Genomic DNA, 62,454 nt, shown 5'->3' on the forward strand with positions numbered 1-62,454 from the left:
GCGAGGGGCTCCTCTGGGGGCTTTTTGAAGTGAGGAAAATCGGCCAGCCTGTGCTGGAAACCGGCCGCTCGTGGGTGGTCTGCTGAGGAGGTGTGGGCAGAGCCAGCACCACGGGCGGCAGATCTAAAGGAGGCGTACTCGCTGGGACCACTTCCCCCCTCATAAAAGAAGCCTTTTGGGAGCACAGCGACCTGGTCACTGCGCACTGAGTAAGCACGCAGCGCATGGGCATCACCCAGGGTGTCACCGGGGAGCACCACAACAAGGCGGTCATCACCCTCTCGGATGGAGTTTAGCTCTGGTCTCCACCCGGCAGAAAGTCGTGCTCTCAACCTTAGCCAGGATGGATGTGGGAACCCAGAGAGAGCTCCCACAGGAACATACAGCCATCCAGGTCACAGGCTGCAGGGGGTGCCAGAGCCTTTCACTGGTAACGCGGGGCAGCTGTAACAGCTGCTGTGTGCCTTGTGAACAGGTGAACCATCTGCTCAGCCTGGTGGCAGAGCTGTGAGAGGAAGTCGAAAGGTTAAGGAGCATAAGGGAGGCTGAACAAGACACAGACTGGTGGAGCCAGGCTCTGCCCTCCTTGAAACAGAAGCAGGAGCACCTATCAGAAAGTCATCGGGATCCGGGGGCCCCTGTATCCTGCCCTGTCAGGCAAAAGGCAGAAGCCTAAATGCAAAGAGTGAATGGAGGGAAATTCATGGTCGGGGCAGCAGGCGAATTCCCTCTGTGCCCACCTTGTCCCCCACCCTGGTACCTCTGAAGAACAGATATGAGGTTCTGGTTGAGGAAGACCAGTCAAATGAGGATGTGGATGATGGGCAGTCCACACCAGAGATGTCTCCACAGTCAGAATGGCGTACTGCCCGTATCACAACCACAACCACAAGGAAGAAAAGAAGGGTTATGGTCGTTGGTGACTCCTTCCTGAGGAAACCAGAGGGTCCAATATGCCGGGTAGACCCTCCTCATAGAGAATGCTGTCTTCCTGGAGCCCGGGTGAAGGACATCACCAGGAAACTTCCTTGCTTGATACAGTCCTCAGCCTATTACCCATTACTGATCCTCCTTGTAGGTGGAGAGGAAGCTGTGACTCATAGACCAAGAGCAATCAAGGGGGACTTCAGGGCCTTGGGAAGGTTGGTGAGGGAATCTGGGACACGGCTTATTTTTTCCTCACTCCTTCCAGTTGCAGGCAGTGACATTGGAAGAAACAGACGGATCCAGTCTATTAATACATGGCTCCATGGCTGGTGTCACCGCCACAATTTCATTTTTGTTGACAATGGGATGGCCTACATGGCACCGGGCTTGCTGGCATCACCTGGGAGACACCTTTCTCAAAGGGGGAAGAGGGTCTTTGCTCAAGAGATTGTGGGGCTGATCGACAGGGCTTTAAACTAGATGTGAAGGGGGAGGGGGATGAGAATATCAGGCTTGTCTGTGACCAGCTGTGGGATAACACGTCAGGGTTAGAGGGATGGGGCACTAGTAAGGACCTTCGACCTGTTGCCCGGAGGCATGCTGGGAACACTGCATCATAGTCAAAGTCTTACAGAGACGAGCCAGGGGCTTCTGAGGTAGTTGGAGTCAACAGGGAAACACCCATGAAACACCTCAAGGTGATCTCCTCTAAGAAAGTAACACAGGCAACAGCCCAGCTGAAGTGCCTCTACAGAAACGCACGCAACATGGATAACAAACAGGTGGAGTTGGAAACTACCATGCTGCTGGAAAGCTATGACCTAGTGGCCATTACTGAAACCTGGTGGGACGAATCCTATGGCTGGAGTGTGGCTATCAATGGCTACAAGCTGTTGAGGAAGGAGGGGCAGAGGTGTTGCCCTCTCTGTTAAGCAAGGGATAGAGTGTGAAGAGATGTCCCTAAAGAACAGCCAAGAGGAAGTCAAAAGCTTATGGGTAGGCATTAGAGACCGAGGCAACAAGGGGAACCTGGTGGTTGGTGTCTACTACAGGCCACCAGATCAAGGGGAACCTGCTGATGAAGCCTTCTTCCTGCAGCTACAGGAGGCATCGCGCTCGAAGGCCCTCGTCCTGCTGGGGGATTCAACCACCCTGACACCCACTGGAAAAGTAACACGGTGAGCTGTAGACAATCCAGGAGGTTCCTGGAGTGCCTCGACGATAACTTCCTAAGACAGGAAATAGACAGCCCTGCCCGAGGGGATGCCATACTGGACCTGACAGTCACCAATGCGAGTGAGCTCACTGGGGATGTCAAGATTGGAGGCAGCCTGGTGTGCAGTGACCACACACTGGTGGAGTTCACAGTGCTAAGGGATACGTGTCAGACAAGGAGCGTAGTCAGGACCTTGAACTTTAGGAAAGCAAACCTCCGGATCATCGTAGAGTTAGTCAATAGGACCCCCTGGGAAATGGTCCTCAGGGACAAGGGGGCAGAAGAGAGCTGGCAGATCTTCAAGGATGCTTTCCATAGAGCACAAGGGCTCTCGATCCCCAGGTGTAAGAAATCAAGCAAGAAAGGGAAGAGACCAGCATGGCTGAGTTGGGACCTGCTGGTCAAAGCAGAAAAGGAAGGTTAAAGAAAGCCTGCCCTCCCTGATGACTGAGAATGGCAAACTGGTAACAACAGACGAGGAGAAGGCTGAGGTTCACAACATTTTTTTGCATTAGTCTTCACTGGCAGCCTCTCTCCTCACACCTCCCAAGTTGAAGGACTTCAAGACGGGGACCTGGGGGACAAAGTCCCTCCCACTGTAAGTGAAGACAAAGTTTGTGACCACCTGAGGAACGTGAACATACACAAGTCCATGGGGCCTGATGCACCCCAGAGCCCTGAGGGAATTGGCTGATGTAGTTGCCAAGACACTCTCCATGATGTTGGAAAAGTCATGGCAGTGAGGTAAAGTTGGATTTGATGGGAGGACTGTTCGGTGGATAAGGAACTGGCTGGAGGGTTGCATCCAGAGGTGGTCATCCAGTGGTCAACGGCTCGATGTCCAGATGCAGAGGGGTAACAAGTGGTGTCCCTCAGGGATCTGTCTTGGGACAGGTGCTGTTTAATATCTTCATCAATGATTTAGACAGTGGGATCAAGTGCACCCTCAGCAAGTTTGCCGATGACACCAAGCTGAGTGGTGTGGTTGACATGCCAGAGGGACAGGATGTCATCCAGAGGGACCTGGGGTTGTTCAACAGCAAAAATTTCTATAGGTACATATAGGTAAGAAGAAGACTATGGAAGGTGTGGGCCCCCTCCGAAAGGAAATGGGGGAGCTGGTGACAAGTGATATGGAGAAGGCCGAGGTTCTCAACAACTTCTTTTCCTCAGTCTTCACTGGCAAGGGCTCCAGCCACACTCCCGGAGTCACAGAAGACAATGGCAGGGGTTGGACAGAACTGCCCATCATAACTGAAGATCAGGTTCATGACCATCTGATGAACCTGAGAGTGAACAAGTCCATGGGACCTGATGGGATACACCCACGGGTACTGAAGGAACTGGTGCATGAGGTTGCTAAACCGCTCTCTATTATATTCCAAAAGTCATGACAGTCTGGTGAAGTCCCCACTGACTGGAAAAGGGGAAACATAATCCCCATTTTCAAAAAGGGAAAGAAGGAGGAACCAGGGAACTCTAGGCCAGTCAGTCTCACCTCTGTGCCTGGTAAGATTATGGAGCAGATCCTCCTGGAGGCACTGCTGAGGCAGAAGAATAATGAAGAGGTAATTGGTACAATCAACATGGCTTCACCAAGGGAAAATCGTGCCTGACAAACCTGGTGGCCTTCTATGAGAAGGTTGCAACATCAATAGACAAGGGGAGAGCAACTGACGTCATTTACCTGGACCTGAGCAAAGTGTTTGACACTGTCCCGCATGACATCCTGGTCTCCAAGCTGATAAAATATGGGCTTGATGGACTGACAATTCAGTGGATAAAGAACTGGCTTGAAGGCTGCACCCTAGGAGTGGCTGTCAATGGGTCCATGTCCAAGTGGAGGCCAGTGACAAGTGGAGTCCCTCACGGATCAGTACTGGGACCAGTCTTGTTTAACATCTTCGTCAGCGACATGGACAGTGGCGTAGAGTGCACCCTCAGCAAGTTTGCCGACGACACCAAGCTGTGTGGGGCAGCTGACAGGCTGGAGGGAAGGGATGCCATCCAGAGGGACCTTGACAGGCTGGAGAGGTGGGCCCGTGCCAACCTCATGAAGTTCAAGAAGACCAAGTGCAAGGCCCTCCATCTGGGTCGGGCCAATCCCAAGCACCGATATAGGCTGGGCAGTGACTGGCTTGAGAGCAGCCCTGAAGAAAAGGACTTGGGGGCGCTGGTAGATGAGAAGCTGTACATGAGCCATCACCATGCACTAGCAGCCCAGAAAGCCAATCGTCTCCTGGGCTGCATCAGGAGAAGTGTGGCCAGCAGGTTGAGGGAGGTGATTCTCCCCCTCTACTCCACTCTCGTGAGACCCCACCTGGAGTACTGCATCCAGTTCTGGAGCCCCTACAACAAGAGAGATATGGACGTGCTGGAACGCGTCCAGAGAAGGGCCACAAGGATGATCAGAGGGCTGGAGCACCTCTCCTATGAGGACAGACTGAGTGAGTTGGGGTTGTTCATTCTGGAGAAAAGAAGGCTCTGAGGAGACCTGATAGTGGTCTGGTAGTGGCCTACCAGTATCTTAAGGGGGCCTACAAGAAAGCTGGTGAGGGACTTTTTAGGATGTCGGGTAATGGTAGGACTAGAGGGAATGGATTAAAACTGGAGACGGGACTATTCAGACTGGACGTCAGGAAGAAGTTCTTAACCAGGAGGGTGGTGAGACACTGGAACGGGTTACCCAGAGAGGTGGTGGAAGCCCTGGATGGGGCTCTGAGCAACCTGATCTAGTGGGAGATGCCCCTGCCCATGGCAGGGGGGTTGGAACTAGATGATCTTTAAGTTCCCTTACAACCCTCAAAATTCCATCATTCTGTGATTCCATGATTCAGCCTGGAGAAGAGAAGGCTCCAGGGAGACCTGATAGCGGCCTTCCAGTACCCGAAGGGGGCCTACAAGAAAGCGGGGGAGGGGCTGTTTGCAAGGGCATGTAGCGATGAGGGGCAATGGTTTTAAACTAGAGCAGAGCGGGTTTAGATTAGACATTTGGAAGAAGTTCTTTACCAGCAGCGTGGTGAGACACTGGCCCAGGTTGCCCAGAGAGGGGGTGGAGGCCCCATCCCTGGAGGCATTCAAGGCCAGGCTTGATGAGGCTCTGAGCAACCTGATCTAGTTGAAGATGTCCCTGCTGCCTGCAGGGGGGTGGGACTAGATGGCCTTTAGAGGTCCCTTCCAACCCAACACATTCTATGATTCTAAACACACATAAAAGTTAACCGATATAGCTAAGATGTATCTCTTTTTGCAAAAAGTAGCACATTATTGGTACCAAATGATCTTTGAAACCTCAAAAGCAGGTGTTTCTATACATCTCCACAACTGTGTAGAAAAACTTCTTTAGCTGCCATTGTAGACTTCTAAAGTTAGAAGTGAATCTCACCCTGGGAGTCTAGAGTAAAACTGAAGGTCAACTGAAAATGTTGTATTAAAACAAAGTCGGCGGCACTCAATACAGCAAAGGGAAAATGTAAAGACCTCAGATTCAAATTCACAGTCTCTATGAGAGCTAACACGTGAAGATTTAGTTTTACAGATATCTGGAAAAATACACAAAAATAAAAGGGCATTAAAAAAGCAGCAGGAAAGACCTGATGAGAATTAGCAGAGACGCACATTAGTAGTCTCTCCGGTTTAGCTAACCAATGGGGAAATCAGAGGAAATGGGAGTAGAGAAAAAAATTCAAGCTAAGCCAACTAGAAGGTTTTTAGGAATTCTTAAGACATTGAGAAGCCTAAACAAAAGCGCCACATTCAGTTGGAGAAATTGACAGGAAGGGAAGTAAGAGAAAAGCAGAGGTTTCCATAACCTCAGACAGAATTGCCACATCCCACAGAAGGGTCTGCGTGACTGGAAAAGTAAGGCTGCTGGAAGAGTGGGTGCATATTGTAGGGAGGGCGCTGCATTAGGAGGAGCGTGGGTCACCCACACCAGGGGAGCTGTCATCTCACTGCAATGAAACCTGGAGTGGCCACCTCGGGGCTCGTGTGCCCCTCACTGGGGCTTCCTGTTCTAGACAAGTGGGGAGGAATGGAGAGTGTCCAGAGAAGCTCTGCCAATATGGGATTCATGGCCTCAAGCACACGCCCCGTGAGGGGAGGCTGAGGGTCCTGGTCTCCTTCAGCCTGGCGAAGTGGGGGCTCAGAGCGTCACAGCCATGACCTGTAACTGCTTGAAGGGTGGTTTCAGAGATGCTGAGCTTTTCTTCATGGTGGAAAAAAAAGCAGGAGAAAAGAAGGATGCCACAAAGTTTGGATTGGGAGGTTGAGACCAGAAATGACCAGAAGAAACTGTCACCCCGAGGGCAGTGCTGTGGTAAAAGAGGACACCCGGGGGAGGCTGGACCAGCCCATGGCTTTGTCTTTCCAGGAACAGCCAGGGAGGATGGAGAGATATCAGTAAGGGTAGTGAGAAATTGGGGTGAAATCAAAAAGACAATTGGGTGCCTTCAAAGAAAGAGGTGTAGGTATGGGACACTGAAGGAGCAACACCTTCAGGTTTGCTCAGCATCAGAGCCACCTTTAATTTCCCTTTACCTACCTGTCATTATTGCCTCCAGTTTTGTGCTCTAACGAGCCCCTGGGGAGGCTTTGTTGGTAATGGTCCTCAGTGGGACCCATTAACACTCCAAGAAACCTTGGAGTATACATCTGGGTTTCTTTTCTTGAGAAGTTTCTCCAACTTCCTCTCAGTGTCTGAGGTTCAGGGACTCTGGCCCAAACCCACCCGAGGGGTCATTAAAATGCCTTGGGCTGCTCCTCTGGTGCTGAGCTGGGCCGGGCTCTTGGGACAAAGGAAGCTGATGTGAAGCAGGCAGCAGGGCTGAGGGCGCTGCCTGCAGCCACCGAGGATGGGACCATCAATGCAGAGAGAGCGTGAAGGCAGTCGTGATGGGGAGGAGAGCTGAGAGCTCACTGTGGGAGAAAGCTTCCCAGCCCTCTGCCCGGTAAGTGTGAGGCTGCAGGGCAATGCCGCTGCCGATCCTGAAGGGTTCTCATAAAGCTGTCGTAGCCCACAGCCTGTGGGATCTTTCTCTGGTGTAGAGGAGGAGAAGGGTGTGCTGCAGAGCAGGGCTTCCCTGCAGCACCGTCAGAGGGACAGGACACGGTGGCTGCCTTCTCCTGGGGATGGTTGCAGGGGCATGAAGGCGGGTGTGCAGCCAGGGGTGCCCGGGGCTGTCCTTCAGAGCAGGGTCCCGGTGCTTCAGAGGAGCTCTGCCTCCTGCCAGTGCCAACTCTAAACCTGCCCAGTGAGCTTCTGCCCTCAAGGATGTGGGATCCAAGGCAGCAGCTGACTCATCTGTGGCCGTAGCTGCAGCAGAAGGGACTCTCCTGAGCACCCTCTGTCCCTCCCTGGCCTTGTTTCCCTTGGCAGAAGCATCGGGGCACTTCTCCTTGCTTCTTCACCCGTCCCTTCTGCTGCTGCTGTTGCTCTTGTTTTCAGTCTCTCTGGGGTGGGGGCTTCATCAGCAGCTCAGCCACTGACCCTGCAGGTCCTGCCATGCAGATGTGTCCCTGGTACCCAAGGCCTCTTCTAACCTCTGGGTCTCTAGGCAATGCAGTCCATGGGGTGGGGATAACGTTAACTCTTCACAAAGGGCACGCCATCTTCTGGGCATCCAAAAGCTGACAGCTCTTCCCTGGGGAGGGGAGTTTGGAGATCTGCACTTTGGAACTGGACTCCTCTGCTCTCCGTGGGATCATCCTCCAGACTAAAGCGGGGCTGGCAAAAAGCAGCTGAGAGCAGGACGGATGGAGAGACCAGCTCTCCTCCTTCTGCACTAAGGGTCTGTCCTATTGCCTCCCAGGACTCTCACAATAGCACTCGTAGGGTAGCAGAAATGCCAGGGATTTCTACCTTCAAACATGACTCCTCAAGTGGGCCAGGGGTAACAGGATCAAAATAAACAAAACAACCCCCCCAGCTCTGTTCTGCAGCCAGGGGACCTGGGAGTGACAGTGGTCAAAAGCTCTTTTATATCATAGTGAGATTTAACCTGCGATCACTCCTGGTTCCCATCTCCTAGGACGTTACTGTGACAAATGCAACAGGTTCTGCTCAGAGGTGTTTGTCCTCGCTCTTCACTGCTGTTTCCTTCTTGGACAGGCCCCCATGTGCAGAGGGAGATGATGTCCAATGGCAGCTCCGTCACTCACTTCCTCCTCCTGGCATTCGCAGACACGCGGGAGCTGCAGCTCTTGCACTTCTGGCTCTTCCTGGGCATCTACCTGGCTGCCCTCCTGGGCAATGGCCTCATCATCACTGCCGTAGCCTGTGACCACCGCCTCCACACCCCCATGTACTTCTTCCTCCTCAGCCTCGCCGTCCTTGACCTGGGTGCCATCTCCACCACTCTGCCCAAAGCCATGGCCAACTCCCTCTGGGACACCAGGGCCATCTCCTTCTCGGGATGTGTTGCACAGGTCTTTTTATTTCTCACCTTGATGGCAGCAGAGTTTTATCTTCTGACCGTCATGGCCTACGACCGGTATGTTGCCATCTGCAAACCCCTGCACTATGGGTCCCTCCTGGGCAGCAGAGCTTGTGTCCACATGGCAGCAGCTGCCTGGGGCAGTGGCTTTCTCTATGCTCTACTGCACACGGCCAATACATTTTCAATACCTCTCTGCCAAGGCAATGGCCTAGACCAGTTCTTCTGTGAAATCCCCCAGATCCTCAAGCTCTCCTGCACAGACTCGGACTACCTCAGGGAAGTTGGGCTTATTGTGTTTGGTGCCTGTTTATTCTTTACGTGTTTTGTTTTCATTGTGGTGTCCTATGTGCAGATCTTCAGGGCTGTGCTGAGGATGCCCTCACAGCAGGGACGACACAAAGCCTTTTCCACGTGCCTCCCTCACCTGGTCATTGTCTCACTGTTTATCAGTACTTCATTTTTTTCCTACTTGAAGACCCCCTCCATCACCTCGCCCGTTCTAGACCTAGTGCTGTCATTTCTGTACTCGGTGGTGCCTCCAGCAGTGAACCCCCTCATCTACAGCATGAGGAACCAGGAGCTCAAGGATGCCCTGAGGAAACTGACTGGACATTTTTTCATCAGCCATAGACTGTGTACCTTCCTCTGCAAAGGATTCCCGTATCTGTTGTGACACGCATTCACTATTCCTCCCCTCCTCCTTAACTTTTTACCTCTCGTCTGTGACAAAAAATATTTCTGTAAATGAAGAGTTAGTCTCTCTGTGTGTTTAAATAAAATACATGAACCAGCTAACACTTCTTTTTCTGAGACCCATCAGCAGCAGGGCTGAATAAATGGGAGATGAGAAGACCTTTCTGGCTGCAGCAGCCTGGGGCTCGCTGTCCCAGTGCCACTCTGTCACTGGGGCGGCAGGAGCTGCCTGAGGGTCCCCAGGGCCAGGGCTCTTGTACTGGGCTGGGGAGAGGGGATGGCAGTGAGGGGCTGCAGACCCTTCAGAACATCCTGGGGAGGAGGACACAGGGGCCCACTGACTGCCTTTGCCTTTGCCTTGTGCCCAAATGCCCCCCGTCTCTGGGGCTGACCCTCCTCTGCCCCCCAGCAGCTGCCGTGCCCTTCAGAGGGGCTGTGGCTATGGAGTGAGTGCCCAGAGCTCTGCAGCACCCTGGGGCAGGCTCTGCTGTTGGGCCAGCGCAGACTGGGCTGGGATGGAGAGAGGGCAGGGGAGGTGGCAGAGCTTGGAGGGAGCTGGGCTGGGCTGGAAAGTGCCCAGGAGGAAAAATCCTCGGAGTACGGCTTGTACCGTGTGCCCATGCGGGGTGAGGACTCACACCAGAGTGTTTGTGGTGCAGAGCCAGGGCTTGTGGAAAGCATTAAAGCCAGGCAGGTGCAGGAGAGAGGAGGCTGGTCTGTGCCCCGGTGGCATGGACAGCCTTTCTTACCCACCAGTCTGTCTCACCGACCGTTTCCAGCACTGGTTGCTCACCCCAGGTTTACGGGTGAGTGCGACTGCGAGGCCATCTCCATCCTCCTGCTGGGCTCAGTACCTGGATCAGGGGAACGTCCAGCCCTGCCCGGGCTCTCTCCTGGCCCAGACCTGGAGCAGGGCTGTCTGCACAGCCCCATGTGGGACATGGCTGGCACTCGGGAGGGGTCGGGTGCTGGGGGAGCTTCCAAAATATGATGCTCATGGGGAGCTGGGACAAAGACAACTGCCCAGGTGATGGTGCTGGGGGGCTTTTACCCACCCCTGAATGCACACTACTGTGTGGTGTGCCTTCACAGCAGGGCTGTGGGGCCATGCATTGGGCTCCTGGGGGAGGGACAGGTCATTGAGAGGGACCATGAAGCAGCTGCCTAGAGGTGACAGCAAGGACAGGTTACACAGAAGGAATTTATAAATTGCCTTTGTTGTGGAGGTATGCTTTAGGGAACAGCAAAGCTCGCCTGGAGTTGGTGGCTGTAAGAAGAGTGAAGAGCAAGAAGAGGAGCTTTGGTCGCTCATGAGAGACCAAGGCTGAACATGGAAAATGCAGGGCGGCTGCAGAATGGGGAGGGGGATTTCATAAGAGCAGACACAGGTGCGGCTGAGGGACTCAAAGGCTTCTTTGCCTGAGTCTTCACTGAAAAGCTCTCCAGTCCTTTGTGATCAGGGAAAGGGTTCAAGGAGGAGGAGAGCATGTGTTGGCAAGAACCTCAGGAAACGCAGTGCCAGTTTCTGCCCCTGCAGGGGACTCACCCTCTATCACTGAGCTCCTCTTCTCTAGCCCAGGAGAAAGCATGGTGGGAAGATGCTGAAGAACCTTTCCACCTGATGGGTGCAGGAGGTGATGTACTGATAATCCCATTGCCCCTCACCACCCCACCCCCTGGCTGCTCCTGTTACCATCACTACAGGTGTAAGGTGATCAGCAGACTGATCTTGTCTGAGTGACAAGAGCTTCAGCCACAGACTTTATTGTTCAAGAGGGTTGTGGTGGGTGATCCTGGCCAGCAACTAAGCACACACCAGCCACTCGCTCACTCCAGCCCCAGCACAGAAGGACACAGGAGAGAATCCTGAGAGCCGAAGCAAGACAAACTCGTGGGTTGAGATAAAGAGTTTAAGAAATGAAGGAAGAAGAGGGAAAAAGAAAAGAAAAACCTAACACAATGATGCAAAGGCAATCAGTCACCACCTCCCACAAGCAGCCCAATGCCCAGCCAATCTTTGAGCAACAGCAACCTTGCAAAGACTACCTCCCAACTTCAATACTGAGCACGGCATTATAGGGCATGACTTCTCCCTTTGGTCTGCTTGGTCCCTAACGGCACACGGCAGTCCAAGGCAAACTGAGAAACAGGAACGCGGCCTTGATGCTGTGCAAAGCCCCGTTGAGAAGCAGCTAAACCTTCAGTGAGTTATCAGCCATGTTTCAGTCACACATCCAAAACACAGCAGCGTACAGGCCGATATGAAGAAAATGAACTCCATCCCAGCCAGACTGAGTAACGGTAGAGCTGGGAGAGTTGAGTCCTTCCCAAGGATCTTCTCTCTCAGAGGCAAATGACCTGGGGCTCTTCCTGGGGCAGTGTCACGTGGGGTGTGCGATGCAGAGTGTAGTACCACACCTCCCAGACGCCCTGTGGGGGTGCAAGGAAGCACCAATGCCCCAGTTCCATGAGATGAATGTGTCTCCTTTCGGGCTTTGGTGGCAGTGACAACTGGTACAGCTAAGGGGACAAAGACCTCACTTCTGCTGGGGCCTTCCTGCCCTGCCACTGCCCTTGCCTGTGTCCATCGCAGGCTGCCCTACACTGTCCTACACCTGCCCCCGTTTCCCTGCAGGCTGGGGACACACGACCTATTTCTCCACCGTGCTCCCACCGTGACATCTCTCTGCCTTTACTGGTATCTCTTCTTCCTCCCTGCTGTTGCCTTGAAACACCCAGCATTGCGCTGATCCAGGCTCCTCAGGGTGACCTGTTCTACCACAGCACTGCCCTTCAAGGGACATTTCCTTCTCCTTATGGTCAATCTCGACTTCCCAAGCTGCACTTTGTGATGGTTTCCCTTTCTCAGGTGGTTTCCCAATACCAAGGAAAGCTCTGTCATCTCTGAAACCACCTTGAAACCACCTGAAACTGCAACTTTCAGGCTACTCTTTTACTGTCATGAACTGACATCACCAGGCTAGAGAGGTCCATGTCCCTCGGCCTCTCCACACAGGTCACGTGAAAGAAAAGAAACACCAGAGAAAGAAGCATTATAAGACCTCTTGCTCACCAACTCAAAGCAACTTATGGCAAGACCACGATTGGTGGCAACCTGGGCTGCAGTGTTCATGCCCTGGTGGAATTCATGACCTGAAAGGATATATGCCAGGTGAAAAGTATAGCCAAGAATCTAAACCTTGGGAAGGAAACCTTCAGGATTTTTAGTAACTGGTAAACGGGACACATGTGAACCTCTGGAATTTCATCAAGGCCAAGTGCAAAGTTCTGCACCTGCGTCGGGGCAATCCCCAGTATCAAGATGGACTGGGGGATGAATGGATTGAGAGCAGCCCTGTGAAGAAGGACTTGGGGATACTGGTGTGTGAGCAAATGGACATGAGCTGGCAATGTGTGCTTGAAAAGCCAATCATACCCTGGGTGGCATCAAAAGAAGTGTTGAAGAAGGGGATTCTCCCTCTCTACGGTGATCCCATGCTACTTCACCTGGAAGACGATGTGCAGTTCTTCCGCAGCACAAGACAGGCAGGGACCTGTAGAAGAGGGTCAAGAGAAGGATCACCAAAAATCACCTATGAAGAAAGGCTGAGAGTTGGGGTTATTCAGCCTGGAAACAAAAAGCTTTGTGTGGCCTTTCCATACTTAAAGAAGGCTTAAAAGGAAGGGAGAGAGACATTTTACCAGCATCAGTAATGCCAGGACAAGGGACAATGGTTTTAAACTGAATGAGGGAAGATTTGTATTGGATATAAGGAAGAAATGTTTCACAGTGAGGGAGGTGAGGCACTGGAAAAGGTTGCTCCGAGAAGCTGTGGGTGTCCCATCACTGGAAGTGACAAAGGACAGGTTGGGCGGAGCTTTGAGCATCCTGATCTTGCGGAAGACTTCCCTGAAAAGAAGGGGTTGGACTAGATGATCTTTCAAGGTCCCTTCAAACCAAAACCATTCTGGGACACTATGAGAGCAGATGTGGCCACACCAGTGCTGAGTCAAGAGGGACAATAACTGCCCTTGTCTGGGTGGCCATGGCCCTTCTAACGCCACCCCATATGCAGCCGGCCTTAATGGTGCTGAGCCTTTACCAGAGGCTCATATGGCATCCCTCAAAATGCCCAGGCCCCTCTCCTCAGACTCACTCCTCACCTGGTCCTCTCCCACTTTGCCCCTTCTCCTTGAAAAACTTGAAGACGTTTCCGTTGGCCACGTCCCCAGGTGTCTCAAGGTCCCTGTGCACTGAAGCTTCAGCACGTCAGTATTTAAGGTTCATTATTTATGGTTCATCCTGAGTCCTGGATCCTCTCCCAACTTGAGTAGCTGTAGGACAGCAGAGGTAAGAAAAGGGGTTCCTGGTGTAATCAAGTCATGTCAAAGGTGGAAAGTGTCACTGTCACCATCTCAGAAACACCATGGGAAGGACAAAGAAAGGAAGCAGTGAAAAGGGCTTGGCTGTTTGTGTTGAAGGGGATGAGGATGGTCCAAGAGAAGAACTTGAGAGGGGGAAAAGAGTGGAAAAGGGAATGAAAGGTGAAGCAATGGATAGGATGAGGGCTGTTAGGGGGTGCCTGTGGGGCAGCCCTGCATCTGAGCAACACTGCCTGCAGCAGGACAAGGAAGCGGCCGTTGATCTGGCTGTACTGGCATCTCATTCACTTCCATGGTCACAGGGAACCCAAGCGCTTCCCCCACCATCATCAAGGGGAGAGAGAGAGGGGAAGAAATCAGCATTATTCAGCATTTAGGCACCTCAGGAGGTCTCTGCTTGTAGCTGCTGCTCACAACAGGATGAGCTATGGGATCAGACCAGGCTGCTAAGGAATTTATGCTGTAAGGAATTAAAAATATTAAAGGATGAAGGCAGTACTGCCCCTCTGGGCAACCTGCTGCAATGTTTGTCTGCCCTGATGGGGAAAGAGATTTGTTTTTCTTTTGCAAAAGCACAGCTCCTCCCAGCACCTCGACTGCCAGTGCTGGGCTGAATGTTCAAAGAAAGGGTCACCACCACACATCATGCAACTGATGCCACATGGAGCAAGTGGATTGCACTGGTCACACAGCGAACTCGAATGGGAAACCCCAGTCGCCCAGGAATTCTGGAAGTGATCATGGACTGGCCAGAAGGCAAGGATTTTGGAATGTCACCAGGGGAGGAGGTGACGCGTGCAGAAGAGGCCCCACCATATAATAAACTGCCAGAAAATGAGAAGAAAGATGCCCTGTTCACTGATGGGTTTTTCCGGATTGTGGGAAAGCATGGAAAGTGGAAGGCTGCTGTGTGGAGTCCTACACGACAAGTTGCAGAGGCCAGTGAAGGACAAGGTGAATTGAGCCAGTTGGCAGAGGTGAAAGCCATTCAGCTGGCTTTGGCCATTGCCGAGCGAGAAAAATGGCCAGTACTTTATCTCTACACTGACTCATGGATGGTGGCAAATGCTCTGTGGGGGTGGTTACAGCAGTGGAAGCAGGGAAATTGGCAGCACAGAAGCAAACCCATCTGGGCTGCTGAACTATGGAAAGATATTGCTGCCTGGATAGAGAATCTGGTTGTGAAAGTACGCCACGTAGATGCCCATGTACCGAAGAATGGGGCCACGGAGGAACATCAGAACAAGCAGCAGGTGGATCGGGCTGCTAGGATTGAAGTGGCTCAGCTGGATCTGGACTGGCAACATAGGGGTGAACTGTTCATAGCTCGGTGGGCCTATGACTCCTCAGGCCATCAAGGAAGAGATGCGACATATAGATGGGCTCGTGACCGAGGGGTGGACTTGACCATGGACACTATTGCACAGGTCATCCATGAATGTGAGACATGCGCTGCGATCAAGCAAGCCAAGCGTTTGAAGCCTCTTTGGTATGGAGGGCGATGGCTGAAATACAAATGTGGGGAGGCCTGGCAGATTGATTACATCACACTGCCACAAACCCGTCAAGGCAAGCGCTATGTGCTCACAATGGTGGAAGCAACCACTGGATGGCTGGAAACATACCCTGTGCCCCATGCCACTGCCCGGAACACTATCCTGGGCCTTGAAAAGCAAGTCCTGTGGCGACATGGTACCCCAGAGAGAACTGAGTCGGACAACGGGACTCATTTCCGAAACAGCCTCATAGACACCTGGGCCAAAGAGCATGGTATCGAGTGGGTGTATCACATCCCCTGTCACGCACCAGCCTCTGGGAAGATGGAACGATACAATGGGCTGTTAAAAACTACACTGAGACCAATGGGTGGTGGGACTTTAAAACATTGGGATGCACATCTAGCGAAAGCTACCTGGCTAGTTAACCCCAGGGGATCTAACAATGGGGCTGGCCCTGCCCAATCAAAACTTCCACGTACCGTAGAAGGGGATAAAGTCCCCGTAGTGCACATGAAGAATATGCCAGGGAAGACAGTCTGGGTCAGTCCTGCCTCAGGCAAAGGCAAACCCATCCGTGGGATTGCTTTTGCCCAAGGACCTGGGTGCACTTGGTGGGTGATGCGGAAGGATGGGCAGCTCCGATGTGTACCTCATGGGGACCTGATTTTGGGTGAGAATAGCCCATGAATCAGATTGTGTGCTGTTAATTGCTAAGTAACACTGTCACTGTATGTCCTCATTGTTATAATTGCTATCAGCTGTACTAGGAGTAAGGCACAGGGGTGATGGGATCAGAACTGACCTCAGCAGCTGGCGCCCAGCAGTTTCCTCAAGATCTACATCTTCAGCCCACGGACTGTGAGCATGAGCAACACCGAGTGCACCAGTCACAAGGTCCGACAATACAGCATGCAAGAGGCCAGCACCACCCAGCATCTCACCTGCCCTGAGAGACTGTTCTAACAGATGGAGCCCAAAGCCGTGGATTAAAAGAACTCAACGGACACTTTGGAGGGATAGCCCATAAACTAAGGGCATTATATCCACATGAATATATATGTGTATATATATAACAGGGGAAAGTGGTGGCAATTCATTGGAACCTGTAAGATCTGTGCATGGCATAGATGGTCTGGAATAAGGGGTGGATAATGTCCTGGTTCTGGCGGGGATAGGGTTAATTTTTCCTGTTATTCCATGCCATGTGAGCCATGCCCACCCTGAGCTGCCGGGGGAGGGGGCAGGAAGTCGCTGGTTGGAGCAGGCGTCCCGGGTCCGGTTGGTGAGCGGCGGGGAGCGGCGGTTCTGTAATCATGTTCGTATATTCCTCTATCCGTGCTATTGTTGTTGTTTGCTTGTTCCCTTTGCTGTTCTGTTAAACTGCCTTTGTCTCAACCCAAGAGTTTTACCGTTTTCTTCAGATTCTTCCTGTATCGAAGGCCCGAGCGAGCGGCACGTGGTTCTTTGTTGCTGTCTGAGGCTAAACCACGACAACTATATAGCCAGAAAGCAGGGTAAAGAGGAGGTGAGGTATTGAGTTCAAAGGTGTGCAAAAGCATTTCTTTGTCAGCGATGGAATAAAAGGACATGGTCGTCTTTTGTACCTCCAGCAAAACTCCAACCTTCAACAGTTTATCCTTGCAGAATAACGTTTCTTGATCTCTGTGCCACGCTGACAGCTGCTCTTTGGGACCTAGCCATTCTACGCACCAGGAATGCTCCGCTCTTCCTAATTGGTCCCTTTTTCCAAGAAGTTCATCAGCAACTCCAACAGCCCGCCCATCGCTGGCCTGGGTAATTACTTCCCAGTAGCGGCACCCCGCAGAGAAGCTCTGGGAACACGTCACTTGGCTGATGCAGAATCTCTTGGCGATGGCTTTAATAACAGCGGATGTGCATCCCTACTCAAAACAGAAAGAAAACCAACAGCCACATGATAAACTTTCACCAAAGTTCAATCCTGCAAATCAGCAGAAATCCTCAACCAAGCACCAATGACTGCATCCTGAGCACAAGGAAACACTTAACAGGCACAGCTGAGGAAACAGCCACGACAGACTCACGCACTCCAGCGTGAAGGGGAAGGTACTTGCTACCTTACAGGACGGATCTCATTCCTAACCACAGTCTTACTAAAAAATGTGCCAATAATTAATGGGACGCTTCCCTCAATAGAACTGACATAGTCACCCGTTCACTGGGACATGTTCTTGCACATTGATCAGCAAAAACACTTGTTTTATGTTTTCAGCTACAGCTGTAGTACTCTGCGTTGACTGTAAAAATAGTTCTGTAAAAATGTGCCGTGGTTTTGGCCAGACTGGCCGATCAGAATGACAGATGGCCCTTCCCCCCACTCTCTCCTCAGGTAGGAGAGGAAGAGATAAGGAGATTTATGAGTTTAGAAAAAGAACTAAACTACTTTAATGAAAATAATAATAAATAAGAAAATATGAAATAGTAATAGAATAATAAAAATTAAAGAAAAAAGTATACAATATATACAAAACCGTATCCAACTCCCAGGATGACGATGGCGTCAGCAGCAGACACAGGGAAAGTCCCAGACTGGAGTCGGCGACGGACAGGAGCTGAATTCCAGAACTAAGAGTCCGGAGTGCTCGGATCGGGATCAAAGGCCGACGAACAGACAGGGTCCTCCTCAGACGTCGGCCATTGAAGAAAAAACGAGCCAGAGCCCCCTTTGCCCCTTTGATCCCTCAGCTTTTATGCTGAGCGTGATGCAGATGGGATGGAATACCCTGTTGGTCAGTCTGGGGTCACCTGTCCCCTCTGCTCCTCCCTGCGGGTGGGACCCTGTGTATCGCAATGTTTTCAGTTAGCTGCATCATACAATAGAATGCAACAAATGTGGAAGTCGTTGACAGTATTTACCATTTAACCCAGGGTAAACAAAATTATGCATAAAGTAAATATATTCCTTTTCTGACCTCTTCAAAGCATCGTTCAGTTTTCTTCTTCTTTCCAAGGCCAGAAGCCAGACTTGCTGCCATTTGCTGACTAGAAGGTTTGCCCGTGGATTCTGGGTTTCCATTTGCGCCTGGGCTGCTGACAGATACGTGCCCGGTGCTGGGGAACCCTTTCCTGTTAAAACATGACAAAATGGGTTAAGTCTCACTCAGTTCAAACAAAACAAACATTCACAGGAAGGGTACTTGACCTTCCTCAAACTACTCCTTCCTGTCCCAGATAACGAGCCCATACCCTGATCGGATTGCATCAGGTGGGATTTTTGTTTGTATTATTTTACCATCGCTGGGAAAGGAAGGACCACGTGGTGCTTGAAGTATTTTTTGTGTAGTGGCTGCACTAGTGAAGCCACACAGGTTAAATTGAATCTTTGCAGACCTCCCAGAGAGCTGAAAGGTAAACAACCTGATTTTGGAAGCAGGTTCCACGGACGGGTAAGTATAAAGTACAACGGGTAAGCATATCTAAAAACGCAAAAAGCAATTTCCTCACTTGGTGATTCACTTTCCATTCGACTTCACTGAACACACTTCCTAATTGGATCCACGTAAATGGATAAATGCACGTCTCATTCGATTTAGTTCTTCTAAGCTAAGCACTGGAAGCTATTCGTTATTTTATTTTCCTAACAGGGCGAAAAAGAGGGATATTCACAGAAGCAGATGCATCTTTTCCCGCCCTTCCTGATGAGGCTCACTAGGAACAAGGTCTATTCTTGCCAAAGTTATTCCAGAGATGGATGTTTTTCCAGGCTACCACAGGATGCACTCCTGTGTGAACTTCCTAACCTATAAACTCCGTTTTACAAAAAGGAGGCAGATTCACTCATGTGTTTGCTGAACTCCTTCAGCACTGAAGGCAGATGAAGCCACAAACGATGTCTGGACGCTTCTTCAGAGTAAACCACTTCCGTTAGATAAGAATATGAAAGGTTCATGGAGGGGACACTGGATTTGTGACTTTATTTTTTTTGAGGGCCTGTTTCTAACAGTAGTTGCACAGGGCACGTAGGTATTTTCTCTGCTCAAGTTCCAACCCACCACACAAAAGGCTTCAGCAGCTGCAGAGCTGCATTACCACAAACAAGGAAAATGCCTTAATTATCCGTGTCCTGTCAATTTCAATCAATTCTCTCTAAATCCCAAAGGGACTCTGAATACTTCTCACATCATCTGCAGGCCAAAAATTAAATGGCAGATTGAAAGGAAAGGAGGGGATTTAGGAGGTTAGTTTGAAATCTTCAGGCCTAGGAACAACACATCATCATGGACAGCACACCAAGTACACAAGGAAGCAGAGAAGATCTCTTGCTCCTGGGAGGCACTCTTCAAAATAAAAGGCACAACAGAAGCATTCTTCCATGGGCTCCACAGGCACAATAATCAGTAAAAATACTAAAAAAAAATATTTTAAAATAACCCCTAAATTCTATGTAACAAGAGAAGAAGATGGGGGCATGGACACCTTCCTAAAGTTGGCTGAGATTTTCAGAGAAGCATTCCATTCTTCTTGTTAGTTGGATCCAATTGGGATAAAATTCTGCAGAATCCAAAACAGCAAATGGCTATTTTCTGAGAAGGAAGAAACAAGAACGAAAGATGCGTAATGGCCGCATACATTTTGTGAGACCTGGCTTAAACAGAACTAATCAAGGAGGTTACTGCTTCAGGGACAGCAGCAGGTTCAATAACTTTGAAGTTCCCTGGGTCAAATTAAGGTGAATAAAAGTGGAGACTAGGGTGAGTTGCTCCGTTTAGCTAAAACCTATGTCACTTCCATGGGACACGCAAAGGAAGGAAAGAATATGGAGGAGTAAGAGGAAAAATATTAGTTATTCCAAGCCTGCGTTTCAGCTATACTCTGCATCTTGAAAATCTCTAGAGAATTATTTACGGAGTGCTAAGTTTTACTACAAGACTCATCACTCAGATAAACATCAAAGGAACATTTCAGTTAACGCTCATCATAATTACACACATGATGTTTGGCAAGTTCAATTTCAATAGCCCTGAGGTCTCCACCCAGAGGTTTCTGTTCATTCAGCAAGTCTTCTGTATGCGCCAGCCACGTCAGCAGCTCATCCAGGGCGCGCTGGAACTGCCCCAAGGCGAACAAGGCACCTTCCAGCTTGCGCTAGAGTAAAAATAAAATTAACAAGGAAATGGTTTCACAATGCTATTGCATTGGCTTATGTTAGCATTAGTCACCACAATCCAGAGCAGCGTCCGTGCATCTGATATCATATACCCAGGGAGAAACAGTCATCCAAGACAAGCAACAGCTTCGTACTCAGAGCCGAGGTTGCCATTCCCCTGTAAAGCCTCACACGCCAGGCTTAAATCCCGAACCTTCCGAGACCCCATGTAGCCAGAGCAGAGTTCAGCTGGAAGGTTCTCTCATCGGAGATACGACAGTAGTTTTTTATCACTTACAACAGAATTTCAAGAGAAATGCAATTTGCTGCATGATCTTTAAAACCTTTTCTTTCTTGTGAAATGATTCAATGTAGGAAAAAAAAATACACTTCACAGCACTGCATCTTTAAATCTCTCTTTCACTTGATAATTTAAGGAAAGAGCACTGAAACAGTTAAGGATTAAGTTGTGTCTTTTTTTTTTTTTTGTAAAGTGCTCAGTTCAGCAGCTAATATTACTTTTGCACATATAAACATGTTTTCAGCCGCTACTTAAGATATCATCAACTAATCAAAATGAAATAATAATGATTCAAGATGGCACTGCTGACAGAGGAAGTGACAAAAAATACTGCTAAGGGTTTAAAAACCACAAAAGCAACTCAATAAATTGTAAAATTCAAATTATATTATATATAGAATCATAGAATCACTGAGGTTGGAAGGAACCTTTAAGATCATCAAGTCCAACCTTTAGCCTACCCTGACAAGAGCCACTTCTAAACCATGTCCCTAAGTAACACATCTACCCTTTTTTTAAACACCTCCAGGGATGGTGAATCCACCACCTCCCTGGGCAGCCTGTTCCAATGTTTAATAACCCTTTCAGTGAAAAAATGTTTCCTAAAATCCAATCTAAACCTCCCCTGACATAACTTGAACCCGTTTCCTCTCGTCCTATCACTTGTCACCAGGGAGAAGAGGTCAGCCTCCATCTCTCTATAACCTCCTTTCAGGGAGTTGTAGAGGGTGATAAGGTCTCCCCTCAGCCTCCTCTTCTCCAGGCTAAACAACCCCAGCTCCCTCAGTCGTTCCTCATAAGGTTTGTCCTCCACACCCCTCACCAGCTTTGTAGCCCTTCTCTGGACACGCTCCAACACCTCACTGTCCTTCTTGTAGTGAGGGGCCCAAAACTGAAGGCAGTACTCGAGGTGGGGCCTCACCAGTGCCGAGTACAGGGGGATGATCACTTCCCTAGTCCGGCTCACCACACTATTCCTGATACAGGCCAGGATGCTGTTGGCCTTCTTGGCCACCCAGGCACACTGCTGGCTCATATTTAGCCGGCTGTCCACCAACACCCCCAGGTCCTTTTCTGCCGGGCAACTTTCGAGCCACTCCGCCCCAACCCTGTAGCGCTGCATGGGGTTGGTGTGACCCAAGTGCAGGACCTGGCACTTGGCCTTGTTGAACCTCATACCGTTGGCCTACGCCCATCGGTCCAGCCTGTCCAGATCCCTCTGCAGAGCCAACCTACCCTCAAGCAGATCAACACGCCCGCCCAGTTTAGTGTCATCTGCGAACTTACTGAGGGTGCATTCGATCCCCTCATCCAGATCATTGATAAAGAGATTAAAGAGAACCGGCCCCAGCACCGAGCCCTGGGGGACACCACTTGTGACTGGACACCAACTGCATTTAACTCCATTTACCACCACTCTCTGGGCACGGCCGTCCACCCAGTTTTTTACCCAGCGAAGAGTACACCTGTCCAGGCCATGAGCAGCCAGTTTCTCCAGGAGAATGCTGTGGGAAACGGTGTCAAAAGCTTTGCAAACATCCAGGTAGACAACATCCACAGCCTTTCCCTTATCCACTAAGTGGGTCACCTTATCATAGAAGGAGATCAGGTTTGACAGGCATGACCTGCCTTTCACAAACCCATGCTGACTGGGCCTGATCACCCTGTGCTCCTGCATGTGCCGTGCAATGGCACCGAGGATGATCTGTTCCATGCCCTTCCCAGGCACCGTGGTCAGGCTGACTGGCCTGTAGTTCCCTGAATCCTCCTTCCGGCCCTTCTTGTGGATGGGTGTCACATTTGCCAACCTCCAGTCAGCTGGGACCTCCCCGGTTATCCAGGACTGCTCATAAATGATGCAAAGTGGCCTGGCGAGCACTTCGCCAGCTCCTTCAGTACCCTTGGGTGGATCCCATCCAAGATTTGTGCACCTCCAGGTGCTGAAGCAGGTCCCTCACCATTTCCCTTTGGATTATAGTTCTGTAATTTCCAAACCAAAAGGAATAAATGTGTAAATTGATGCAAACATGATACACACTAAGAAGCTTTTCTCAAAAATCTAAGTCATGGAGAAAGGCCCCACCTTCAAGTTTATTTACCTGTCTATTGATGACTTTTTCTTCTAGGCTGTCCCACATTAGTTTGAGCTCTGAGACAAGGTCTTGAGCTGCGTGCTTGTCACTCTCCTCTGTTACCTTCTGCAGCAACAGCTCTGCCTGATGCCTCAGTCCTTCCATTTCCATCTGCTGCTGACAACCTTCTGTCTTAAATTGCTACGGTAAATAGAAAAAGAATACATGTAAACTTATCACAAGTAGTGACCTTCTGGAATACAGCACAGTACAGCAGTATTTACAATACCAATGCATCCCTCTCAGCTTTCGTACGTTTGGGGGCTTGTCATCCAGGGTAAAAATGCTTGTAAGACACCGATCACCCTGACGGTCGCAGCAAACAGAATCTGCAGCAGTGTCTTAATGGTCTAGCAGGTATTGCTAACTGTGACCACAGAATGGCAAAGATGGCTAATAGGAAAGTATTCTCCAATGATCTCTCTGGTCTGTACAAAAGGCAGAACGCATCTGGAGTCACTTCTAGCTCTGGGGGTTGTGATAACACCATCCTTGAAACTTCAGATAGAATTGTTTTTCAGAAGACCTGAAAGCAAATTTTCTTCAGTAGAACACCCTCTCTGGTACATGCAACTGGGACAGCACTCTGAACAACTCGCCTAGGTGTGTTCTTCTGAAGTACGTAAGATTATGGGTCATTTGAAGTTACATCATAAAATAGATAGACTAAACAACCTGCCCACAGCCAAAAAAAGTACAAGCGAGCCATGAAACCAAGGACATTACCTGATCGTTATACATCCCTGGTTTTTATATATCGCATAACAGCCTACCGACGTCAGGAGCATACTCAAGTCACAGATCCACAAAGACAGGCTTCTGAAGGTCTAAGTTAGCCTGAAATTTTGATTTCCAGCTTGCTAATGTACTGGGAATGTTGTGATCTGTGTGAGCATTTAGGTAAAGCCTGTAATTGCAGAAGTGAAGCTGTGGAGGCATTCTTTCAGAGCCTCAAGGAAGCTGTTCACGGTAGAAACCAGAACACGTGAAAGTCGCAGCAAAAGAACCCTGCACATAATAGCCTTACAGCCTGTGAAAGACAAGGAATGCCACTACAAGTATTTCTCAGCTGTCGGAACACACTCACAAAATAAAATGTAGTTTCACCAAAATTTGGACTAATTTTAAAATTAATCACATTTTAAAATGAAAAGTGTGCAATGAAATGTTACCTGAAATTTTCATACAGATTCTTTTCTACTAGAAGTTGAAAGTTGCTTTTGACTCTTGAAAAATACTAAACACCACAGGAAAATGCAGACCGATGAAAATAGAAATGAAATAAATTGCTCGTTCATACCTTAAGTTTCTCAGTTTGCTGCTTCACTGTCTCCAGACCCGTTCCAACTGGGGACATAGATGCCAACCTGCTGCCAGCAATGTCCACCCAGTCAAACATTGCCTGAAAATCACAGTATGAAATTGAAGCATGAGCAGAGAAATAGTGTCAGATTTCAAAGTTGCATTAAGTAAAATACCAGAATTTTTTACTCCAGAGAACAAGATTGCTGTGCGCTTTGAAAACAAAACAAAGCAAAACAAAACCAAACAGCTTTCTCCAGCAGAACCTAGGGGTTTTAGCAATACAAGGGATCCAGTATTAACTAAAGTATTCCACGTAATGGTTACGAGAATGTACATGCTGCAAGACTGAACCCCTATTAGCAGCAATATCCTGCCAGTACTATTCATGCTGACTAGTACTCTACTTCTGGAGTAAAATCAGCAATTTTTATGAATACCCTGAAAGGTAAATACAAGACAAACTCTGTTCCGCACTCCTTCGGAGCAAAGATGGAAGGTGGTAGCTGAATGATAACACACTTTAAATGATGATGACACAAGAACTTCTGTTGAAGGATAACGGTATCTGTATCAGGAAGATGGAACACGACCCATTCAGTACAGATTAGACAGTGATGGCCAATACCTGAGCTTGACTGAATCTCCTCAGGATAAGGCAGCTGGAACTTCAAAAAACAAATGAAGTCTCCCCAGATCTGAGGCTTTGTGGGTATTTCCCTTACTCCTGATATAATGCAGAACAACCTCAAGAACACTCCAGTTAAAGATTAAGAACACCTATAGCACTCTGGGCAATTCATTACATAGAGGAAAAAATACCTCTGCCAGGCCCTTTTTCCTCCTGCCTGTTATCTGTGATTCATTACGGAGAAGGGCTTAGGACGGCTTCTCAGAGCTGCCCACTGCTACACAACTCCTTGGCAAAAGGAGAACTAACCCCCCCAACACGCTCAACAGGGTGAGGCAGCTGTAGCTAACAATCTGCCCACAATACTTTTAATAGTGTCTATTGAAATGAGCGTAAGGCGGCAGTTACATACAGTTCTTTTACAAAGTACCAAGCTTGTAGGATCTACAATGTGCAGCCCCAGGAAATACAAAGCTCTTAAAGCAACGGCAATGTTCCTAATGTAACCCTACAAGTCGACCTCTGGGCAGGATGAAAATAAGAGACCTTGGAGAAAAAAACATGGAAAACAAGATGTTGCATTATTATTAAGATGTGTTCTGCTGCTCAATCTGCACCGAACACACAAGCAACTGCCCTCAGTGTCATGTGAAACTCTGTTTTTAAAGATCCAATGAACCAAGACAGACAGTAATTCCACTGGGCAAAAAGACAGCTTTGCAAAATCTGACCATGAAAACCCTTCTACTGTTTCCATCTTCCAGCCATTCACTGACAAAAGACATGAGGCCTGCCACTCAGCCAAAACTTGCAAAGAATAGGCAAAAAAATGAAATAAAATACAGCGCATATAGAGAAAAGATATCTTAAAAAACTGCTGGAACGTTTACCTACCGATTTTAAAAGTGAATCATCTTCCAAAGTATTGTGATTGGATAAATTACGCTAAGAATTAGTATGATGCTCCAGTATGTCTATATTCTTAGTATAATTACACTAAGGATTCCTGGAATGGTCCAGTAACATTATGTTCATATTTTGGGCTTAAAATAGTCAAACTGAAATATTTCACTTATAAAAAAGGTGGAATAAAATTGAAGTTCTTTCACTGTCCTCCACTCAAAGAAAACAGCTGCAGGTGAGTATATGGACCTGTATTCTGTTCCTTTCAGATCATGTAAACATGTCACACCTTCAACTCGCCTATTATGTTACGTACTGACTGCCACCAGGAAATGTGAGCAGGATTACTATAAACTTGTGTCTTACCAATAAAGGGGACATCAATTTCGAATCTATACATAGAGGAGTATGTGAACAACTACATGCAGAAAAGAACAGATTTAGTCTTTAATGGAAGAAAAACCTCCAACCCAACCAACCCCGAGAAAAAATATCTGCCTATTGAAGAAAACAGTCGCTAGAATCAGTGACACATGTCACCTTCCCAATCACGTAACATTTTTTACTACAACCACGTTAAATCCTATTGACTCAAGATTGGGTTAGGTGTATCACACCATCTTACCTGCAGTCCTTCTTGGTATGGAACAGCTGCCTGCAGAGCTTCAACAAGCTTATCTGCCCGGTCTTTCCTTGTTTTGCTTAAGGCATCCCAGGCAGAATTCAGCTGCAAATAGGTGAAATTTACTCCAATGGACAAAAGAATGTTACTGCTGCTGTATAATGTGCGTTCACTCATTATTCACTCATCAATAACACCAATAAACTAAGCATGAATAGTTCACATTAATTCCATGTTAAAACTCTTGTTCTCCTTATCACTGCATAGTTACTTTCCTTCAGAATGCACTCCATGTTCTGGATGACAAAAGCTGTAAAATTCAATACTGATTATTGAATATTTTTCTTAACCTACGGATTACAGTCAATATGGGAAATACTATTATTAAATCATTTGGAACTGCATCCTTATCAAAAAGGTAGCTTAAAAGAAACACACTGCTGAACACTGGAGAAATTGTCAGTACTCTGTAGTCATCCAAGCAGGATTGTCTCAGTCAAGATGTCGCACTTGGCATAAACCAGATATGTTTCAAATTTATTCCAGCATTCCTATTGCAAAAAGTAGCCATCTATTGCATTCATCAGTGACTATTTCCACAAAAAAACCTTTCTGTCTTTTACAGAACTTTTAACCCATAAATCAATACAATAAAATTGTCTATACATTCTGAACTAATACGAGCCAAGATCCATTTACTTGAAAAGCAACCCTTACGTTATCTTAAAAGCTTCAGGGGTATCTTACATTTGCCGCAAAATGTTTATTTGCAAAATTTGTTGGGTGCAGGGAGGATATACCAATTTCAGCTGAACAAGCACCTGGCGTAGCAGATTCAAGCACCTGCATTTCCCATACCTCATCTATGCTCTTGTGGACAATAGGTTTGTCAGGCTCTCCACAAGCAGCTCCAAGGTCAGAGCCAAGGCTCAGAACTGTTGCTAGTTCCTCTTGCAGTCCATCAATTTCATCTTTAGCAGCCTACAAAGAGAAAAAAAAGGAAGTTTTCAATTAGATTTCTTTAATCAGAGTGTTTTCTTTTTCAGAGGTTGTCAGTCAACCCTCAAATCTTTAACTATCAGCATAAATAATTACAGGCTTAGAGCATAATACATAGAGCACAATACATGCGCACACCTTTCATTTAGATGTTACCTATTACTCAGGGAATCTCAAGTACGTATCACTTTCAAAAGTCTCAGTGACGTGCTTATTATATATGTGTTTATAAGCAGATATGCAAATATAAGGACAGGCACATGTTGCATGCTCATTGCAATTCAGAACTGGTACATGTTATTTACCACAGACTCTCGAGATATCACTATAGTAAATTCCTACACAATTATCCCTCTTGGTCTCTAAAAAAATAGCCTCCTGTGGTATTTCATAGTAAGTCTCTCTTTTCTCCGCATACTGTAAATAAAATACTTTAAGTCAACAAAATACTTTCTACTGACCTCAGCGTCTTCTTGCTGTTGCTTGACTAGAGATGGGTCAACTCCAGGTCCCTCCAGTTCTCCAATGAGCTCCTGAGTATCTTTAATAGTAGCTGCAAGAGCCACGTGACTACACCACAACTTTGCGGCTAGTTTCATTACATCCAGCAATTTGGCCTCCCTCTCCTCAGTCAAGGTCTGGATGTCTTCCCAAATGAGGACCATTTGGTCTAGTTTATCTTGAACAGCTAAACAACAGAGGAACCAGATTACTACCTTGGCAAACGATTCTTGGCCAAAAATCTCTCTACAGTTCTACAGCAGAAACATATGGGTATCTTTTAAAATTTGGACTGTAAAATTGTTTCTTTACAGGACGACTCATAACCTTAGGTGGAAACAACCACCATAACCTTAAAAAATAAAACAAAGGTCATATCCACGATGAATTATTTTAAACAAATACTTTGCTTTTATACATCTTCTCCAGCTTCTCCAGGAGAACACAATCCCCAGAGCAGTGGTCATCAGAAATGAACATTTTTATATGCTGCAGCTTGCTGCATTTCCACTACATGAAACTTTCCTCCATCTATTACCTTTAGCAGATATATCCTTATCGGCTCCTTCTGAGCGAGCAATCATTTCCTTCCCTCTCTGTTTAAGCGTCTCATACACCGGCTGAAATCTTTCCAGATCCACTGACACGTTCTTATTTTCACTGATTTGCTCTTTAATCTTCTCAACCTCTGCTGAGGTTGAAGGTGGCTGCCTCAGACGTTCAGCTGTGCCTTTCAGACTCTCAAGAGTCGAATCTCTCTTGTCATGAAACTGGTAGGGTGGTAAAGGACAGAAAGAAGTGGCAGAGAAATTAGGAAAAAAAAACCAACTGAAAAATGGCATTTGAAATTCTCTTGGAAAAAGGTACTTTAAAATTAACATATTTAACATCTCTAGCCAACAGAGGTATGTGCCACTTGCAATACTGCCCTTCGTGGTTCTTCCCCTCTCTCAATATCTACATTACAAAAATGACCTTGCAAAATGGTACTTCCTCTCAGATTGAAGAATTTTACTGTGAAATCCGGTTTCAGTCCTGAGACGTTCCATCTGAAGATACTATACATAGAGCAGAATCTACTTGCCTTTACTCCTGTGTCATTCATACAGTAGGTTGTACCTTATTTTGGAGAGCCATGACTCGTTGGCTCTTTCATGAGCCATTCCATCATTTTAGCAAGCTGTTTACCTGAGTAGTAAATACATACTTTTTCATATCAGGGCCAATACACTGGCATATAACCACTGGTTAAGATTCGATATGTCTGGTCATTCAAAAAGACGTCTCTTAGTGCCCAGGTGATGCTTGTTACTGCAGTAAAGGAGCGTTACTTTCTGCAACTAAAAGCACACAACAGCGCGTGTTATGTTGACCCACAGTTGACTGAGCCCAGGGAGGTGTCCAGAAACTCAATTACAGCTCTGTAACATGGTTCACCCTTTGGTATAGGTCCAAAGACAGCCTTTACTACATGCTTTTGGATCCCTAGAGACTCCTAAAAACACCTCACCACCGTGCCCCTTTCAATTTACAGAAATTAGTAAACCTTGGGTGCATTTAACGATCCCTCCGGGATCTACAAAAAGCACTCCTGACTACACTTGGGAAAGGTGCCAGAAAGAGCACAGCAAAACAAGATTGCCTGATGGGAACAAATAGCTATATCCTTTCTATTCAAAGGAATACAGGCAATGTGAATGCAATGACTTTTTCCCACCACACAACCCACTTCAAATCAGACACTGTGACCAACGTTATGGACTCAGTGTTTTTGTTAGAAGTGCGAATATCATACGAGCCAGCAAAATGTGTTACGGAAGATAATATTTACAAGTATCTGATTAATGTTTACAAGTATCTAAAGGGTGGGTTTAAGGAGGACAGAGCCAGGCTCTTTTCAATGGTTCCCAGTGACAGGACAAGAGGCAATGGACACAAGCTAGAACATAGGAAGTTCCGTTCAAATACATGGAAAAACTTCTTTACGGTGAGGGTGACAGAGCACTGGAACAGGCTGCTCAGGGAGGTTGTGGAGTCCCCTTCTCTGGAGATTTTCAAGACCCGCCTGGATGCAGCCCTGAGGGATGTGCTTTAGGCAATCCTGCTCTAGCAGGGGAGGTGGACTAGATGATCTCTAGAGGTCCCTTCCAACTCTGAACATTCCGTGATTCCGTGATTCCGTGATAAGTAGCCTTCCCACCTTCCGGACTTCTGGAAAACTGATTGCAGCAACAAAACGTCACAAATGTGGTAAAGACGGAAATTAAATTGGCACTATTCAGGTCTAATTTTAGGAGATATACATATTAAATTTTATAATTGTTGGTACATTCAGTGGGCTTCCTTGTACTCGTACTTCAATGAATGAGACGAGGTGTTTTAGAACTTCAAAGGAAGAAAATGCAAGTCATTACAACCTCTCATTCTGGCTCCATAGGTTATGGGGTGCCTTTGATACATAGTGCTGCCACATATTCCTCTTGGATAGAAAAACCTTCTCCTGGGCTCAGCTCCAGCAACTGAGGCCCAGGTTTGTCCATCTTACCTATATGAGGCTTGTGCTCAGCCATCAGCCCACGCAGTTGCTATAACAAACAAAACAACTTATCAGTTTCTTATGCTTGCACCACCACATTACAGCTGTCCACACTTCTAACACATCCAGCTGGCGAGAAATGCCAGACAAATACCCTTCATCCTAATGTCAAGCGCAAATACTATCAAACAAAGGTAGTGATTGCTCTGCCAGTGATGGCTCCCATTCCAACAGAGAGCTACCCAGGCTTTAAACACCACAATTAGAGACGCACTGGAAAGGTCCAGGCAATACTCTCGTAGGACGGATGATTGATTACAGGCAAAATATCAGATGCTAACTATGCATATGATCTTCGCAACAGACACTCCCCACATCTAGTACCTGTAACGACAGAAATGGCAGCAATATTCCAGGCATGTGCATAACACCACTGCATATATATTTTTCATGGTGGTATTTGTCACTTGCCTCAAACCCTTCCATTGAAGAACATCACAGAAAGAGGTACTGGCATTGCAAGAATATGAATTCAAATGATCCTTGCTTCAAGAAGAGGGAAGTAGCACCAGGAAGAGTCAAAGAAACCAGTGAAAAGGAGAAAAGGACAAGGAAGGCCGATTAGGAGAGACTATCAACCTAGTTTAGCAGTCTCCTCTCTGGCCACAAGACCCCTCTGTCTTCACAACAGCACTACTTCTTAATTGACACAAAGTTTAGCAAGTAATTAATAAGTAAATTAAATCTGATCTCAGCTGCCTACTCCCTCTCATCATCCACCCCCTAAGGAAGTCAAAACTGTGCATAAAACTTGTGGAAGTGAAAGGTCACAAGGTGCCTTCCAACTTGTTGAAGGATTTGGGTTTTGTTGACTTGCACCCGTAGATCTGACAAAAGGGAAAGGTCTCTTGTGGGAGTAGCCCCATCCTTCCCTCCACTTTTATTTATTTTCTCAGCTCATTCCTCTGTTTTCAGGAAAATCCCACTCTCTTGTCAGGCACTGTCCCTCCCGGTGCTGTGAACTCCACGCGTTTCTACCCTATAGCCCCTGTGCAGGAACATGAGAGGCACATGCTCTGTTCCGCTCAGCTCAGACTTTGTTTAAGTTAATGAAGGCACAGAAAAGGGCCCGTGTCAGTCTCAGTGTAAATACATCCTCTTGTCTGCAACTAAGCTTCTTCCCTTAAAAAGACATCCTGATACTGGCTCGCTTACTTGCTCCTCCCCAGAGGAGGAGAGGTTAAGATTGACAAGACGGTGACCATAAATCTCAGCAGCCCTCTGAGGGCAAATAGCAATGAAAACACAAATCCCCCTGACTCTAGCTCTTACCCAGAATGTAACTGCTTGTACACCTTGTAGCAAGAAAAATAATGTTGATTAGCGGAGAAGAGGCAAAGGTGAAACTAAGAGCAGCCTGAAGTTTTTTAGAATATGATTTTGTGTGGTTTATTTCTGTGCACAAATAGATGATTTGACACAAGGCCCACAAGAGTGCACATTTCTGGGTCCAAACCTTACGCTAGTGCTCTGCCCACGGCTTAGTTCAAACCAAACTGACTGCGTGCTACTCACACAGAACCGACTCTATGAATTCCATGACTGGGAATAAAGACAGGCATCAGTAAATACATCAGAACAGAAAGGTAAGTGAATACAGAAAACGGTTCTCCATTCACATTCAGAACCTTTTTTTTTTGAATACAACAATAAAATCATTTGATCTTGTCCACGATCTACTAATGGGTAAACAACTCCAGTAAACAAGTATTCCAGATCAGATTACGTGTTAAAATTGCCTGACATTAATCTTCTACTTAACAAACAAATCCCAGCTAATGGTATAGCCCAGGGAAAATGCAAAAATAGAAGCTCATCTGAAGGGCCTCTCATGCAAGCAGAATGATGGGGGGGACAATCCTGTAAGTAAAGCAAGCATGATTTGGCTCACTGTGACTAGTCAAGCTAGTTTGTCAAGCTCATATTATATAGCTAGTCTTAATAGAGCCTGTTTGTTCATTGTGGACATATAGGAAGACAAATGAGTGGACCCACTGTTTACCAGTACATAATAGTGGCATATCTTCATTAACTGGTCCCAGAGTAAAAAAAAAACAAAAACAGAGTAAAACTTTGAAGCCAGGGTTCATCCTAACTGGAGTTGCTTAATTGAGGCAGCTAAAAAACCCCCAAACCTAGTTACTCTGTGCTCAGCAGGGAGAGAGAGGTCTGTCCAGTAGCCACATGGGTTTGACCTCACTGCACAGTGCGAGCTGCACACTCAGCCTGGGGCCTCTGTGCAGAAGAGAGAGAGAGAAACCAAGAGGCCCAGGGAGCAGGAAAGAAGGGCGACGGGGAAAGTAGAGGGAGAGGAAGGATGACAGAGAGAGAGAGGGACTTGGAGAGAAGAGAAAGGGCGACAGGGAGCAGAGCACAGCAGGAGAGAGGAAGGGAGGTACAGGGAGGCAAAAAACAGGACCCAGAGGGAAAGGGGAAGAGCAGGGAGGAACAGGGAGGCAGAAGAGGGCTGACAGGAGCCCAAGGGCCCAGGACTCACCGCAGCTCCCGGCTCTGCAGATCTGTCCTGTCGGCCTGTGCCAGCCTCCCCTCAGCCGACACAAGATGGCCGCCGGGAGCCTCCTGCCGGGTCCACAACTCCCAGCGTGCCGCGGGGCGCCCCCTCCTGCCCTCTGACCCCGCGGGAACCATGGCCGCCTCCCCGGGGCTGCCCTGGCCCAGGGCCAGGCCCTGGAGCAGGGCTGGGGCCGGGAGGAGGAGGTCAGGGAGGGAGAGAAGGTTGGGAGAGGGCGGCGGGGTGGGGGGAGAGGGGCGGGAAGGGCCAGAGGGCCGGGGAGAGCAGGGGGGAGCTGGTCGGGGAGGGGAGGGAGGAGAAGTGCTGGTGAGGAGCGGGAAGAGATGGAGGGCAAGAGGTGCTGGTTAAGCTGGCAGAGCAGCGCGGAGAGCCGCCTGACAGCAAAGGTGCCCGGTGGCCGCAGAGGAGCCCAGGGGAGCTGATTCTTTTGGAGGCCACCAGGGCAGCCTTCCTCCGCCCCTGGTTTTGGTGAGCGATGGAGCAGTGCAGAGCCGTCCCTCAGGCATGCAGGCCTCAGGAGGGCTTCCCAGTGCCCCAGTGAGAGATCCTGCTCCCAGGAAGCGCCTCCCCATGGAGCAAAGGCCATATCCAGCAACCCGGCGCTGGGTACGGCTGCCCCAAGGGGTGTCTCCAGGAGGACGGGGCTGCCTGTCTGATGGCTCTGACACACAAATGGTGAGCCATCAACACACAAATGGGAGAGAGACAGGGAGGACCAAAGCTCCCTGAGCTTTGTTGGGCTGAGCTGGCCTTCGGGATAACTCGGCTCCTTCCTTTGCCACTTGCTCGGCTACTTTTTTCCAGCCAGTGATGGTTTACTGCCCACTGCTCCTCAACGGCCATCCTCTTGCAAAGGTAATTACGATTTGAGCTTTAGGACAGATGGTACAGTAGGTAGATACGGGATCAAAGTATAGGCTGGTCTCTACCTTGGGAAGGGTAGGATGAGCTATTACACCTTGATAGGCTGTCCAGATAGGCGCTATGGGTAGAGTTCCTATTTGCTAATTGTTGTTTCTTTAGCATGTGCTGGGGGCTCAGTCTGGAATGACAAGAAGCCCACCCTGAGTGATGCGGTGGGAAGGGAGACAGCAGAGGAGCACAGCAAAGGCAGCTGTTAAAGCAGCGGCTGAAAGCCGGTCCCTCCTGCATCCAAGGTGGGAAAGTGTGGGCTGCAGAACCAGAGGGCTCTGCTGCTAAAGGCAGCCACAGGGAAGCAGCAGGTCCTCTCCAGTGAAGGTGACGCACAGTGCAGTCTTCCAAAAGGGCCTTGGTAACTGCTGTCAGTGAGAGTCCTGTGACAGGGCCAGCAGGGCCATCAGCCTGCAGCTGTGCAGCGGTTGTAACTACCGCTGAAACAGTTGTAGAGGGGGATGCTGTGCTGCGGGTTTGGCTTGGGGTTCTTTTTTTAACTATTTTGTAGGGGTGCAACTATTTCTTTGCACTCAGGTGAGGGGACTGGCACTGATCTTCTCTTTCTGGAGCACGTCCTGGCATCCTTTGTCACCCAGAGCTTTCCCCTCTGTTCTGTTCCTGACGAGGAGCCATGGCCGCAATGGGGAACGACTCCTGTGAGTAACGACTTCACCAGCAGGCTTGGGCTTTTGTGAATCCCCAAAGGCAAGGGATGTGGCTGGTGCTCCATCCCTGACTGTTGATTTGCTGACAATCTAGGGGCAATTCTGGGGTGTTTCCTGCCAGCAGCCGGACTTACCCAGGTGTTTTCAATTAGACACGGGAAAAGATTTTTATCCCTCCTGTGCCATTATGTACAGGACCTTGAAAGATGTTGTTTCTCATAGAAAGATCTCGCCTCAGTAGGGTTACCTTTGGGGCTAGATCACTTGAGCTGGTAATGCACTGCAAGACTCTAGCGGGCAAGGAAGGTAGGCCGAGGCACAGAAATCCGAGCGTGGGTTTGTTGGACTGCTGGCAAATTGAGCGGGGGAACAGACTGTTTTCCAAACAGTCAATTTCCATGGCAGTCCTGTACAGAACCCGACTTTTAAAATAGGCTTTCGTGCACCACTAGGGTCTCATCACTTCTCAAATGTCAGTTTAACATAATAGGCCTGCTTTTATAATCTGTTTTTGCTGCTTGATGCTGGGCACAAGTGCTTTATTTTAAATTCTGATCACCTTTCTTTCTTCTTCTAGAAGTCAAACTGAGCCAGTGAGTGGAACATCAAAAGCGGTACGTAAAATCACAATCTCACTTTTTTACGTTTGGAAAAGGAGCAGCATTTTTCTTCAGGTTTGAAAACACTGTCATTCGGCTGCTGAAATATAAGTAAGTAACACAAGGAAATACTTGACTGGTAATTGTCTAGATCTTGATTTGCCACTTGGGTTGAATGCTATGCGTAACTACACATTTCAAAATAGTCCCTACAGTATAAAAATCACTATTTGGTGGGTTTCATTTTTCATCTTTATTTTAAGTACTTCACTGCTGTGGTGTGAGGCATTACACTAACCCTGGACCGCTGGATCTGATGCCTTGATAAGCTGTTAGGATCACCTAAATCTAGAAACAGATGAACTCTGGCTCTGTGTTCTGTGAAGAATGCAGCCTCTGATGCTCATGGAATAGTATCCAATCAACTTAAAATTGTAAGCTTGTTGTATGTAGGTCTAAAACCACTACGTCTTAATCTGACACCTGTAATTCTGTCACCGAGTGGTTCAAATTCCTTTTTGGCCATGAATGCATGAATGCCTCGCGTTGTGAGTTCGAGTTAGTTTACTGGCCCAGGGACCCAAGTAGTTAATTTTATGCATTTATGTAAACCACGTTTATAGTATTTCATCTAATTCAGATGAGTTTTTATTTCTTGAAAAGGGTTATTTTTCTTGTTGTTTACTAGCATGTGCATAAACACAAATCACATGTTCCAAAAGAAGGTTAACGTTCTTTTCGCCTCGCGTCTTCCCTGGCGTGTCTGTGTCACGTTTCTGAGTCGCATCTCGCCATCCGCTAGCACAGATGTCTCCAAGAAAAGGAAAAATCCTGGAGTGGGAGGGAAGCCTCAGCGTTAGCTAGAACTACTTAAAGTAAATGAAAGACGAAGCAGAAACGTTCCCTTCTAGTTTGCTCTGCCTGGACCTGATTTGGGTTGTGGGTAGCCGTGGGGAGGGTGGAAGCCTTGCATCGCTCTTTACAAATCCTCTCTCTCACTCCTTGTAAAAGCACTGCAGCCTCGGGTGCTTCTGGTGTTGGAGACACAATTAACTTTATTCTTAAAGCTAACTCACTCTTGGTTCAAAGCGTGGGCTTTTTGTTTCGGTTTGGGTTTTTAAATACCTGTATTTCTGCATGTATTTCAAAGACGAACCGGGATCTTAGTGTGGGAGGAAGAAATCACCAAAAATCTTGCCAATCACTGTTGAACAGTAAAGCAGCAAAATTAAAATTAGTCATGATTTTCCTGAACAGGATGCACAAAAGGTTTTACTTTCAGTATTTCTTCCTTGTCTCGCTCTTGTATTAGCTGTCATTCTATACGTCCAAATTTGCGCTGCTGTCCTACTCTTACTACAGCCAAAGCAAGAAAGTGCCTCCGTTTTGGTTTAGTATTACTGTTTCGGTAACTGCGAGGATTTCTAGTTAGGGCTTGTCCTTAAAGGCTGCAGAAACGCAGCGCCAGGCCCATTGTTTTAGCACCGTCAGGCACAACTGTGATCCTTCCTGGCTGAATGTTTAGTTCAGCCAAGCAATCGGATTTTAGGAAACCGCTGTAATTTATACGTAACGTTCCAGCAGCGCGACTAGCCTTTTCCTCCTGTTTTTGGTGCCCTTTCCCACGTGCTTCGTGTGAGTTTCTGTCTAGTCTTGTGTTTGAAATGGGAGTTAATAAATTCACTGTCCGTTCTTGGTTTTTGAGGGTTGCGTTGGCTGGTTGGGTTTGGATTTTTTCCCCCCAGTTCTTCTGCAGTATTACCTTAGGGCTGTGTACAAGTTTCATGGAGGTGTTGTTTCTGCTTGATTGATTTGGGGGACTGGCAGGAAATACTTTCTAAATGCAGGAAATATATTCTTAATGCTCTTTAGTTGGAAATTGACAGCTTCCTTACCCCTTTGACTTTTAAGCAGTCGTGAGCATTTGAGAAGGGTCCCTCTCTGAGATATTCCGGAGCAGTAAGCTGATCTCAAACGGGTTTGGTAATTGTAGTTTCTTCTCATTAACCTCATTAACCACACTCTTAAGCTGTTGTAGGTCTGGGCTTTGCTTTGAACAAATACAAGTTCCAGTGGGTTGGAAATGCCGCTTTCAGTGACAGTCAGAGGCTATAGTGCAGGCTTTGGGACTACAGTAGAGGTTAGCTATTGCCGTGTTTCGATTGTAGAACTCGACTGTGTGTTTCTTTTCTCGTGAACAGATTGGTGACTCTCCTGCATCTATTTCTGTGGCCCAGCTTACTAAGGTATATGAATATTCTTGTCAAACACTTAAAAAATAAAAAAGCATTTTCTTTGTACTTTTAAATCTTATACTGTCATCTGTATCTGGCAAGCACTTGTAATTTGAACAAGACTTTAATAAAATTTCTACTAATTTAAAGTATTTACTTTAACTTTAAAATGTGTGTATATTTTGATACCATCCTGTAAAGAGTAGTTCCCATTTTGGAAGATAAAAGCAGAGTACCTTATCAGCCTCAAGGTGATGTTGTAGTATTGGTCTTCTTCAGAACCCAGAGGAGCAGCACTTTAGCTGTCTACCGTTTTTGATAAGTTTTGTTAATTTTGCGTTGGAAACAAACACAATTTTTATGGAAGACTTGATTTGTCTGTAAGCTGTGGACATTTAAGGGGGGTTTTGAACAGCCAAAATAGAAGCGTTTCTGTAACGTGGACAATTGCATCCCTATTTTTGAATTTCTAGTGATGGTAGTCACGGAACCATTCTTTGAATGCTGCACAATTTCATAAATTTTGGTATATGTGCAGTGGAGAGCGCAATCTAATTTGTTTGAACGCAAACTGTGAATTGTGAAAATGTGCCCAGTTGTTTCTAAGATTATACCAATGTGTCTGTGTGGCATAATAGCAGATGTGGTCCTCTGAAACTGTTGTAATGCCATGTTTGGCTATGGAATCGCTTGCATTTTTGGCTCAATAACGTGTGACTTTGGCCGGGAGAGCACTAGTGATGGCCCTTGGTGCACAGACGTAGTGCTGTGCAATGAAATTACTCGTCTTGAAAGAGCACAAAGATTAGAGGAGGCAGGGCCTGATGCAGAGGAGACAGTTCTTTCTTCTGAAAATAAAGGCCGGCATTCATTTCCAAGAAGGAGAGATCTCTTCCTGCTGGTAACGTCTTCCCTCTCTCACTGCAGAAATTAAATTGTGTACAATTGAGAAAAAAAATAGTTTGGAAAGCAGCCAACAAAAGAAATTGGTCTCCGTTACTGCTGTCCTTAAACGTGTCCTTGGTTCTGTAAACTCCTGTGAAGTTTTGCTCGAAAAAGTGAAAAACCGTCCAAGCGGTGTACACATTTAAGCTTTTGAGAGAATTTAACTATTTCAGAAAAATGCAGGAACATACCATAAAGCAGGTCAAAGCCGTTACTTACTCTAACCTCTTCAGTGCAGGCTGGCTTAGCATGGAGGCAAGGTGTTCAGAGTTCTCTGTTTTTTTATTACTGTGCATTAAACGCCATAATTGAATGTTGGTGTATTGCCAGTAATGTTTTGTGGGTTTTGGACGTGTTTTGTAAACCGTTTGGGTTCAAACAAATTAGTCAATGATCTCTAAAGTTTTCTGGAAATGTAAATGGCAGTGATTTCATAGATGTCGATCTGGATTATGTTACTGTTGAGCAAAAGCTGTGTATGTGAAACAAGCATTTAAGAAAATGTTGAAACTAGTTGGCTGCTTTTGTGCATGAATGCCATTAAAACCAAAACCATGAGTGGCTGATCTGAACGATAGGTGCTTGAAGGTCCAGATCACTGAGAGTCACTCCCTTAGACCCTGCTCGTATCTGGACTAGTGTGTAATTTGAACATTGGAACTAATACGTCTCTACTAATCAGATGGCTTCAATAATTTGAAAATCTGATTCTGCATAAGGTCGATATGACAATCTGTGTGAGCTTAACTGTGTTTCTAATGTGCCTGTCAAATAACTCCCTGACGCCATGTGTTGAATATTTGCATGTTTTAATTACACAAGCCTCTGGTTGCGTATTCATGCCATTTAACGTTAGTCACTGAACGTATGTGCGTGAGGTATGAACTCGGCCTTCCTACAGAGACGGTGAATCTAAGTTTCCCCAGTGACTGGCTCAGAGCCCTGAATTGAGATCTCCCTCTGAACTGTGCTTTGGAGGAGGAGCGGATTTGTGTCTCTTCTCGGAGTGGATGGTGAGCTAAGGGATATTTCACCCTTAAGGAACCTGAAGTTAAGGCAAAGGGTGTCAAATGAGTTCAAACCACTGCTCAAGCCTTTGGAACATCCTGGCTATCTTCATTTAGGAACATAAGTATTTGAGTGAAGCAACCCTTCTGCTGGGTAAAAGGAGAGGATGAAAGGCTTTTGCCGCTTAACAGAATCACGGACAGATCACTTTAAGTGTGGGTCTTGAGATGAGACATGTCTGCATTTCTTTTCTTAGCAGGACAAAAGTTTGGAGTCTGTTCCCAGAATTAAAAAGAGCACAGGAATTCCAAGGAGTTTCACGATGGAGGTGAAAGATCCCAAAACAAAGGGTGCTATGCTGACAAACACTGGAAAATACGCCATACCAACTATTAATGCGTAAGTATGGAATTAATTGGACTGACCAAAAACCGAAGGAGAGAAACCACGAGTGAATGCCTGAGTGGCAATGCAGCCGAGTTGGCCGGCATCTGTAATTGCAGGGGAGGAAGCATTGTCACCGTATCTTAACCTTAAAATCTGCCATACTTTCTAATATGAAAACAGGGTGGTCCTACTGTTCGTGCCCCTGGAAGTTGGTTAAACGTGTGGTAGGCTGAGAATCTATTTCTGCAAAACATTTCCGTAGTGTTTACAGTTGGAGTCGTTCTCTCAGAAAGCTCGTTTTCCATCTGGTTTATGTTTCAAAGGCTTCTTGCAAAATTTATCAAATTGGACTGTTGGGCTGAGATTTCCTTCCCCTCTGCCTTTTATCAAATCTCACGTGTGAAACAGACTGAAGTTTTCCTGTTGCTCCGAACTAAAAATGCTACTGTGTGCTGACAAGAGTGGTTCCCTTAAAAAGAAATTGGTAGCACTTCTGTTTTTCTGTCACGGATCTCCTTTGGTAGAAGCTGTAACATAGACTTCGTTCACTTATAAAATAGTTAGGCATTTAATCCACATTCTTCTCCACAGGAGAGTTGGTTAAAGCCGGCAGAACTCAACCCTACTATCGTTTTTTGGAGATGAGTTTTTTTCAAGAACCTTGAGGTTGGTGACTTGTCACCGTAGAGCCTGGAAAAAAAGAGGAGTTGAACCATCAAGACGCAGCCTGCCCTACATCTTCAAATGTTCAATAGTGAAGTACCAAAACTGCGTAGCTATTTACTGCATACTAGGAATTTTTTGCACTCTGGAACGTTTATAGCTTGATGCTCTCAGGGCAAGAGCAGATTCACCCATTAAGCATATACGTCTTTTTATAAATGATTAGAACCCTCAACATTTCCTTCGTTTGGCTAAAAGCTATTTTGGTGATTCTAATGATTCGCAGGTATTAGAACAGCATTACTGGAATCGGAGGAACATACGTGCCCAGCATGTCATCAGGCAGATGTTTCTCCTGATGCTTTAGTTGCCAACAAGTGCCTACGCCAGGTAACGTGATGACTTTGATGTAAACTGTTTGCATGAAAAGTCTGTTTGTAAAAAGCTGAAAGGGAAGAAAATAGTACTTTACATCTCCTTAAGAAAGGCTAAATTGAATGAGGCTAAATTTACTTTTCAAATGCTTCATCTGTTATTACAGAAGCTTACACCTTTAGAGACAGTCTGGCAAATTCGGGTCACACTTTGTTTAACGTGATTGCCTCCCTTTCCAATTCGATGTTAACACAGAATTACTTTAAGTGCAGATACTCTGAGGTGCCAATCATTACTGACACTGTTTAACGTCCTGTGTTTGTGTATCCGCACGTTGATTTATTTCAGGGTTGGTGGCATTTCCAGGAATACACCAGTAATTTTACTCTGTGGAGGTTTTTGTTCGCCTATCTACTGACGTTTCGTAGTACGTTTTTGTAAATGTTTTTCTGCCTCTAGGCTGTGAACAACTTCAAAAGTGGAACTGGCTACAGAAAGCGGATTCAGCAGCAACAGCAGCGGCAGCCGCCACTGCCACCACCGTCACCACCACTCGTGAGACAAGCAATAACACGCAACCTGCAGCCTCTGCTCCGGCCAAAAATATCCAGACAGCAGGCGCCACTAATGATTTCGTTAGCTTCTCTGGCTTCTCCTTCTGCTTTGGCAGGCTCACATGGCCATTTTCTCTCAGACACATTCCTACAATACCCCCTTTTTCTTCTTGAGCCAGACAGACCTTACGCATGGCATTTTCTATCATGTCAGTCACTTTGCGGAGAACACACGAGGCTACCATAATCAATAATAATATAACCAACAATAGCATGAGCCCTTGCTTTAGTAAGTCTGATAACCATCCCGTTATACCCCATGAGCTTAACCAATCATCAAAACCATTTTTAACCACTTTTAATTTGGACATGTTATCCTTCAGCTCCCGTAACTGCTTATGAATGGATGATAAGTGTTCAGAAAGGTTCATACAACACATACCTTCAAAATCTTCACATCCATGACCCTGAGCCAACAGCAGAAATCAATCATCACCCCTGTGGTGTCTCCACAAAAGTTCACTAGGGATGTGTTAAATGTTGGGTAAACTGAATTGAATCCTGCTGTATTAAAAGAAGCCGAAATACCAAGGGTTCTCAATTTTGTGCTCAGCTGCAACTTCCAATCACGAGGATGAGCCCGACACTAATTCCCAGTGGCATCTTCAAATATCAGTACCCTTGCGCTTCTTTCTGCGCTGTAGATGACCGAACCTGTTGCTACAGTGACGTACTACCTGTTCCCACTGGTCCTCTGGAACCGACCAAACCTCTGGCAGCAGCACCGTGTAACGGCACTGTATGTCACACACCCTGGCCAGTCCTTGTGAATGGTAGGCTTCCCTAATCTCCTGTCGTTCAGCCAGCTCGTGTTGAGGTGAACCTGACTCTATGTACTCTATTGCAATAGCTAAACGAATTAAACCCGTCACCTTACTTAGTTCTTTATTAAAACACACAGCACACCGGATTTAAAATACACAGCACACCGGATTTAAAACACACAGCACACCGGGCCGCAGCATGTGGTCTTTCAAACCACCACCGGCCTCGACAATCCCCAAAAGGATCCATGGGTCACAGTTCCACACCTAGGGCTCTGCACTTCTTCAGCCCTCACCATCGTTGTTGGTGTTGTGGGGTAACTCATTCGAATCCATTTGCTCAAACCAGGGCTTTATCCACTTGGCTGGTACCCATCTGGTTCCGGCATCTGTAACGACACAGGCATATCCTCGACCCCAGGTTAATAGTCTACACGGTCCTTCCCACTTCCCCGTCACACCGTTTTTAACTGCTACCATGCCATTTTCCTGCCTAAAATCCCCCAGGTCTCTCTGCAGGCCTGCGCCGTGCCGCACGATTGGAGGTACAAGGCAGCGTTGAGGGAGGCGTAGGAAGTTCACGACGTAAATGGCTTTGTTCAGTCGATCTAAAGGGCTCAGCCCTTGCTCTCCCCCTTTCTGTTTTTGAAGCAAATTTTTTAAAGACTGGTTCATGCGTTCCACTATGGCTTGACCGGTCGGAGAATGTGGTGTGCCAGTCACATGTGTAATGCCCCACAGCTGTAGAAATACCTCTGTTGAACGGGCTACGTACCCTGGGCCATTATCAGTCTTTATCACACGCGGTACGCCTAAGGCCACAAACGCGCATCGCAAATGTCTTTGTACATGTTTACCGGATTCACCAGTCTGCACAGTTGCCCAAATTGCAGTTGAATAACAGTCTACACTCAGGTGTATAAATTTCAGTTTTCCAAATTCTGACACATGGGTTACATCAGTCTGCCAGAACTCCAAAGGTCCATGCCCTCGGGGACTGACGCCTGGGTGGAAGTTAGGTATAAATGGTTGACAATCAGCACAAGTTTGCACTATACCTCGGGCGTCAGACTCCGAGATCCCAAATTGTCTGCGCAGCATTCGTGCAGATTGATGGAAGAATGTATGAGAGGCACGTGCTTGCACAAACTTATCTGGAGGTGGTGCGGCCCACGCAGGAGCCACAAGTTTATCAGCTCGTCTATTGCCCTCAGCTAAACCTTCTGGGATCCCCGAATGGCTGCGAATATGGGTGATGAAATAAGGATCGTGCCGTTCACTGAGTAGGAGCAACAGTTCATGGAGCAGGGTGAACAGCTGCTCATCACTGACCTCCTTCAGCAAAGCACGCTCCATTCGTTGAACGATTCCAACCACATATAAGGAGTCACATATGATATTAATACCTCCTTTTGTCCACCTGCAAACCCTTCTAGTACAGCGCGTAATTCTAGCTTTTGTGTGGACCCTTTACAGTCCGTGATCACAATATCATGCCATTTATTGTCCGTGTACCATGTTATTGCTGCTTTCTGTGTCTTCCCCCCGGCATCTGTAAAGATTGTCGGCCCTTGGACAGGTCGTTGAGGCAACATGGGAATTTCCTCAATGTGTCCTACTTGTAACACACTAAAAAAACTTGTGCAGAGGCGAATGTACCTGAACTGTCCCAGCATAGTTCAAAAGCGCAATCTGTAACGCCATAGAGTGTCGTAAGGCCCACTGCAAGTATTCAGCTACTAAAGAAATTACCACATATTCAGGTTCCTGTCCAGATATCTCAACGATCCTCTGACGCCCCTTAATCACAAGTTGCGCCATCGCCTCTATCCTCGGGATAACCGCACGCTTTGGTTGGCCAGATAAGAAAATCCACTCCAGAATTCGTAGCGGGTCCCTTTCCTGTACCCATTGCATTACTAAAGTGAAAGGATGTTCGTCATGATTTATAATTAGTAAACCTATCGAATGATCAGGGTCCCATCGATGCGCGTAGGCGTTGATGACCTTATCACTGACCATCTGCATCGCCTTCTGCACGTCCAAAGATAACTGTCTAGGAGCATCAACGCCACCGCCTCCTCGCAACAGGCGCATGAGAGGTGCTAAGTCTTCGCTAGTAAGACCACACAATGTACGAACCCAGTTTAGATCTCCTAAGAGTTTTTGAACATCATTCAGCGTCGAAATGTGTGTTCTAATCTCCAGTTTCTGTGGCCTAACTGTAGTTTTAGCTATTTCCCATCCTAAATATTTCCAGGGTGGTTCTTTTTGAACTTTTTCTGGTGCAATTTGTAACCCTGCTTTCCCTAGTACCTGCTGCAGCTCCTCAATAGCCTTGTCACACTCTAATTGTTGTCCAGCTGTCAAGATGTCATCCATATAATGATAAATTATCCACTCAGGGTGTTTTTTCCGCACTGGTGCCAAAGCCCATGCTACGTACATCTGGCACAAGGCGGGTGAATTTTTCATTCCCTGTGGCAACACTACCCAATGATACCTGCACACAGGCCCGTTCTTATTTGTTGTTGGCACGGAAAAAGCAAATTTCGGATAGTCATCGGGGTGCAAGGATATTGTGAAAAAGCAATCCTTCAGATCTATTATCAGAATCTCCCACCCTTTAGGGATCATGGTAGGGGATGGCAAACCTGGCTGTAAAGCACCGCCATTTGCCACTCTTTTTTGGGATGGTAAAAATGGGTGTATTCCAGGGGCTGGTTGTTGGTTCTATATGTCCCTTCTCCAACTGTTCCTGTACTAATTGCTCAATTGCTCGATTTTTTCTGAATTGAGCGGCCATTGGTCCACCCATACCGGGTCGTTCGTTTTCCACTTCAATTTCAAAAGAGGTCGCCCTTCCCCAATGGCCGCCCCAGAAAACCCGTCCCCCCAGTCGTTAAGCAAGCACCCAGTTGACTTAAAGCATCCCGGCCGAGCAGGCACACCGGCGCTACTGGCACATACGGTCGTATTGAACAAGCTCCACCATCAGGCATTTGGCATTGGATCACCTCTTTGCTTATTCTTGTTGCCTGAGTTCCTCCGACCCCCATTATGGGTATAGCTGGGTCTTCTACGGGCCAAGAGGGTGGCCAACGACCTTGACTGATAATAGTCACATCAGCGCCGGTGTCTACAAGCATATCAAGTACGCACTTTTGACCCCCTGGTGCTCTTAGGGCAACTCGCTGCAAGGGCTTTGTTTTACTGATTTCAGGGCTAAATATATATCTGCATTACCTGTTGAGCCAAAACCTTTATCCCCCCTTATCTGATTTCCGGCCGTCGGAACGGCGGCCTTAAATGGCACTAGTTGTCCAATGCGAGTACCCGCTGGGATATGCACAGGTGGAGTGGGTGTCCATACCATTATTTTAATTGGACCTGTATAATCAGCGTCTATTACCCCAGGTAACACAAACAAACCCCATCTGGTAATGGAAGATCGTCCCAATAATAGTGCACTCAGTCCATGCCCCAGTGGCCCTTCCATATCAGTAGGAATGCACTGCACTTGGGAGTCTGTAAGGGTAACCTCCTTTATTGTTGCCACGTCCACTCCGGCACTCCCTGTGGTGGCAGAGGCTGCGCTACCCACGCACCCTGACCCTGAGGCCTGGTTTGTGTCATCGCGCTCGAGCCCCCCACGCTCATCAGCCCGTTTCCCTATGGCGTGCCATCCTTATGGAATTTTGAGCGGCATTCAGATGCTCTATGTCCAAATTTCTAACACCGATTTCATGTGCCCGTAAATCCTCCTGTTCCTCCGCTCCTAGCAGGCATCATATCTGTCTCTCCCCTCTGCTTTCCTACTCTACACTGTATCTTCAAATGACCGACCTTCCCACACTTAAAGCATTTTGGTCCTGAATTACGATTACTGACCAAGGGCTTGACAGCCGCAGCAAAAGTGGAGGCCAAAAATCCTGCCTGTTCTTCAGGTGTCCCTACCCTACAGCATGCCTCTATCACGTCGGTAATGGTGGCGTGTCAAGGCAAAGTTTGCAAGATACGCTTACAGGCTGGATTTGTGTTCTCTACGGCCAATGATTGAAATACCACCTCTTTGGCTGCCGCTGGCAGTTCTCCCCGGTCTAACGCATTCCTTAGTCTCCCAAGAAACTGCATGAATCCCTCGCTGGGGCCCTGTTTTATCGTCGTATATGGGGGAGTGACCTTGCCATCCTCCGGCAACGTCCTCAGTGCTTCGCGAGCCAACTCTGCGGACTGTTGTAAGATAGCGACACCTAGCCGCGCTTGTCGCTGAGCATCAGCGAAAGGACCTGTTCCTAATAACATCTCCATGGTTGCCAGCCGCAACGGATCCCCCTCCACTCTATTCAAATTCGCTATCACTGCACGTTGTACACCATCCTCCCACCTTGATCTCCATGTTAGTTCTTGCATTGGTGTGAGGATAATGGACATCAGTGTCCGGCTATCAAAAGGACTCATAATATTAGTAGTGAAAATATTGTTAAGAAACGACTGAGTGTAGGGAGAACTAAGGCCAAAGTCATACACTAATTTTCTCGCTTCTTTTACCATCGGCCAAGGAAGACCCTCCCATCTATTGGGATTCCTTCGACCTCCCGTAGTTCCCCCCAGTATCACTGGAAATGCTGTTGGTAACATTATACCCTCTACCAAGGCATTTTGAATGATTCCTTTCCAATGCACTTGCGGATCCGGCGGCTCCCCTGAGCCCGCGGTTGCACCCCCCAACTCTCCTCCCACGTTCCCGTTACCCAACTCTCCTCCTGCATTCCTGTTACCGCCGCCCCATACCCCCCCGCTTTCACCCCTCTGTCACCTCTTCATATTTCATATCGCTTGCTCCTCCTCTTGTTTCCATGGTCTCTGTTGTTCTCTCTCTAACTGTTCCAATTTCTGTTGCAGTGTTTTTGCCGCCGCGCATGCGCCTTGCGGCAATTCTTGTTCAGCGGGAGAGGGAGGCGATGGTGGAAGCGGTGGGTACAGTGATGGATCAAAAGGTGGTCTGGGGTGCACATCAACATGTTGCCGTGGAGGCTTAGGTGGACCTTCATAAAACCCAGTTCTGGGGTTGTACCACTCTGGTGGAGGTGCCATTGGTCTTGCTTCCGAGGGTGGCGGTGCTGGCCAGGGAACGTCCTCCTCCATCGGTTCTTCTTTCTCTGGAACTTCCTCAGGTGGAGCAGAGGGGATCAGCAGGGGATCGTCCCAAACCTTCGGACCTGGCCTGTTCGATCCCCCTCCCGTGGGTTGTAATGCTGCAAAATCCCCGGCCGCTGTGGCTCGCTCCGCCTTCATATCTTGTAAAGTCGATAACACCAACCGCTATGTCGTCGCCAACGGTGATGCCTCTTTCTTTCCTTTACTTATCACTTCCCACAGTTTTTTCCCAACAGCCTCCCATATTTCTGCTTTAAAAGCTGTCTGGGGCTCTGGTGCGAATCCGTTCTCTCTGCACCATATTAACAATCTTCGGAGCATACGCTCATCGTATTTCACCCCTCTCTTAGAGAGGATATGCAGGAGAAGTCTTAATAGAGCCCCTTCTTCTTTTGTTACTTGTTGCCCCATCTCCTGCCCCGGCTGCTCAACTCTCTCCGGGTGTACGTGGCCACGTTGTCTGTTTATTCCGGATTGCCGCCCAATCCGCCCGGTCTCAGTCCAGCTGAGCCATCCTCCAGCCGGTGGATCTCCTTCTGGATCTTCCGCCCCTCGCGTTCCGTTGCTCAAGCCAAGCGCCGATTGGGATCACGTCGGGGTCACCATCTGAGGAGAAATAACTGGACTCCAGACGATCCAATGTGAATCAACAGAAGCCGTTTATTAAGCACAGATCATCATCTTTTATACCCTGCGTTGTAGCCGTACACGTGACTCGCTTATTTCTGATTAGCCAGTTACACTGTCCACGCGCTGTGCATGCAGTTCATTCACACATCAGATTGGTTACAAGAATTCGCGTCGTAAATTGCTTAGTCACTAGCACAACATGTTTTCTGCCTTCTCAGTCCCGTTTTTCCCATGTACTAATTCCATCTTCTACCACCTGTTTTGCCCTTAATCTAATCTCTCACAGCAGGGAGGCTGGCTCACATGGCCATTTTCTCTCAGACACATTCCTACAATCCCGTACCTCCCCAGTGCAGTTCTGCGTCTTCTCCCTGGATCCCAACCTGCACCCAAACCCCAAACCCATCCTGGTCACCATCACGGTGCGGGCCCCTGTGGGGCTGGGGCAGCTCTCTGGGGCGGCCCTATGGGTCTGAGGGGGGTCTCCTCTGGGGTGGGGCAGGGATGGTCCTAAAACTAAATGGACACTTACCTTCAATTTGCACTCAAAAAGGTGGATTTTGAGCTCTGGGACACAAACGGGATGAGTAACACGGATGAGTTAATAAAAATGGAAATCAAGGACTTGTGAGGTCCCGCTCAGCTGACAGGCCATGAGCTGACCCACGGCTCGTGTAGGTTTGGTGAGATCCTTCATGTCTGGACACCTGACAGGCCAGGAGCAGGCCCACGCCCTGCGTCTGTGCTTATGAGGTCACTCACGCCTGAGTAGCCAGTGGGCCAGGAACAGGCCTAGGGATTGTGTAGGTGCCTGGAGGTCACTGGTGCCTGCGCAGACGACAGGCCAGGAGCTGTCACCTGCCTTGTGGATGTCTCTGCGATGTCACTGGTGCCTGAGGAGCCCAGGAGAAACATGTCTTGTGTTGGGTATTTTGAGGTCCCAGGTGCCTGAGAAGCTGGTAGGCCAGGACTAAGCCCCCATCTTGTGTAGGTGTTTGCAAGGTCACCTGTGACCGCTGAGCTGACAGGCCAGGAAGAGGCCCATGGGTTGTGTAGGAGCTGGTGAAGTCACTGCTGCCCGCGTACCTGGTAGGGCAGGAGCAGGAACATGGGGGGTGTCACGGGTGCCTGAGTAGATGATGCCACTAAAATAATACTTGGACCCCACCCCAATATGCGTTTTTGGAAGAACCATCGTCAGCAGAAGCCCGGACACAGCACACACACGCGTGTGACAGCGGGACTCCTGAGCACGCAGCAGCAGCAGCAGCAGCAGGGTGCGAGGTCACGGTCAGTGTAACCCCTGCGCACACAGGGGTGGCAGCAGGAGGGACGGGAGCTCCTTCTTCAGGTTCTTCTGCTCCTCCTTGACGTGCTCCTCCCCCGCCTCCAGGAACTCCAGCTCCTGCTGCAGCTTCTCCTGCCACAGCTGGAGGTCGGGGGAGGTCCTGCCTGCCCCCACCATCTGCCTGCACCCCCTCCTGCCCGCCGCCCGCCTGCCTGGACCCTCTCCTGCCTGCACCCACCGTGCCCACACCCACCTTGTGGCGGGTGTCAAGGTCCTCCAGGTCCTCGGGTTCGGGCACCAGGAAGGACAGAGACGGGGCAGGGCGTGGGGCGGCAGCTCCTCCTGGGGGGGCGTGGGGGGGCTGCACCCAGGGGTGGCGGCACCCGGCGGGAGGGTGGTGGTGGTGAAACCCAGATGAGAGAGGACACCTGGGCAAGGGGGGGCACCCGGACATTGCGGGGGGACAGTACCCATGGGTTGGGGAGGGCACCCAGAGACTGGGGGGGCCCCATGGGGAGGAGTCGCCCAGAGACTGGGGGGGCTGTCACCCATGGGGGGGCACCCAGAAACTGGAGGGAGACACCAGAGATGGGGGGCACACAGAGATGGGGGGGAGGCACCCAGATATTCGGGGGGGCGCAGCCAGAAAGTGGGGGGGCACCCTCGGATGGGGGGGAGACCCAGAACCGTGGCGGGACCCGGAAGCGGGTGCGGGATCACGCGGACATGGCGGGGGGGGACCGAGCGATGAGCGCGACCCGGTAGCGGGGGCCGCCCACGGGCGGGTGGGGGCCGGGGGGTCCCGGGAGAGTCTCAGCGGTGTCCCGTCCCCCCCCCAGGGTGTCCCCAGGGTGTCCCCGGGCCAACCGACCTGCGCGACCTCCCGCGGCGACCCCAGCTCCGCCATGCTGCCGCGCGTCACAGGGCAACGCCCACCGCGGCCGGAAACCGCGCCCACTTCCGGCGCAGGGGATGATGGGAGATGGAGTACGGGCCGGTGCGGACCAGTCATCCCAGTACGGGCCAGTGATCCCAGTATGGACCAGCATAGAGCGATCCCAGAGCGGTCCCAGTACTCCCAGTACAACCCCCTGACTCCCCGCAGTGCTCCCAGTCCTCCCAGTTCGACGCCCTGACTCCTCCAGTGCTCCCAGTGCTGTCCCACTGCTCCCAGTATGAGTTGTTGACTCCCCTCAGTGCTCCCAGTATGACTTCCTCACTCCCCCCAGTGCTCCCAGGTCAACCCCCTTACTCCCCGCCGTGCTCACAGTGTTGTCCCAGTGCTCCCAGTATAACACCCTCGCTCCCCCCAGTGCTCCTAGGGTGCTCCCAGTGCTCCCAGTATGACCCCCACTACTCAACCCAGTACTCCCAGTGCGGTCCCAGTGCTCCCAGCATAACTCCCTGGTTCCCTCCAGAGCTCCCAGTTCGGTCCCAGTGCTCCCAGTATGACACCCTGACTCCCCCCAGTATTTCCAGTGCTTTCCCAGTGCTCCCAGTATGACCCCCGGGGATCCCCCCAGTGTTCCCAGTGTGGTTCCAGTGCTCCCAGTATGACTCGCTGACTCCACCCAGTGCCACCAGTTCGGTCCCAGTGCTCCCAGTCTGACTCGCTGACTCCACCCAGTGCTCCCAGTGCGATCCCAGTTCTCCCAGTGTGACTCCCTGAATCCCCCCAGTGATGCCAGGGCGCTCCCAGTCCTGCCAGTTCGATGCCCTGACTCCTTCAGTGCCACCAGTGCTGACCCAGTCCTCCCAGTATGACCTACTGACTCCCCCCAGTGCTCCCAGTGTTCCCAGTATGACCCCCTGACTCTCCCCACGGCTCCCAGTGCTGTCCCAGTGCTCCCAGTGCGGTCCAGTTCTCCCAGTATGACTCCCTCACTCCCCCCAGTACTCCCAGTGCGCTCCCAGCACTCCCATTATGAGTTGTTGACTCCCCCCAGTGCTCCCAGGGTGCTTCCAGTGCTCCCGGTATGACCCCCTGACTCCCCCCAGTGCTCGCAGTGCTGTCCCAGTGCTCCCAGTATGACTTCCTGACTCCCCCCAGTGCTCCCAGTTCGGTCCCAGTGCTTCCAGTATGACTCCCTCACTCCTCACAGTGCTCCCAGTATCTCTCTCTGGTTACTCCCAGTGCTCCCAGTATGGTCCCAGTGCTCCCATGGTGTGTTTTAGCCTCAGACGACAACAAAGAACCACGTGCCGCTCGCTCGGGCCTTCCCAATACGGGAAGAATCGGAAGAAAAAAGGCAAGACTCTTGGGTTGAGACAAAGGCAGTTTCACAGAACAGCAAAGGGAACAAGAAAACAACAACAGTAACACGGACAGAGGAATGTACAAACACGATTACGGAACCGCCGCTCCCCGCCGCTCCCCGACCGGACCCAGGACACCCCAGCCTGCTCCAAGCGGAGATCTCCTGCCCCCTCCCCCGGCAGCTCAGGGTGGGCATGGCTCACATGGCATGGAATACCTGCATCCTGGGGAGAGGTAACCCTGTCCCCGCCGCAACCAAGACATTATCCACCCCTTATTCCAGACCATCTCTGCCATGCCCACATCTTACAGGTTCCAATGAATTGCCACCACTTTCCCCTGTCATGTATATATATACGTATATATTCATGCAGATATAGTGCCCTGAGTCTATGGGCCATCCCTCCAAAGTGCCCGTTGAGTTCATTTCATCCATGGCTCTGGGCTCCATCTGTTAGAACAGTCTGTGTCCTGGAGAGAATTAACCCTATCCCTGCCGGAACCAGGACAGCAGCCCAGAAAGCCACTCATAGCCTGGGCTGCATCTACAGAAGCCTGGCCAGCAGGTGGAGGGAGGGGATTCCCCGTCTCTACTCCAATCTCATATGACTTCATCTGGAATGCTGTGTCCAGTTCTAGGGGACCCAGCACAAGAAAACTTGGAACTGCTAGAGTGGGTCAAGGGAAGGATCACCAAAAATCATTCGAAGGCTGGAAGACCTCTCCTAGGAAGAGAAACTGAGAGAGTTGATGTTGTTGAACGTGGAAATAAAAAAGCACCAAGGAGACCTTCTTACGGCCTTTTAATCTATGAGGGAGGCTTATAGAGGAGAGAGAGAGAGATTTTACCAGGGCCAGTAACGACAGGACAAGGGGCAATGGCTTTACACTGAAGGAGGGCGGATTTAGACTGGACATAGGGAGGAAATTTTTCACAATGAGGGTGGTCAGACACTGGAAAAGGTTGCCCAGAGAAGTTCTGGATTCCCCATCATTGGAGGTGTTCAGGGTCAGGTAGGGCGGGGCTTTGAGCATCCTGATCGAGTTGCAGATGTCCCTAAAAAACAGGGATTGGACTAGATGACCTTTAAACGTCCCGTCAAACCAAAACCATTCTGGGACGCTATGAGAGCAGATGTGGCCACACCAGTGCTGAGTCAAGGGGGATGATAACTGCCTTTGTCTGGGTGGCCACATCCCTTCTAACACCACCCCATATGCAGCTGGCCTTAATGGTGCTGAGCCTTTACCAGAGGCTCATATGGTGTCCCTCAAAATGCCCAGGCCCCTCTCCTCAGACTCACTCCTCACCTGGTCCTCTCCCACTTTGTCCCTTCTCCTTGAAAAACTTGAGGAGGTTTCTGTTGGCCACGTCCCCAGGTGTGTCAAGGTCCCTGTGCACTGAAGCTCCAGCACGTCAGCATTTAAATTGCATGTGCAGATGGCTCATGCTGAGTCGTGGTTCCTCTAACAAGACAACTTGAGTAGCTGTAGGACAGCAGAGGTCAGAAAAGGGGTTACTAGTGTCATGGACGTCATGAGGAAGGTGGAAAGTGCCACTGTCACCATCTCAGAAACACCAAGGGAAGGGCCAACAAGGAAACGGTGAAAAAGAGTTGGCTCTTTGTATGGGAGGGGATGAGGATGATCCAAGAGAAGAACTTGAGAGTGGAAGAAGAGTGGAAAAGGGCATGAAAGGAAAAGAGGAACATCAGATTGCTTGGTTGGAAGGGAGCTTTCAGATCACCTAGTCCAACCATCAACCTACCTCTGACAAAAGCCATCACTAAACCATAGCTCTAAGCACTATGTCTGCCCGTCTTTTAAATACCTCCAGGGATGGTGCCTCAAAAACTTCCTGGGCAGCCTGTTCCAATGCTTAATAACCCCCTCAGTGTAAAAAGTTTTCCTAATATCCTGCCTAAACCTCCCCTGGCACAACTTGAGGCCGTTTCCTCTGGTCCTATCGCCTCTTACTTGGGAGAAGAGACCGATCCCTACCTCTCTACAAACTCCTTTCTGGGAGTTTTAGAGTAAGAAGGTCTCCCCTCAGCCTCCTTTTCTCCAGGCTAAACAATCCCAGCAGTCTCAACTGCTCCACATAATGTTTATTCTCCAGATCCCTCACCAGCTCCGGTGCCCTTCTCTGGTCCTGCTCCAGCACCTCAATGTCTTTTTTGTGGTGAGGGGCCCAAAACTGGACACAGTACTCCAGGTGGGGCCTCACCCGTGCCAAGAGGGGCACAATCACTTCCCTACTCCTGCTCACCACACTGTTCCTGATACAGGCCAGGATGCTGTTAGCCTCCTTGGCCACCTGGGCACACTGCTGGCTCATATTCAGCCGGCAGTTGACCAACACCCCCAGGTCCTTTCCTGCAGGGCAGCTCTCCAGCCACTCCTCCCCAGGCTTGTAACACTGCATGGGGTTGGTGTGACCCAAGTGCAGGACCCAGCACGTGGCCTTGTTGAACCTCATACCATTGGCCTTGTCCCATTGATCCAGACTCACCAGATCCCTCTACAATGCCTTTCTACCCTTAAGCAGGTCGACACTCCCACCCAACTTGGTGTCATCTGCAAACTTACTGAGGGTGCACTCAATCCCCTCGTCCAGATCATTGATAAAGATCTTAAAGTGAACTGGCCCCAATACTGAGCCCTGGGGAACAAGCATCAGGGTGACCATCTGCACACAAACATTAACAGCTGACCAAATGGAGCTTGAGTCCAGGGGCAGCTGGAGAGGCACTGGGATTTGGCCAACAGAAATGTCTTGAAGTCTTTCAAGGAGAAGTGGCCAGTCCTGCATCCCGGGGAAGAATAACCCCAATGCAGCAGGACAGGCTGGGACCTGATGTGCTGAGCAGTGACCCTGCGGAGACGGGGCTGGGCACCCTGAGGGACGCCTCATGAGCCAGTGGTGCACGCTCACTATGAACAAGGCCGGCTGCCTACGGGGCTGCAGGAGGAGGAGCGTGTGCCCCCCAGGCAACTTGAGTCACCTTCCCCTTTGACTCAGCACTGCTGTGGCCCAACGCACACAGCTGTGTCCCAGTGTGCGGCTCCCCATTTTGGAGAAGTGGAGAGGACCTGGAGAGTGTCCAGAGGAGGTCTGCTAAGATGGCCTTTAGGGCCCAGTGCACATGTGCTTGGTGGAGAGGCTGAGGGACCTGGGCTTCTCTGGCCCAGTGGCAGGGAGGCTCTGGGCACTATTGGAATGGCCTGAACCTGGCTGGAGGGTTGTTTTAGAGAGACTGGATCTTTTCTTTGGTGGGAAACAGCAGGAGAAAGAAATAATGCAACAAAGGGCAGCTTGGGAGGTGGAGACTGGACACCAGGAGAAAGAAATGCCACTGCAAGGGCAGCGCTGTGCTGCAACAGATCACCCAGAGGGAGTCGGGATCAGCCCAAGGCGTTGTGTTTCAGGAACAGCCAAGGACGATGGAGAGAGATGAGTAAAGGCAGTGAGATGCTGAGGGGAGAGCAAGACGGGGAAGCAGGGGGGATGTCTGCAGCCTGCAGGGGAAGAGGAGCAGATGTGGGACACCATAGCACAGCCTGTCGTGGAGACGATCAAGGGAGTTGGCAAGGCTGAAAGCCCCCAACACTGCTTATGTCTTTCTCCTCTTGGCTGTGGCTGTTGTCCGTGCCACCAAGGCTACCAGAAGACACCTTATGCTTACAGCACTAGGGCCTTAGCGCCTCCTCTTCCCCACCCGGGAGCCGTCATTCTGTCTTTCTGCCCTTGGCATTGCACGTCCTCCCATCACAATGCCCCAGCAAGAGCCCTGAGCTGTGCTTGTGGGGCAGGATCTCCCTTCCCAGGGGCTGGAGGCCAGGGCTTGGCCCTTTGCCTTCCTCTCACACATTCAGCATTAGCCAGCATCAGAGACACCTCTCCATTGCCTTTGCCTACCTGCCCTCACTGCCTCCAGTTTTCCCTCGAACGAGCCCCCAGGAGCCTTTGGCAGTAATGGCCCTCAGTGGGACCCATTAACGCTCCAAGAAACTTTCAAAATTACATCTGACGTTGATGTCTGGAGAGGTTTCATCAGCTTCCCCTGGGTCTGAGCTTCATGAACTCAGCATCAAAACCACCAGAGAGGTCAATAAAACGCCTTGGGCTGGTCCTGCTCAGTACTGAAATGGGGGTTGGCCGGGCGGCAGGAATCTCTGTTCGCTGCTCGGGATGGGCGTCGGGGGGTAAGCAATTGTACTGCATCACTCCTGGTTTCCTATATTATTTTACAATGATTGTTAGTTTCTTTCCCGTTACTGGTCTATCAAACTGTGTCTATCTCAACCCATGAGATTTTTATTCCTTTTTCTCCCTCTTCTCCCTATCCCTCTGCAGGGGATCAGGGGGCAGTGAGTGAAGAGCTGCGTGGTCTTTCCCCCCCAACAAGGCTCATAGGTGAGCTGGCTCTGCTCATGTCACTGCAGTTTGAGGACAACCAGGAGTTTCCTTGAGGTTTTCCTGCAGGAATATGCTGAGCAGCTCCTCTGCGTTACAAGTGGATTACAGATGAGGTAACTAGTGAATGGCAGAAGCTGTAACCCCTTTCCCCAATCCCCGCTGCTGTGGAGCAGGGATGACTCCTTGGGAGCCCACAAGCAGAGCTCTGCTCCTCACGGCACACTTGGCCAGCAACAATGAGAGCTCCAACAAGGGCAATGCAGAAAGCTCCCGCAAATAAGGACACAGGCAAAGTGTGTTTTCGGGGCTTGGGTTTGGAAGGGCAGGCAACGGGAAGGGATTTGCTCAGAGCTGTCCTGACTTGTGAGTGTGCTTTCCTCCTTTGGCAGTACCTCGGGAACAAAGGGATGCGATGTCCAACGGCAGCTCCATCACCCACTTCCTCCTCCTGGCATTCGCAGACACACGGGAGCTGCAGCTCTTGCACTTCTGCCTCTTCCTGGGCATCTACCTGGCTGCCCTCCTGGGCAATGCCCTCATCATCACTGCCGTAGCCTGTGACCACCGCCTCCACACCCCCATGTACTTCTTCCTCCTCAACCTCGCCCTCCTCGACCTGGGCTGCATCTCCACCACTCTGCCCAAAGCCATGGCCAACTCCCTCTGGGACACCAGGGCCATCTCCTACTCGGGATGTGTTTCCCAGGTCTTTTTCTTTGCCTTCTTGATGTCAGCAGAGTTTTATCTTCTCACCATCATGTCCTACGACCGCTATGTTGCCATCTGCAGACCCCTGCACTATGGGTCCCTCCTGGGCAGCAGAGCTTGTGTCCACATGGCAGCAGCTGCCTGGGGCAGTGGCTTTCTCCATGCTCTCCTGCACACGGCCAATACATTTTCAATACCTCTCTGCCAAGGCAATGGCCTAGACCAGTTCTTCTGTGAAATCCCCCAGATCCTCAAGCTCTCCTGCTCAGACTCAGACTACCTCAGGGAAGTTGGGCTTATTGTGTTTGGTGCCTTTTTTTCTTTTGCGTGTTTTGTTTTCATTGTGGTGTCCTACGTGCAGATCTTCAGGGCCATGCTGAGTATCCCCTCTGGGGAGGGACGGCACAAAGCCTTTTCCACATGCCTCCCTCACCTGGCCGTGGTCTCTCTCTTTATCATTTTTGGCATGTTTGCCTACCTGAAGCCCACCTCCATCTCCTCCACAGATCTAGACTTAGTGGTGTCAATTCTGTACTCGGTGGTGCCTCCAGCAGTGAACCCCCTCATCTACAGCATGAGGAACCAAGAGCTCAGGGATGCCCTGACTAAACTGTTGCAATATACTCTATTTCACCCTCAATGAGGTAACTGTCTTTCTCCTACGACTCCCAGCATATTCACAGAAAATAGCAGGACGACCTTTTGTTGATAACCTTTTTACGTGCTTTCTTTGGTAGTTTCTTTCTTTCTTTTCTTTCTTTCTTTCTTTCTTTCTTTCTTTCTTTCTTTCTTTCTTTCTTTCTTTCTTTCTTTCTTTCTTTCTTTCTTTCTTTCGTTCCTTCTTTTTTCCTTCCGATATTACTTGCTTTCTTTTCTCTCTTTCACTGTTTCTCTTTTTCTCTCTTCCTCTTATTTTAGGCTTGTGATAATATTATTCATAGGCTCACATTTTTAGCATCCCAATGATGAGATGTACATGAGAAGCCAGACTCCCTCCATACTTGAAACAAAATAAAGGCAGCAGCAGAAAATCAAGCAGCGAATGAATGCTTTATTTTGCTTTGCTTACACACGCAGCTTTGGCTTTACCTGGGCTGAGCTGGGAAGTGCTCGGGAGAGGAAAACACCAGTGCAGAGCTCAGCTGTGTGAGTGCGAAGGCTGGGTGCACACAGCAGTGTTCTCACACAGCCAGGCCTTCTGGAGAGACAGGAAGGACCAGCAGAGCAGGACCTGCTCTGTGCCACGGTCCCTGGACACCCCGGGGAACCTGCCCCAGGGTAATCGTCACCAACCAGCCCCTCACAGCTGCAGCAGCAGCCACTCACCTCAGCTCAGAGAGCTGGTCTGTCCCTCCATGGAGGGACACAAAATGACTGCATCAGAAGTTTGTTCTTGCATCACAGACTTAGGAATACACATTTCATGTGTGCGATGAGATGAATTTGAGGGAGCACAAGTGCCAGCAGCTACTCCTAGGAGTGTCCTGTTGTGGGAAACTCAGCTTATTGAGATCCCTTCACGTTTTGAGTAAAATTCCTTTGGTAACCACCACTGGCATGTGCTTCCTTGGGTGTAGGTCATAGAGACATCGCATCATAGAATCACAAAATGGTTCGGGGCTGCAAGCGCACATTGCCAGCTCATGTTCAGTTACTCCAGCCCCAGCATCCTCACGCCCTTCTCTGCAGGGCTGCTCTCAATCCCTTCGTCAACACACTCCATGAGTCTCCTGCACTGCTCACAGCTTCATGGGATGCTCTTCCAGCAGCTGCCAGGGTGACTGGAGTCCCCCAGTAGATCTCAGCCTCTGAGTGTGGTGCTTCCTGGAGGTGAAGTAAGAACGCTTCGTCAAAAGGCTCCTCTTGCTCGTATGGCCTGTAGCAAACCCCAGCCATGAGGATTCCAGCTGCACAAGGGTGCTCAGCTCCTCCTCTTTGTTCCCCAGGCTGCATGCGTTGGTACAGAGGCACTTCAGCTGGGCCACTGACCATGGCAACTTCTTTAGAGGAACACAGCCCCTGGGATTGGCTGCCTGCCTCCTTTGGCCCAGAAGTGCTTGGATATAAAACTATAAGATTGGTAGGCAATATATACACCTAGAGGAATATATCTATGAAAGGAAGTGTATAATTCTACAAATGAATTTATTTCTTCATTTATAAGTAGATACACTACTTATATATATATATAGATATGTATATACATTTTGATCTAGGTCAACATTAATAAAGGTACAGAAATTAAATTAATAATTTTGAATTGAAAATTTTGAATATTTGTAAATTTGAATTGTGATTTTGAATTGAATAAATCCTTCTTCAGTAAGATTTAGTGTAGTGAAGAATTAGAGTTTAAATGTGAACGGAAGCAGAAGGAAAAGGCCGGGTGGGGGTCCCCCACTTTACCAGGCTGCAGAACAAGCCCTGACAGGGTGGGCTGGGGGGAATTCAAGAGGGCGGAGGGGTGCCCGAAAGGTGGTGGGGCACGGACACGCTGGAACATGCCCAGGGGCTACGGCCCCCTTCTAGGAGGGGTGAGCAAGTGACGGAGAGGGGGGTCAGTACTGGCTTGGGTCCCCCCAAAAGACGAGCACGCAGCAAATAGGTTGGTATGTGCTTGTGAGGAGCTGCTGCCTGAGTAGCCAACAGGCCAAGAGGAGGCTTCTGGTCTGTGCAGGAGCTTGTGAGGAGTCGTATCTCAGAGGTGAGCAGACAGCAAGCAGGGGGAGATGTGGGGGTCAGGTCTCTGGTGCCTGAGTAGCTGATAGAGCAGGAGCAAGGCCAGGGCTCCTGTAGGGGCTGGTGAGGTCCCTGGTGCTGGTGTAGCTGATAGGAGACACGTGGCTCGGGCTTGTCCTTGTGATGTCACTCTTGGCTGAGTAGCTGATAAGGCAGGACCAGGTGCACAGCTCGTGTAGGTGCCTGTGAGGTCACTGCAGCCTGAGTCCCTCACCAGCAAGTACGTGGCAAACGGGCAGATACGCACTTGTGAGGTCCCGCTCAGCTGACAGGCCATGAGCTGACCCACGGCTCGTGTAGGTTTGGTGAGATCCTTCATGTCTGGACACCTGACAGGCCAGGAGCCGGCCCACGCCCTGCGTCTGTGCTTATGAGGTCGCTCACGCCTGAGTAGCCAGTGGGCCAGGAACAGGCCTAGGGATTGTGTAGGTGCCTGGAGGTCACTGCTGCCTGCGCAGACGACAGGCCAGGAGCTGTCACCTGGCTTGTGGATGTCTGCGATGTCACTGGTGCCTGAGGAGCCCAGGAGAAACATGTCTTGTTCTGGGTATTTTGAGGTCCCAGGTGCCTGAGAAGCTGGTAGGCCAGGACTAAGCCCCCATCTTGTGTAGGTGTTTGCAAGGTCACCTGTGACCGCTGAGCTGACAGGCCAGGAAGAGGCCCATGGGTTGTGTAGGAGCTGGTGAAGTCACTGCTGCCCGTGTACCTGGTAGGGCAGGAGCAGGAACATGGGTGGTGTAGGGTGTTGTGGTGTCACGGGTGCCCGAGTAGATGACAGGTTGGGAGCCAAGCAGTAGTTTATGTAGGTGTTTGTGAGGTCATTGGTGTCTGAATACCTGATAGGCCAGGAGCAGGAACGTGGCTTGTGAATGTTGCTCTTGTGATTTCACCGCTGCCTGTGTAGCTTTTGGGCAAGGAGCAGGCATATGGCTTGTGTGGCCACTTCTGATGCCATTAAAATAATACTTGGACCCCACCCCAATATGGCTTTTTGGAAGAACCATCGTCATCAGAAGCCTGTACACAACACGCACACACTTGTGACAGCGGGACTCCTGAGCACGCAGCAGCAGCAACAGGAGGGTGTGAGGTCATGGTCACTGTAACCCCTGAGCACACGGTGGTGGCAGCAGGTGGGACGTGAGGTCACTGTCAGTACCACTCATGAGCACACGGCAGCAGAAGTAGGAGAGTGTGAGGTCACCGTCAGTATAACCCATGAACACACAGCTTTGGCAGTAGGAAGGGTGTGAGGTCACGTCACCGATGTCACCCCGTGCCCGTGGGGCTCAGTGCAGAGTGGCCGTGTGCATGACAGGGGCATGATGGGGGCTGGGAGCTGCCTGTCCCCGTGTCTGCGAGGCCAAAGGAACAGCCCCTGCGGCCCTGGCTGGAGCGGTCGGGGTGGGGGTGGCTCGGGGGCACCCCAGGGATGTGCCTGGGCACGGTGCCAGGAGGAAACCACAGACTTCCTGCCCGGGCGCTGCAGGGGGAGCGGGGGGAGCGCGGCGAGGCCACGTGGGCTGTGGTTTGTGCACCTGCAGGCTCCAGCTCCCGCTCCGCCCGCGGGGAATAACGGCCCCTGGGTGACACACTGAGAGTCAGGGACACGTCTGAGCCTCTGGGCTTCCCGTCTGCTGCCAGGGCAGGGACATGATCCAGCTGCGGCTCCTGCGAGGGACTCACTGTGGGGCCCTGCAGGGAGGGACGGACAAGCCAACCCTCCTGGGATGGAGCCCTTGCCCTGGATGAAGACCTCTCCCAGCTGCTGCTCCCAGCACAGTGAGGTCCGTAGCAGGGGCAGGGGCTGTTTCCTCCCCATCCTGACACAGACCCTGGTGCAGTCCCCGCTCCATGGTCACCGCAGCTTGGGGGCAGCTGGACACTTGCCTCATGGCTTCTTGGATGAGCCCGGTGCAGGAGATGCTCAGTGCTTCCAGGCCCACAGCAGGGTGCAAGGGGTGACTAACCAAATTCCCCTGCACACCCAGCTTGTCCCATGATGATCCGCCACCACAGCGACCATGACACCGGCAGCGGGACATATATGTCCCTCATATATGGTCATGAACGGCGCTGGAGAAGTTCATTGGCGGGCTGGGCTGTGTCGGAGGGGAGATAGCTCCCGATAACGTCTAAAAAGGTGCTGCTGCTTCGATTGGCTCCTTCCGCAGCTGGGTCGGCATCTGCAGAGATACATCACCCTCCCATCATCGACGTCCCCGTGAGTCCCCAGGAGCTGTGACAGGGAGTGGGGAAGAGCAGGGCTGTGCCAGCAGGGCAGGAGGCTCAGGATGGGAATGGAGGGACTCCTGTCCCCTCGGGTGCTGTGGCTGCTCCTCTGGGTGCAGCTCTGCAGAGGTAAGTGCCGGCTCCCTTTTCCCACAGCCCAGGGCCATCGGGTACCAGTGGGGTCATCAAGAGCCCTTTGGGAAGAGGGTTTCTTTCCAAGTGCCGCTGAGATGAGGGTCAGGAGGAGCTCAAGTCCATGGACCCTGTGCCTTTGCCTGTGTCCATTTGGCTGGGAGAGGGTGTCTCCACTTCCAGAGCTCCAGTATTTCGGGCAGCCTGTGCCTGGCTGCATTTAAAGACAACCCATCCTGGGGTACCCTTTTGGGATGACTTATTCCCCAGTACTGTGCCCCTGAGGCTGGCTGTGGCTCCAGGTTTCAGGGGAGCCCTGACACCAGGAAGGCAGTTTGTGCCCCACAGAGAGAGGGGGACTGGACTGTCTGCACCCACAGGTGGTAGAGAAGTTCCCTTCTCAGGGGCTCCCACCAAGCACAGGGGCTGGGCTGCCACCAGGGGCCACGAGGGGACATGGGTTGGGGGGATCCTTGGGATCGTGTTGGTGTTCCCTGAGGACACAGAAAGGCCTGGGTGGGTGTGAGCTTGGGTGGTGCCAGGGCAGGTGGTCGGCAGGGAAGGTGTGGGGCTGGGGGCATGGGGCTGTTATGGGGTGTTGGGCTGGGGAGGAGCGCGTTCCCTGTGCAGGGCCTGGGGGCACAATGAGTGGGTGGTCATGGGAGGGGGCCATTGGAGTGGGAGGAGGTTCCCAGGGCTGTGTTATGGTGAATAGCCCATCCCAGAAGGGCTGGAGTACTGCACCCCTAGCCTTCACAGGCTGTGGGGAGAGCAGGGACCCCCACACTGGCCAAGGGACAGCCTGGAGGGGTGAGGACTCCCACCCTCCCACCATGGTGCTTCTGACTCAGCCTGGGTAGGGGGGGGCCTTCTAGACCTGCACTCTGGGGCTCGGTGCTCTCCTGAGCAGTCCCATGTC

The 62,454-nt window shown here is 49.6% G+C and overlaps 2 protein-coding genes across 2 annotated transcripts; one reads left to right on the top strand and one right to left on the bottom strand.

Moving 5' to 3' along the window:
• Positions 1 to 20,099: 20,099 nt before the first annotated feature.
• Positions 20,100 to 32,854, bottom strand: LOC134509669 (dystonin-like). Its single transcript, XM_063322249.1, has 8 exons — positions 32,765 to 32,854; positions 28,210 to 28,441; positions 27,632 to 27,858; positions 27,030 to 27,152; positions 26,175 to 26,276; positions 24,014 to 24,115; positions 22,681 to 22,854; positions 20,100 to 20,279 (listed from the first exon to the last, which is right to left on the bottom strand). The coding sequence occupies exons 2-8, from the start codon at positions 28,253 to 28,255 to the stop codon at positions 20,100 to 20,102; spliced, it is 954 nt and encodes a 317-aa protein (XP_063178319.1). The 5' UTR covers positions 28,256 to 28,441; positions 32,765 to 32,854.
• Positions 32,855 to 56,154: 23,300 nt separating this feature from the next.
• LOC134509670 (olfactory receptor 14J1-like) lies at positions 56,155 to 57,075 on the top strand (the record flags this gene model as incomplete). The annotated part of the gene is made up of 1 exon (XM_063322250.1): positions 56,155 to 57,075. A coding segment is annotated over one exon (921 nt), but the record flags the coding sequence as incomplete, so codon positions are not given.
• Between the last annotated feature and the right edge of the window lie 5,379 nt (positions 57,076 to 62,454).

The sequence above is a fragment of the Chroicocephalus ridibundus genome, unplaced genomic scaffold (genome assembly GCF_963924245.1).
Source record: "Chroicocephalus ridibundus unplaced genomic scaffold, bChrRid1.1 SCAFFOLD_26, whole genome shotgun sequence".
Lineage (NCBI taxonomy): Eukaryota > Metazoa > Chordata > Aves > Charadriiformes > Laridae > Chroicocephalus > Chroicocephalus ridibundus.

Excerpts from the sequence above, each read along its gene's own strand:
- LOC134509669 (XM_063322249.1), bottom strand. The coding sequence starts at position 28,255 with ATGATTGCTCGCTCAGAAGGAGCCGATAAGGATATATCTGCTAAAG. Across the intron at positions 27,153-27,631 it reads AACAGCAAGAAGACGCTGAG|GCTGCTAAAGATGAAATTGA; the intron begins GTCAGTAGAAAG and ends TTCTCTTTGTAG. Across the intron at positions 26,277-27,029 it reads TCCACAAGAGCATAGATGAG|CTGAATTCTGCCTGGGATGC; the intron begins GTATGGGAAATG and ends ACCTATTTGCAG.